The sequence below is a fragment of the Abrus precatorius genome, unplaced genomic scaffold (assembly GCF_003935025.1).
Source record: "Abrus precatorius isolate BTA unplaced genomic scaffold, Abrus_2018 Scaffold9, whole genome shotgun sequence".
NCBI classification, from domain to species: domain Eukaryota; kingdom Viridiplantae; phylum Streptophyta; class Magnoliopsida; order Fabales; family Fabaceae; genus Abrus; species Abrus precatorius.
The window spans coordinates 5,410,447-5,482,535 of NW_020874439.1; the positions used below are offsets into that span (position 1 = coordinate 5,410,447).

The 72,089-nt window shown below is 28.8% G+C and overlaps 2 protein-coding genes across 2 annotated transcripts; both read right to left on the bottom strand.

The window, feature by feature from the left end:
* Positions 1–16,016: 16,016 nt before the first annotated feature.
* Positions 16,017–19,179, bottom strand: LOC113850646 (putative disease resistance protein RGA1). Its single transcript, XM_027481220.1, has one exon. The coding sequence runs from the start codon at positions 19,170–19,172 to the stop codon at positions 16,017–16,019; it is 3,156 nt and encodes a 1,051-aa protein (XP_027337021.1). The 5' UTR covers positions 19,173–19,179.
* Positions 19,180–27,674: 8,495 nt separating this feature from the next.
* On the bottom strand, positions 27,675–51,709 carry LOC113850647 (putative disease resistance protein RGA1). The gene is made up of 3 exons (XM_027481221.1): positions 51,663–51,709; positions 30,318–30,652; positions 27,675–30,232 (listed from the first exon to the last, which is right to left on the bottom strand). The coding sequence occupies exons 1-3, from the start codon at positions 51,707–51,709 to the stop codon at positions 27,675–27,677; spliced, it is 2,940 nt and encodes a 979-aa protein (XP_027337022.1).
* Positions 51,710–72,089: the final 20,380 nt, after the last annotated feature.

The following is a 72,089-nucleotide window of genomic DNA, read 5'->3' on the forward strand; positions in this document are numbered from 1 at the left end:
TAAAATATTACAAAAAAATATTAAAATTTATTTCTATGACAATTAATTTCAAAAACAGCAATATTTAGAGGATTAAATTCTTATTTAATTTAATTTTAAGATTATATTTAACCATGTAAAAATTTTACATTAACCGTCATGATACACAGTTTGAAAACTAAATAATTAAATTTGATAATAATTTTTCCTCGTAAATAAAAGTATCTAAGATTTGAGAAATAAGAAAAATATATCAACTGTATTTCCTACAAATTGTAAATGAAATTTATTTTAATCTTTCATTTTTCAGGAGACATTTTGAGGGTATAAGAAGCTTTTATGAATAATTTATAATTTTTACATGTTTTAATAATCCTATTTTAATAAATTTCTTATTATTAAACTAAGTTTTTATTTTTTTTTCAATAAGCTTCGTAATCAAATTTATAAAATAAACTCTTATATAATAATTTATGAAAAAATATTCAATTCAACTGTTCACTTGAATATTTTTAATTAATAAATTTACAAATATCATTTATTTTAATATCTTTTAGTTCAAAATATCAATAGAAAAAGTAAAATAAATAAATTTTATGTAAGAAATTTGATAAAAAATTTACAAAATTGAGAAATCTCCATTTCTTACAATTCTAAACAGTAATTTTTATATCACAAGTTTGTCATTTATTTAAAAATTTATAAGTTTTTATAATACAAGTTTACAATGTAAGTTAAATTATTCAGACAAGATTATATAAAATTAGAACATAAAATATAATTATAATAAACTTTAAAACTTGTTGAATACGTAATTTTTTTTAATAAAAATCATCATATTCAAGCTTTACAAGTAATATGTTGGATATCAGTAATTCATTCTCCTACATTACAATTTTTGAGAACAAGTTGCACTCAGTGAGTAGATGATTATTCACTAGTTATAAAGGAAACCTTACTAAACATACAAAATGTTAACCTTAGTTTTTCAATAGTGAATTTTTGTATTAAAACATACACTTTAATTCATCTGATCAATTATAGATATTCAAACTCAAATCAATGGATCACTTAAATTAATTATTATACTTATACATCTCATTTAGATAATAAATTAACATATTTTTTTTATAAAAAAGTAAAATAATAATTAAATTTAATTCATAAAAAATATTGAATAATTCAAACATATAATTTATTTATAAATTAAGATATTTAAGTTATAAACGAGCGAACTTGTAAACTTAATAGATAAAAGGTTATAAACTTTCAATTAGTCAACATGTATTACAACTTAGAATGCACAGATTACCCTAAACTTAGAATTTGACCAATGATGTTTAAGTGGATACAATAATTAAGTTTGTGGATTATTTTATCATTAAATTTTAAGATGAGTGAAGATGTTAAAAAAAATACATTTAGTTTTTTTAAAATACTAAATTTATTAAAAACATAAAAACTGATTTAACAAAAGTTGAAAAAAATCATTTTTTTTACACAGTTTAGTTTAATTTTTATTTTTTATGGTTAAAATTGAACTAAATCAAGACAAACCAAACTTATAATATATATTTATATGGTTAGAAACTTAGGAAAAAAAATGTTGTGTCTTAAAAAATGGCATTATCTTAAAAGAATATTTTTAAATGGACTTCTGTGGTAATTTGAAACTAGGTTTGTCTCCACAGTTTACATTCGGAGTTGGACTTCTGCACTCAAGGCTAGGAGCAATGAGCCTTTACAAACGTGCAGTGCCAATAATAAGAAAGTCATAAGGAAAGAAAATAAATAAGAATGAATGAACAGTTCTAGAATAATAGGAAAGTTATATGCTCTTCATTTAATTGCAAGAATACTAAAATGATGCTTCTTATGTAAATTTAAGTGAGTATTATATATCCTTCTTTAAATTTGATGATTGTGATTTATTTAATATCTTAAATATTATAAAACATTTACGTTTGTTCTAAATAAACTACTAACCCTATTATCTATTAATATAAAATTAAGAATAATAATTATTTCATATATGAAAAGATATAGAATACCTTATTAATTTAAAAAGCACCGTAAAAATTACCTACTAAAATATAATACTTGAAAAATCATTTAGCATTAATGCAATGTTAACTTATTGTCTTGTTTATTAACATGTATTTTCACAAGAAAAAATTTTAAAACTCCACGTGAATAAATACATAAATAAAAAAGAGTCAACAAAAAAAAAAGTTCTTTTTTTTTTATCAAAATAGTTCACTCTACAAGGTTAACTATAAACTTATCAATAAAATAGTGTAAGTTATATATAGAATATATCACCCGCCTTTAAAGACAACTATCAATATAAATATTTTTAAAAAATAATAAAATAAAATTGTACCAGAGATTGATATTTTTTATATTTATTTATTTTAAAACATAATTGTATATTGTATATATGACTTATATTTATTTTTTTTATATAAACAAAAATATATGATATGCGACTCTTTTTTTAAAAAATAAATAAATAAATAAAAATTGTATGCAGTATTTGTTTTATTCAATGATAAAAGTCATATATATGATATACGATTTCTATTATAATTAAATTTTTTATTTTTATAATATTTATAATTTAATTATTATGATAATTTAATTAAATTTTAATAAATTAATTACTAAAATAATTAAATAATCTTTTATTTTTATTCAATTATAGTTTTATTTAATAAAAATTTATTTCATATTTATATTGATATAATTTAGTAATAATTTTTTTCAAAATTTTAAAATATAATAATAAAAATTAATTAAAATTACGCTGAAGATAAATTATCCTTTAATTAAGATTAAAGTAAAAATTATATAAATCAAGATTATACAATAATAATAATAATATAACTTTGATGACGTATTTTACGGTTACTTCATTATAACCCTCCATTCTATATAACCATCAATTCTACACGTGAACATTTTTTTAATCTTAATATTACTTGTTTTATTACTATGACAATATAGAAAATAGAAAGACAATAAAAAAGAATATAAAGATGATAAAAAAAATATAAAAATTAAAAATTAATCATTTAACTAAAATATTTATGGTATGTTTGTTTGCATATTTAAAAAGAGTTTTTTCTTATTTTAGTTTTTAAAAAGAGAAAACTCTTTTTAAAAATGCAAACAAACATACTCTTAGTTATTTGACATTTATAAAAATTTAAACTCAATCAATTTTAAATTATTATTCTATTAAAACAGAAACTTTTTTATTTTTCAGATGTTATGAATTAAAAATAAAATATTATTTAATTAATTTAATAATTAAATAATAAATATTAAAAAAATTCATAAATGTTTGAGGCTTTTATGTACACTTTGAGGTGCTAAGGAGTGCTTTGAAAGAATATTGTTGTATTTCATAAAAAGTGACCTATACCTTCAATCTCACATAAGTAGGTACATCAAGTGCGTCTATTTAAAACTATCCAAATAATAGAGCTATGTATATGTTATGACCTTATTTCTCAAGCTCACATCAAGCGTTATCCTATGCAATCCAATAGTCATTTTTTAATTTCTTTCAAGTTTTGATTCAAACATCAATGCATACATGAGTACATAGCAGTTGAAATATATAGACCAAACATTTGCATTGTACTTTAGACCATTGTCTTGAAAACAAAAATGATAATCAATTTTACTCTTCAAGGTTAACATTCTACAAGTTCCAACTTGTGTGCTTAAAGTCAAACATAATAGAGTCTCACAACTAATGCTTAGAAGGATAAAATGAATGGTGCATCAAAAGGAAAGACGCAACTACTTTATATATATTAGAAAATAAAATAAAAACTAAATGCAATGAATATAATCATAAATAAGATTATCTCTTAACGATGAAGAAATTATAAGTCAATAAATTATTAATAAAATTTGTCTTTAATAATTTTGTGAATCATTGAAAATTTAACACACTAGAATTTTGATTCTACAAACAATCTCTTGCTGATGGGATAAAATGAGAATGAAGCAAGATATAGAAGTTTTTTAGTAGCCAAAGAAATGATTTTGTGCTTAAGTGTTAATGTGTTTAAGGATTGAATTAACATGTAGTGAATTATCTTGAATTAAATGAATTTTGTTGAGCATCCTACATCAAACACTATACATTTAAAATTGTGAAGACTACGGTAAAATGTTCAACAATAAATATGTTTCAAAATTTGATCTCATGCTCCTTGGAATTCTTAGTCTTTTTTTTAAAAATTGCCTAAGTCTTTTATAGAAGGCGACTTCTACTATAACATTCCTATTTTTATATCAATTAAAATTATATGCTTATAATAAATATGTGTGAGAGTATGTTAAGAGAATGGTCCTATTGTAGCGAGAGATCCCTCACTGTAGCGAAAAGTGCAGAAAATAGAGTGCAATTTTGTCTGATATTTTCGCTATAATGAGAGAGAGTTTTGCTGTAGCGAGAAAGGCTAGGTGTAGCGAGAATATCTCGATTGTAAATGTATTTAAGGGTTTTCATACATGAAAACTTAATTTCTTCACTTCCTCTCACATCCAGACTTCATTTTCTTTGAACACTCTACATTTTCTTAGATAAAACTTCTCTAAACACCAATTATTATCTAAACACGTTTGTTCTAAACGATCCTAGGTAAGTTTTCTTAAGTATAATCATGTTTTTACTGTTCATTTTCTTTGAATCTTGTTCTTAAGAAATAAATTTGTGTTATCTAGGTAGAAGTGCTATTTTAGGACGTTCTTAATCCTCAATCTCCATTTAGATCTTCATTGTAAGGCAAAGGGAGCTCTATTTTATCATTATGTGTTATAGGTCATATGTTGAGCTTAGGAAAGTATGTTTACATAGCATTTTTATAATATATGCATGAATAATAGGTAATAATGCAAAAAGATTACTGATATAAATATGTTTGATGTTTTGGTTGACTAGTTTTACTGTGTAAATATGAAATGTATGATGAGAAAGCATATTATTATTGTCAAACAAGTTTAATGAATGTACTGAATGTAATATAACCTTATTGTTGAGATATGTCTGAAAATGATGAATATGTTATCGATGATTTATTGAATGATGTGATTATTAAGATTATGAGTAAGTGATGAGCAATATGACAATAGTCTAGAAGTGCTAATAAGCATGATTTTATGATTGGATGGTGGAATGAATATAAGAGCTGAATGGACTGGTGTAAATAGTTACAGAAATATACTAGGGGTATAGAGTCTGGAGATGATAAGGAAATTTCAGGAAAATGTAGGTTATGAGCGACATTTGCAATTGTCTGCGTATTATTGTTTAGTGCAAATGCGCCATAAGGCCTCACACTCATTTTTCAACTAGACTCCTGACTATATCTTTGCTAAGGTGTTCGTGATTGCATATGTTGTATTCGTATTGCATGTGTAACACCTTATATTTCTTTCCTCAATATATGATAAATTTTCATAAAAATTAATATGGTAAAATAAATTTTCCTTCAAAACTTTCTAATAAGGAAAAGACATTGAAATGATATAAGGTTCATAGAGTAAAATTTCATTAATTCATAAGTACTTTAGAAAAACAAAGATTCTAAAGTTTTCATCAGCAATAAAGAGGAATAGTAGTTTTACAACTGTTTCAAAAGAATGCTATGGAACTGAAAATATTCATTACATAACTCAAAATAACTAAGTCCTATAGCAGTTCTCATCCATCCATGCACTGTGAGCCTGGTACTATTCAACCTGGTTTCCTGAAAAATGTTGTGTAAGGGTGAGTCTCTACCCTACCACTCATACATAACATATACATTCTTCACAAAACACATCTTATCACGATTAAAGAAAACATCATGGCATTACATATCACATGGTTATATAAAGCATATTCTCATCTCAACGCGCATTACATTACACAGATTCACAATTTCTTTTACTTTTATCCGCGCTTACCGCGCCCTGTGGCCACAGTTATCCGATGCCTCTATCTCGAGGTCTTACACATTCATGTAAATAGTCGCCGGATGGCCCAATGCAATACGGATACAACGCATGCAATAGACAGCCCCTTAGCAAAGGTAATGGTCAGGAGTCAAGTCGAGAAATGAGTGTGTGGCCATGTGGTGCATTCGAACACAATATTCCGTGCACAATCCCGAATGTCACTCACCACCCTACATTTCCCCAAGATATCCCATATCGTCTCCATCTTCCACTCCCCCAGTGTATCTCTGTAACTATTTACATCATATCCTTTTCCATCTCATACTCTTTCGAGTATATTCACATGTTCACATATGCCATTTCTCATGTTCACACATATTTTTCATCATATTTCCACATACTTTTCATCATATACATCAAACCATGGCATATTAACAATACACATCATTTTTACATGAAACACAATATATTCAAACATAAAACATCAATCTCTTTGTATATTTCATATCACAAAATCATATAATCATATCAACCATCCTCAATATACCTTATCATGCCTTATTTGGACATAATATCACATTTTCACCATGTATTCACCATAAATCACATAAACAGCCAATTATTCTCGCTATTCATCGATTATTTTTCATAAAGCAAGGATTATTCCACATATAATCACATACATGACAAGATCTATGAGAATACAAGTAATAAACATAACAAAATGATAAAGTAGAGCCCCCCTTACCTCAAAACAGAGCTTTTACAAGGATTTAACCGAAGGTTTAACTCTAGAACGGAGGTTTTCCTAAGAACATCATGAACATCTATAAGAAGAAGAAGAAGAAGAGAAACGAACGGTAAATCTAACTTCAAACTTAGAAAAACTTACTTGTAATCCTTTAGATTGAACGTAGAATCACAGATCTGAAGAAAAATCTAAGTTTAGGAGGTTTAGTATGGGAGAAAATGGCGAGATATGACCTTAGAACCTTTGAGAACCTTGGATAGGAGTGAAGAAATGAAAATTTCGTCTGAAACCCCCTTTTTATAGAAATTTTTTGAAAGTTACTGTTCACCGCCGGAATTTACTGTTCATCGCCAGAAACACTGTTCACCGTCTTACTGTTCATGCCGGAAACACTGTGCACACGTACTGTACACGGATTGTACGCGGATGTGACGTCAGCCATGACGTCATGCTGATGTCATTGATGACGTCATCGTCACTGTACAAAGGCGGTTTCACTGTTCATATGCGGTTTACTGTTCATAGGCGGTTTTACTGTTCACTTTTTTTTTTCTTTTTTTTTCTTTTTTTTTAATAAATTCTATCCAAATCTATTCCAATTATACTTTAACAAACCTCATTTTATTTAAATCAAAATATAGGATGTTACAGCATGAGCTAATTAGCAGCTATTTACCTAATTGAGTAAGACCTCGAGAACTGCTGGAGGCATCGAAAAACTCTGATCACAGTGCACTGAAAGTGCGTGTTTGGAAATGGAATGTAATTATGTGAATTTGTATGTTAGGAAGAGAATAATTGATATATGATATGAAGTGATGATTTTTGCATATTTATAATTATTGCGATAAGTGATATGGTGCAATTGTGTTATGTTTGAAAGGTAGAATAGTTGCTCATCCTTACACCATCTTGCAGGTAGTAAAGATGACAACACATCCTGTGCGCATTGATGTAGTGGATGTCTATACTAGTAGTAGATTAAATTATATATTTAGGAAATATAAACGTATTGTACATTTACATTTTAGAGTATATTTTGGAAATGATTAAGAAGTACACATTAGAAGTAATTTATAATGCAGTACCTTTTGATTTTCCAACTAGTGGTCAAATTCATCAGTCTCTTGGTTTTTATCTATACCGAGGAATCGAAAGGTCTTCTCGGATCATGAATAACATATTTACTTATCATGATCATGATTTGCTAGGAAGGCCTAATAGCTACATATTTAAGAGATTCTCTAGTATAGAAATGATGGTAGATTCTAGTGACGTCTATCTTGGAGAGGATGATGAATTGACTGCGGAGGACTTAAGAGGAAATTAAGAGCTGACATGATATAGATGAATAGTTTCAAGTCCTTAGTATATGAGACTGAGTATGAACTATTGTAAATTCTTATATATTTTGGATAATGATATGTAAATACAATATATTAATTAGTATCTAGAATTCTTTCAGTATGTAAATATTAATTTGCAATATATTCACGCAATTTATTTTCTTAAATTGTCTTATATACAAATTTACTCTTGTGAAAGGTTTTATTTTTAAAAATTTGATTAATGGTTATACGAAAAAGTTAGTTATTCTTTTTAAATTTTTATAAACTTAATATATTTAAGATGAAGAAAGGTAGGGTATTACCTCTACCTTGTCACTCATATAGGTAGATAATTTAAGTGCATCTCTTTGGCACTTCCCAAATAATAAGACTATGTATCTATTAAGAGGCTATAACTTATCTTCTTCACAAATATTTATAGATACCTCAAGTATGGCTCTGTATCACTTTGTGAATTATGAATCTATTAACAAGTATTACCACAAAATGTGACAATAATAGAAATGTAACATATAACATCCTTACTTTTATTCAAATAATTCTCTTTAATAATATATAATATTTTGAAATAAAATTTGATAAAATTCGAAAGGGGTTTTACTAGCTTGGAAAATTGTACAAATATATTAATATATTTGATAAAGATCAACAATTAATTTTTGAAACTTTGCTTGTATAAAAGTTTTATTCATTGTGAAGTAAAGATTCATTTTAAAAATAAAAATGCATTTCCTTAACTTAAATTTATAAATAGAATGAAAACAAAACTTTCACATTATATATATATATATATATATATTAAGTTCATAAAACAAATAATCTATTTTTCAGTAATATAAACTTTTAACTAAAGCTGGGTATGAATTAAAATTCAAACAATTAACTATTAAATATTATACATAAATCTTGAATCATTATTTATAATAGGGTTCATTAAGACTACTTTAGATACTTATAGGCCTTTAAATCGCTGCCAACATATTTTCTTAGTTACTATGGACTTACACCAGTATTGATAGTCGTCGTTAGTCACTACACACGGATATGTTTGCTTTGGTTTATTAGGCATTCATAGCAAAAGTATAGTCAGGAGATCAGTCAATAAATGAGTGTGAGGCCTATAAATGCTTTTGCTATCAATCGTGTACACATAAGCTATTAGCATTTATCACCCTCATTTCTTCCAGATAGCCTCTAAACTCTATATCCTTAGTATATCTCTGAACTATCCATACAAAAACTCAACAATGGCACACCAACATCATATTGTTCATATCAATCGATATTTTCTTAATACATGTGTCACAATCATACTAATTAATGTATTAGTATGATCTAAACAGCAAAATAACATAAATGATTGAATGAGAACACCCATACGCCCTAGGTTTTTCTCTGATAAGTGTAACCAAGACGTGCTTTGTGTTCCTTGCTCTTAGTTTTATAATTGATTTTATAAATTCTTGTTTATAATTACTCTCGTATCTTTGAAGCTTAAATAATTGAGTTAGGAAATTCTTAGTAATTGAAAATCAATCATCGTGGGACGATATTTCAAGAACTTAATTTCAAAACCCTTTATTACTTCTCCATGGGTACACTTGCCCTCCGAACAAGGAGTTAGGGTTTGGGATCAACTCCCCTTACCTGGAAATGGGTCTCTCACAACCAAAGGGATGACAGCTAGTATTTCAAAAGCCAAGATCTCCTCAGGATTTAAAGGAAAGTGCAATGTTTCAAAGGAAATATTGTCCAAAGACCAATTATCTGCTATATATTACAAAGTAAAATTATTTTCAAAAAAGAGGAAATAGAGAAATACACAAATGAAATTGTAGGATTGAATTCCAAGGAACTTACTTGTGATTGAGAGGAAAGAGAATTTGGGCTCGGATTCAGAAGTAATTTGAAGTTTGAGAGGGTTTCTCCGAAGAAAGGAAGTAAGAGAACAAAGGAAGAAGTGGTTGAGAGGTTCTGCCTCATAATACAATTTTTAGAGTAAAATCTCTTAAATACCCTTTAAAACTCGCATATTCTCGCTTGAGCGAGGCCATTCTTGCTTGAGTGAGAAAACTAGACAAAAATTGCTACTTTTCTACTAATATTTTTGCTTGAGCAAAAATATGATAGAGAGCTACCCATTTCTATTGTGAATTTTCACTTAAGTAGAATACAGTTTAGAAAATCTGATCCATTATCACTTGAGCAAAAAAATTTTGCTTAAGCTAAAAAAGAATATTCTCCTAAGCCAAAAGGAATATTCTTTTCTTTTTAGGAATTTTTTCTTAAAAAGGCTCTTCTAGTTTGAAAACAAGAAAAATTCAAATGAAAATTAGGGTGTTACATAATGCATATGATGAATCATATGGCTTTGTTTTAGCAACAAATGGGTTTTTTTTCCCCTATATTTTCTCCTTTAAAGCTTAAGGTCTATTCTGCTCAACATATATAAAATTAATTTTTTAAGTAATCATTTATTTAAGTAATTATTTACCTCACCTGAGTGAGACTTCCTGTACTAAAATTCTTTCAAAAATCTTCTTTACTCTCTTGTAAATGCACTCTAATATTACTTAATATTAAACAAAACATAAATTATTGAATAATGAAAAGAGGGTGTTACACTTGGGGTTTAGAATGATGGATCATAGGGGCCCTGACAGGTTTGCAAGCAAGGAGACCGGTATCCTTGATGAGATCTAGGTAATATTTTCTTTGACTGATTGAGATTCCCTGACAGGTTTTTATAAGATATAAATTTGACTAAGTGTAGTGATGTTTTGATATTTGCATCTGATCCTACCTAGAGAACAGTACTTTGGTTGATGTTTATAAGTTCTAAGATTTCTTGTATCAAATAAATCAATTGATATTTTGTTGATGCATAATTTTTGTTTATGTCTTTTATTATAAAATTTGTATTTATTAAAATTTCCTGACAAATTTGATTTCTTTTCAATGGTTTTATCACAATAATTCGCTAAAGATAAGCTAATGATAAAGTTGGCATAAGAACATGCAATGTCAATTGACACGAATAGAGATACTCGAGCTAAGGCAAGTTCATTGAATTCTAGAGTTGTGAAAGCATGTGTGGTGCTGATCTTGGCCTTAGCCTAGCGATTGTAACGGTGAGCATTAGTCCTACAGAAGTCCAAAGGACCAAATTTGTCATATAATTCACTGAGTGCTTGCTTAACATGAGTATGATTGTGTCTACCTTAATCAACTAATTTTTCGTATAAGGATTTTTTTCTTTTACTAGATAATAGATAGATGAAATTTATATGAAGGCAAATTTTAATTTTTGTTGTCATCCTAACAATATATGTCCACCCATTTATTTATTAAATTATTGTAAATACTTGAATTTTGCATTTGGTCTATTGCCAAGCTTGGTAGAAATGTATTCTGAAGACAAATGTACCCGTCAAAAAATAATAAAAGGGTTCAAATTACTAAAAATTTATCTGTCTAATTATTTAAACATAATGGATGCAAAATTGCACATTTACACTAAAGAATTTAAAACAATTATCACCAGATCTCAAAGCAGAAATCACAACACATGTATTAGGAAAAATTATAGGAGGAAAACCTAAGGTATATGAGTTTACTCATTCAATCCTTTATATTCTTTTTCTAATTAACTCTAGATTCGATGATCGTATGATTACCAACTATTTATATAATTTCTATTAATATCCAATGGTCATGCATTATTAACATTCTTTCCTCTAAATTAACACCCCCAATGGTCATGCAAGATATCAATTGAGGGAAGCATAAAGAACCTATAAACTTGTTAATCTAACAACGATTGAAAGAGAAAGACCGGTTTGGTGCATCTAATTCTTTGTCTCGTATTATCCTACAGATCCATTAATTAATTGAGGTACAGTCGCTTAACAATGTAATTAATTAGAATTATGATACAAGTGGTCAGTTCACAATACACAATCAACCGCAATAGGAAAAATACTAATCATAACATAAATCAAATCTAAATTTAATTATAAAAACTCTATAAAGTCATGAACAAGAATTCCCATAGCCCTAGCTATAGGTTTAGTTACTCATGTTTAAGAAAGAAACCAAAATATTTGTAAATAAAGCCATAAACAAAGGTGAAAAATAAACTAGAGGGAAGATCCTGAATAGAGAGTTTGACATGAAAACTCCATGCTTATTTTCAAAACTAACTAAATACAATTTGTAACAAAAGCTCTAAGCAAAACTATTTCAAAAAATATAATGATTTTACTAGTAAACCTTGTTTAGAGGTAATTTAAGATTTACAAATTTGATATTTTTGAAATAATAGATATACTGTGAATATTAGATGTTGCAAAACTTGATAGATGACTGTATTGATACTAAGAAAGCGTGTAGATTGAAATTGTACAATAATTGGACTAAGTTCGAAGGTGTTCGACCTCCGGCATATTGTATTGATTTGTGTGGTGTGAAATTGTTTAAGGACCTTATGTGTAACATCTTAATTTATTTCTAAAATAAATCAATTTCGCAATAAAATGGGAATAACAAAAATTTCATTCAAATGGTTCCAAATACATAATTTTATTTAAGTATTTTAAAATAATGATGAATTACAAATTTGAACCAAATCATTGCTACAGGACTTAATTAATACATCATAATTTCAAAAGAATAATTTCCTAAGTCCTATAGTAGTTTCATCCATCCTTTCACTGAGCCTGGTGCTGATTATCTTGGTCACCTGAAAAATAAATGTAAGAGTGAGTATTCTACGCTATCAGACACACACCAAGCATAGATACTCACCTCGCATGTTCCACACATTTCTAACATTAATCAAATCATCATCAAACAACATAAATTCATGCTTTTTCAAACATTCCAAACATTCCACATAAACGTGCGCTCACTGCATGTTAGTCACGCTCATTGTGGCACTGCGATAACAGATTCATGACGCCTTCAACCTCAGGGACTTAGTTTCACACCATTGATGGTTGCCGGTTAACCCCCACCTCACGGATATAACGTGTGCGGTCATGAGCCCCTTAGCAAAGGTGTTAATTAGAGACAGAGTCAGGAGAAAAGTGTATAGCCTGTGGTGAACCCACGCTTATAATTGGTTCATCCATGTATTGTGACATATTGATTGATGCGGTATAATACATGTATTATGACATACAAACTAGTATGAAAATGCATGTTATAAATATTTGCAAAGATGATTGATTGGTTGGTGTGTATGCTCTGTTGTGATAATGATCTATATGATTTAAGTGTTATCGTTAATCCAATGTATATTAGATAATATTTTCAGTATTATATATATATATTTATTTATTTATTTATTTATTTATCTTCTTTTGTCGAATAAGAAATTTAGTAGGGCGAAAAATACTCATCCTCACTAACTATTTTTAGGAAGGCGAATGAGGACTGAATAAAGATGATTAATCCATTCTAGGATCATAGTCCAATGATATTGGAAGGAAGACTGCTCTGTAGAGATTAAAATGATTTGAGAAATTGTAGCACTTTACTCTAATTACATTTTATGTTGACCAATATCTGTAAATAATTTTAAATGTCAGATTTTAGAATTTATAATACTTTTGAAAATTTTGTTGAAATGAATAATTTAGAAATGTTCTTAATGGTATTTTAAACTTATATGTATGTGACACGAACCGAATAATTGTTTGATGTAATTCAAAATTTTATTCATCACTTTAATGTCTCAAAATTAGTTCTTTGGAAGTTTTAAATATTTTGGAATCTTATAAAATTTTCATAAGAGGAATGTATGTTTTGCTTTTATTCAATTCTTAAATCTATAAAATGGAACAAAATTCTCTTATTTTTCTCCTTTTGTTACAAAAAATTATTTATTTTTAAATAAGAAATTGAGGATGTTACACCATTCTCCAAGTCCAGTCACTTGAAGATCTAAATCCTCCAGAAACATGCTAAAGATCCCATACAGAAGGAAGAGGGAGTTACTCAGAAACTCAAGACTTAAGTCTAAAGAATGGAATGCTGAACTGCTGCTTCTATTCTTCATTTTATAAGGTTTTTAAGTACCAAAATCATGTAGAATTTGTGAATTGTGTAGGTGAGCATGGTTGTGCCAGATGAATGCATGATCGTGCTTATGCTAGAGTCATGGGCGTGCTTGATTGCAGCACGACCGTACATGCTAATGAAGCATGGGCATGCTTCATCCTTAATAGCCTAATTCTCTCAAAATTGTGCCCAAAATGTCCATAAATCCCATGAGCCTTCACACATGCTCATCTACAACAATTAACAGAGTATTTAGTGTAAAAATCCATTCAAATTAATAATAAGTGCATATGATCATGCTCAAAAAGTATGTCAAAATATGAACTTATTAAAATGCTATTAGATTAGAACATGGATGAATTACCTTGTAAATGAGATGTTTTTCTAGGCTTACATTAACCATAGCGGTAGTTTTCAATAACTTATATAAACTATTGAAAATAGTAATTTTCCTTTGAATAAAAGATAAGAAAACAAAAAGAAAAAGAAAATTTGAACAATTAAGTAAAACTGATTTCTTAAATCCAAAGTCAATTAGTCTAATATCCATAAGTGTCTTATGATGAAGATTGTTTTTTTTACTAATAGCATGCAATTTTTTATTTGATTATATGAAACAACTTAAACACTTCACTTTAGATCTTATGGAAGTTCATAATGATATTTCTATCAGTGAGTTTAATATAAAAGTAAATTAATAATTAATAATTAAAATATAAAATTATTTTAAATAAGTATTAATTTATCTTTCTTTCTTGATTCATCTCTAAATATTATATTTTTAAATGAGTTCATGTATTTTTTTAAGTATCAACAAGAGATGGTACGTGAGTTGATTGTATCATAAAAATTATTACAAGTCAAAATAGTTATTGTCAATAAAAGATATATAGCCAAGCGTTAAATAACTTGGAACATTATGCATTTTGATTGAATTTTGATATAAGTATAGTTGGAGAATAATGTTTTATAATAAATTTTATTTGTTATCATATTTAAGTGGTTCTTAAACATATTGAATGATCAACTGAGTATCATATAGCAAGCAAGTTAATGAATAGTAATAAATCTATTCTTAGGTGGAAAAGAATAGAGGACTAACTTAAACTTATAAAAAGGTAAAAAAGAATCCTAGAAAGAATACAAGCTCAAAAGTTAAAAACCTATGAAGAATAGCAACAGGCTTCTTGTCATAAAAAAATTACATAATGATAATAGACAGTAAGACTAAGAACAAGTGAATGCTATAACCACGTCTAATAAATGTATTTACACAGCAAAATTCAATAAGTTGCTTTATCTACTCAAGTATTTTTACTTAATTTCTAACAAACTAAATTATTAAACTATCTACAACAAAAGAAATAAAGAAAAAAATTGTCATCATACATTATTTTAACAAATATATTTAAAATTATATAATAAAAAGCACGAGAAACAAAACTTATGTACGTAGATAAAATATCAATAGACAAAGTAACAAAACTTATTATCTTATACCATAAATAATTAAACTTTTAATACAAATTTTATAATTAGTTTTTAATTTATAAAAAATTCTCTTTAATTTAATTTTGTTAATATAATAAAATATTTATTATTAAACATTAAATAGTTATCTATAAAAGTTATTAAATCATATAATGTTTTAATTTTTATTTGAAAATACTTTTTTTAATAATACCAGTGCAAAGCGAAAAAAACTTATTAAATTTATGATGGTTAAGACTCTGATATTGTTTAGCAATTGAAAATTAATATTATCAGGATAATTCGTATTTATCTTTGAAACAAAGCAACACTAACTCAAAAACTAGTTAAAAGTATTTTATTAGCACAGCAATAATTGTTGAGTTACTACGTTTACACTAAAACAAACACAATAGAAAAGGGCACCAGATCAGTCAGTACCTTTACTAATCACTAAGGATAATTTGTGGGATGTGTGCGATTTGGCGACTTATAGGACTTGTCTCTGTTCGGCATTCTTCAACTAAGAGGGAACACCTCGCAACCTTAAAGATCTTTAAGTTGGTAAGACGACTCATTCCTTCGGGCAGCGACGCCAATTTTGGGCAGAGTGCAATTGTGATCTCTTGAAGGGATGAGAGGTTGCAAATCCAATCTGGCAAAGCCTTTAGGTTTTTACAATAACATAATGAAATCTTTTGCAGAGAAGGAAGGCAGTTGGTGTCTTCCTTGAATCCAGTTTCAAATTCCTCGAGTGTTTCACTTCTACACCATACAATTCGAAGAGACTCGAGAGAAGTCAGATTTTGCATCCAACCCTTTGGTAAATTCGTAGTATCAGTTATGTCCAATTCTTTGAGCATGGAAAGAGGAGCAGCGGAGGAAGAAGATGAGTCAGCTGAACATGTTGAAGCTGTTGTGTTTAGTGTTGCTACTAATGGCTCCGCAGTGCATTCACAAAAATCCAAAACCTTAACTTTTGGAAAAGTAGGCATGCAAGTCAACTTTGGACAGTACGAGACGTGTAATTGAGAAAGATGAGGAAACGAAAGACGTAAGGAGAGATGTTGTGAATTTTTAGAATCATTGATATCATCTCCCAGCCTTCGCCATCCCTTGAGCTTAAAACAACAACGTAATGTGAGGCTCTCTAGAGAGGGGCAGAAGGTCACTGCAAAACCATCTTCATGAAGATATATGTATTCCAATTCATCAAGATTAGTTATCTCAAGTGACTTCAGGGAGGGAAGACGTTCCAACGGTGGGAGAGAGCGACAATTACGAAACATGAAGAGAGAGATGTCAACAACATTTATGAGGAGAGTAAGCCAATCTGGGAAACGCATGCCTGGATAACAATGCACCTTCAATCGCTTAAGATTATGATGGGGCTGAAGGTTTTCTAACAATTGCAAGCTGTCACTGTTACGTATGTCTCCATGCGACCAAGTCAGAGTCAAGGATTGGAGGAATCTTTTTCCTTTTAAATTTACATCTTGTGATTCCAGAGCCACATCTCTTACACGATCGAGCCGCTTAATTTCTAACTCTCCCCTTAGGTTCAAGTCTTTCAATTCATTTAGTGTGCCTTCTTGGCTACCTCCCACCACAAAGACGGGTAAGAATTGCAACCAGGATAATTTTCCCCACCCCACTGCCATCCGACTCAAGAAGTCATAATCACCAACCTCAAGCCATCTCATATTGACTAATTTTGTGATCACTTCAGAAAAGGATTCTTCACCGCAATTCCTCAATTTGAACGTTTGTAGGAAAACAAGATTGTTCATAAATTTGGGAAGACTTGTTTGTTGGGTTAAAACAAGGTATCTTAAATGCTTCAAATCTTCAGTGGGATCAGTGAGATGATGCATCCTCAATACGCGCAAGTATTTGAACTTTGCAATAACTGACAAATATTCCTCCTCTTCGAAGTCATATGGCAAAATTAAAGTTCGCAGCCTGCTCGGATCTAATGATTTCAACAAATGAACGGCCTCAGCAAATTCCAATGATACGTGTATGGGACTACCCTCAATTTTTTCTGCCTTGCTATCCAAGTAACAGCAATCATTGCCAGCAACAAGCATTGCAAGGTCATGCATTAAATCATGCATTTTGAGACTAATGATCTCACCATATTTATCACTCTTTGAATCTTGAAAAAATGAGTTCATCAAAAAAAATTTTACAAATTGGTTACCGATATCTTCCATGTACATGTGCTGTTTTTCAGTTGAACATTTAAGGTAACCCTGTGCCATCCACAACTGAATCAACTCATCTTTTGGAATTTCTGAATCCTTGGGATATAAAGAGCAATAAGCAAAACATTGTCTCATTTCTGGCGACAAGTTTTGGTAACTGAGCTTTAGAATTGGCATGATACTGTCTTGCTCTTCGCATAATTTCCACAAGTCACCACGTAAAACATTCTCCCATTCACTTTCTTCATTTTGTCCTCGTAACAGGCCTCCCAGCGTTTTAACTGCTAGTGGAACCCCTTTACACTTTTTGGCTATTTCTTTCCCCATTGATTCTAGATTTTGATTCACTCCCTTGCAATCATCTTCAAATGCAATGTTTTTCAACAAACTCCAAGATTCTAAGTCAGTCAAACCTTTCAAATGATAGAAAGTGCTAGCTGCCATTGCATTTGCTACGTTTTCATTTCTAGTTGTCACTAAAATCTTGCTATCTTGAGAGCCACACATCAAGTACTTTCTCAATTCAGCCCATTTGTTACGATTCTCATTCCAAATGTCATCCAGGACCAACAAATATTTCTTATGACTTAAATTTTCACGAAGTTCTTCTTGCAAGTAGTCTAGTGACGACCCGTCTGCTATCTGGCAACGAGTAACTGATTGTAATATTTTCTTCATAATAGTTTTCACTTCAAAGTTATCGGACACACAGACCCAGATTCGCTTTTCAAAAGAATTCTGCACCTCCAAGTTATTATACACCAACTGAGCAAGCGCTGTCTTCCCTAAACCACCAATGCCAATAATCGCAATCACAGAAACTTTTTGCTTTTCATGTGGTTGTCTCAACAGACTAATAATCTCCTTTTTACTGTCATCTCTTCCAATGATATCTGACTCTAACACAAAAGAACATGTTTCCCTCCATTCACTATTAGTTTGCTTAACCACTTTTGATCTTGGACTTAAATTCAAATCCTTCATTTCTTTTACTGCATCGTTAAAACTTTCTCGTATTTCTTTAATTTTGTCAGGCATTTCACTGTATAAAGGAATTTGATTTGAAGATGAAATGGAACGAAGTACCTGTTTTACCTCTTTTCCTTCTGCTGCATCCAGTTTTTCTCTCGTAAATTCGATAGCTAGGTGATCTAAGAAGTTATCTGCAGTATAAAGTACTTCTTTGAAGTCAGATATCCAATTACGCACACGAACTTGTTCTTGTTTGTGGTCAGCGTCAAGCAGCACATCATTGATAGATCCAATTGTCTTCTTAAGCGCTTCCAACTCTTCCATCACACCATACTCCTGTCCAAGTTCAAGAAAATCTGGGGAAGCTAACCTGTGAATAAGATTTGATGCAACAGCAAATGGCACTGATTCAAACTTAGCCATTAGTGAAAGAAAATGACGAAGAAGTGTTGATATTGACATTGGATATATATATATATATATATATACACACTTCTTTTATATGTAAAAGAATATATCTAATTTGTAAATAGTAAGAGTGTAATAATAATAAATGTTTTCTTAAACTTTTAACGAGGCATAAAAAAGATTTTTCTTTTTTTTTAAAATGGTGACGGATAAAAGGGAAAAGGAAAGTATATTCTTTAACACTTTTCAATATATAAAATTATCCAAGCTACCACTTCATACTTTCTTTTTATCTTTATTTAAAAAAAATCTGATCAAATGACATTATTGTTATTTTTTTTATAGCATATGACTATTTACATTAAAGAACTTTTGACCTTTAAGTTGTTATTTGTATTTAATATTAGATACGATTAAATTAAATGTTTTAAATATATATTTTATTATTGATTTTAATAAATACTTGTGCTTAAAATCTCTTAAAATAATTTTTTAAAAAATTATTGGTAAAAAAAAGTGTTTCAAGCAAATTTAGTATTAATAGAAGATATTTCTTTTTAATATTTAACTGCATAACATAATTTTGATAATGACCAAGTAGTCTGTCAACTTAATCATTCTTGAAAAAGATATATTTTATGAATTAATTTTTAATAAGTTATTTAAATTCTTTATATTAAAAATAAGTTATTTAAATCACCTTTAAAATTCACAAGTGATCGCTGCAATGTCTTTTTATTTTATAAAGTTTTAATGCCTTTAATTATTGAAAACTAAACATATATCAAATACTTTTAGACATTAATTATGAAACAAAGTTTTACTTTCTTGTCTGCTTAAATAAATATTTTAATTTTTGTAATTTTAAATAAATATGAAGTTAAGTTTGGTGGTTCTTATAAATCTTTATCTTTTCTTCTTCTTAACCCTTATCATCTATATAAATTTACTAGATTGAGCGAGAGTACTAGAAAGATAAATATACATTCACTAAATTAATAGATACACATTCACTGAATTGAGCGGTAGGATTTAGTTGTTTTCATTATCTTTGTTATTATTTTAATGATTACAAGAAGATAATCTATAATATTATAAATATTAAGATTATATATATATATATATATATGACAAAATATAATTCATAATTTTAAGTATATATAATATACATGTTTGAATTTAATTAATATAAATAATAAAGGAATCAATAATTTCAAACAATGAAGGCAAAATTGTTACACACTTTCGTAGCCTATTTGGGTTGTTATTAACCGAAATGAGTGATTCAACTAAATTAATGGTGCTGAATTTCAAAGTTATGTAACTCAAGCTACTAAATATTAATAGGTATTGTATTAAAATTTTTCTTTCAGATTTAAATACTTACCGACACACCATAGTATTACTTTAGTAAATGGCACAATATTATTAAACTAAAATAATATTTCACTGAATAATTATAAATATATATACAATACAAAATTTTAAAATTTAACAAATTAATTAATTTTAAAAAATAAAATCTTATAATTATTAATAATAAATAATATATTATATTAGGTAAAAAAATTAAACTATAAGAATTAATTTCAAAATTTAATTTAATAAATTTAAAAATATAATTAATATAATAAAAATCATTTGCCACAGTAAAAGAACCAAATTTAGAAATACTGTCATTTGAAAACTTTGTTAAAGACATTCTTAAAATTCACACTCATAAACTATATATAAAAGTTTATTATTGGATATTAATATAATGCATTTAAAATGTTCTCTAATGCTACTATTTCAGATATCTGATATTATTTAAATTTTTTAAGAGTGAATTTTAGTATTTTACCAATAAAATATACTCTCACTGTAAAACTCTCCTTGCATAATATTATATTTAACATAGCCATAGTATTTCATTCAGACGATCAATTATGTAGAGTTAAACTTGGTAATCATATCATAATTAATTATTATATTTATATAATTTGACAATTACATGTTTTTATATTTTTTATTTTTTATTATTGAGAGATATTTTTTAAGTTAAATTATTATCAGGACATTTAGATTCTACTTGTTGATACAAATAAGTTTAAAGTAAATTTTTTAGTCATGATTTATTATTTTATTATAAAAAATAGTTATACAAAACTAGTCTAAAAATTTGAATTCAGGGTGAAAGAAGTTAGTCTCCAAACTTAAATTTTTTTCTTTTGTAAAAATAATGTTTAAGATTTTTTTAGAATTTAAGAGTAATTCAAAATATCTTCTTTTCATTCATGATGTTTTGTAATTTAAAATATTTTAGTCGTTGCATATATGTGAGTATAAATAGAGTTTAATAAGAAGTTCTTAATTTAGTATTAGTTTTATCACCTAACAATAACAGGATTTGAGAATTTAGAGGAATTTATCTATATAAAATAATTGTAAAAAAGAGAATTTAACATAAATAATAGGTTTGTAAATTAAAAGTTTCATCTCATTGGTATTTAATAAAGATATAATGATATTAATTGTTAAGAATTTAATTAAGAAAATAAAATTATAACATTTTAATTAAAAAAATTAACGTATAGAACTTAATTAAAAATGCAAAGAATCTACATGGACTAAAAATTAATTCATCATTTAACATATTAAAAGAAGTTAAAATACATGCAAAATAAAAATTATAAAAATAATAAGACATTTAAATGAAGATTAAATTATAAGTAAAAAAATAAAATAAAATAAGGACATTCAAATGTTCAACAATGCTTTACAAAACCTTAAAATGGATTAAAATGTAATGCATTTTAATTTCTTTTATGAGAAGAGGTTATATAGTTTTAAAAAAGAAATGAGGGTAATGTAACATACATATTTTTAATCAATATTTTTAAAAAACTGAATAATGTAATTTAGTTTAACCCGATGTTTATTTTGATTAATTTATTGAAATATTAGAGTCATGATTGATTGACAAACAATAAAATAAAAATTCTTCTACGCAATACATAAAAGATTGAATTGAATTTTCCTCTTAAAATATGCATATGTTACAGTACTCTACCTTTATTTTAAAATTATTTAATTTTTTGTGAAAAACTAAAATGCATCACAATTCAACAGATTTTAAACTGTGTTAAAGCATTGATGAATATTTATTTGAATTTTTCTTACTAAAATAATTTTTTTAATAAATTTGAATTCTTTTAATTTTTCAAGAAGCTCAACGATTTCAATATATTTTTCATGAAAAAAATAAACACTTACCATTGTTATAAAATTTTGTCTCAAGAGAAAATAATGAAATAAAACTAAACAAATTCCCTCATCGAAACGTACAAGATGTAGATGAGTTAAATTTTAACATATTCAAAGAAAAAGATAAAGTGCAATTTTTTTAAAAAAATAGGGCATTTAGATAAAATATAATTATTATTTGCTTTGATTTGAGTGAAAATATAATTTGGTAGGAAAGTAGAAATTCCAAAATAATACCAGCAAACAAACTTTAAATACTAATTATTGTTTTGAAAAAAGTTAGAAACCTGAGAAAAAAAAAAAAGTGAATGGTTAAAACTCAAAAAACAAGATAAGGACAGTTGAAAACTATACAAGGAAAAAGGTTCTTATAAAAAAGATAAAATAAAGCGTAGAAAAAAGTCTTAAATAAAAAATAAAAATAAAAAATATCAATTTTTTATAATATAATAAAGGAATAAATGATTTTTAGTCTTTATGTAATTTTTTGTTTGCAATTTAATCCTTGTAAGTAAAAAAAATTATATATTAGTTTTTATATAAAAATATATTTTTAACTTTTAGAGACGATGAAAAAATGTAACCATAATAATAAAAAAAATTTAAAATATCATTTATTTCTAAAACAAGTTTTTTTTAAAAAAATTCTATAGTGCTTTAGAAAATGTTTATACTCTTGTATATGTGGAACAATTATAACCTTTAATTTTAATAATAGAGAGTTAGTGGTATATTTGAAAAAAACAAATATTTTTTAATATTTTAATATAATTTAAAAAGAGTTTTAAGTTTAGAAGTACCGTATTAAGTAAATTTTATTTTATTTTTTTTATCTTTTAGGTGGCTTGTGTTGTATCAACCGTTAAAAGATATAAAGACGGTAAAACAATACCACAAAATAAACTTTAAATGACAAACATGAGAAAAATTTAAAACGACAGGCATAAAACACTTTTAAAAACAATTAGAAGTTATGAGAAATCTAGAATAAACAGAGATTACAAAAGTAAAATAAAATACATATCAAACAATTTATATGAAAGAATAAAAAACACACATGATTAATAGTGTGTTTTGGTACTAATTAAGTTTGTGAGTTTAGCAGAGTAATTTGCGAGTTTGAAGACGGAAGTATGAAGCCTTGGAACAGCAACGGAAACCTACGCCAAATTGGTTATAAGTTGAAGAAAGGCAGAGGAAACGAACCTGTGAATGAGATTTGAAGTAACTGCAAATGGAATTTGTTCAGCCATCCTTAGAATAATCGAGAAAGACTATAAAAGGCTACTTGATATTTGAAAAGCTGCAATGTGTGTAAATTTTGAGATTGGAAACAGAGGAAGCAAAAACACTCTCTTATGAACCCAGCAACCCATGATTTATTAATTCAATTATTTAATCTAATCTTCAATTATTTATTCGTTTAGTGGTTTGATCTTATCTTTAATAATTATAAATACAAATAGTTATGATGTGAAGTTCTCCACTGAAATTTAATACGGGAAAATTGTTTGTAAAAATGTGAGTACAACTCATCAAATAATGTAACGACAGAGAAAAACTAATATTCAAAGTAGCATTTACAAATAATAAACATACTATTGGTGGTTGGTACTCTTTCTAACAAAAAAGTTAACGAATGCACACAATTTTACGGTCAACGAATACAGTGATCACCAGTTCTAAAAGTATCTGGAATATTCTTGGTATTTTAATTCAAGCTAAACGTGACGGTAAATTTATAATTTTTGTTTAAAAGAAGTAAACATATGAATCATGAATTACACAGATAATTATAAATATTTTATTCCTTTCAAATATTAGAAATTAAATGTTAACAATTTTTTTATGAGAATTAATTTAAAAAACAGCACTATTTAGAGAGAGACTAAATTATTATTTTATTTTATTTTAAAAGTTATATTGAACAATGTTAAAAATTTTACATTAACACTTAATATTTTGTTTTTTTTTGTTGGTAAATTTCGTGATACACAGTTTGAAAACTAAATAATTAAATTTGATAATAATTTTGTTTCATAAAAAAAAAGCATGTAATGTTTGAGAAATAAGGAAAATATATCAATTGTATTTTCTAAAAATTGTAAGTGAGATTTACTTTAATTTTTTTATTTTTAAGGAGTTTTAAAAGGTATAAGAAGATTTTGAAAATAATTTATAATTTTTATAAGTTTTTTAATCTTAGGTTAATAAATTAGAAACTTATTAAAATAAACTTTTTGATAGGGAAAACAACAACACCACTAAAAGTACCAAAGTGCACAGCCAAAATAATTTTCTGAACTTGCACGAACCAATGAAAAGTAGCAACAATAGATGATAATAGCAATCCAGATAGACACATATATTTAACGTGAGAAAATCCTTTTAATATAATAAGTAAAAACTCACAGGTATAAACTAATTAATCAAGTCCATTATAATCAATTAAGGGGTATAAGAGAGTCTAATCAAATGTACAAATAAATACTTACAATCAGTTAATATATCAAAACAATAAAGCTTTTAATTTGAAGAATAAAAAAAAAAAACCTAAAAATAGAGCAACTGTGTAAAATTGATTTCTCTAACTACATATTTCTAATCTAGGATCCCAACAGTCAAAACAAAGATTTCTGTCTCATAAACTTGTGGTCCAATTTTCAGCTTAATCCAACCATGAACGGGAATCACAATTTTATTGAATAGTATATGTGGATATGCAGACCGATTTTTTGTCCTCTTTCTCTCTTTTTTCTCTCTCTCAAAAGTTGCAAAATTAAAACCCTCTCTTGACCAATAAGACCTCTTTTCACTTAGGTTAAGTGAGACAAAATAGGTTTCACAGTTTGAACTATTTAGACATATAGTTGGGAGCCTAACCCAAAATTTTTTAAATTTTTTAATAAATTCTGTAATCAAATTTATATCATAAAGTCTTATGTAATAATTTTTTAGATAAGTATTCAATTAAAATTTTCACTAATTTTTTAAATTAATCGATTTACAAATATAATTTATTTTAATCCTTTTTGATTCAAAATATCAATAAAAAATTATTTTTGTGTAAAGAATTTGACAAACAAAATTTAAAAAGTTGAATAATCTACCCTTATAATTCTAAGATAATATTTTTAATAACATAAGATTGTAATTTATTTAAAAATTTGTAATTTTTTATAACAGAAGTTTACATTATAATTAAAAAATTATCAAATGAGATTATATGAAATTAAAATGCTAAAGATAATTATAATAAAGTTTTAAATTTATTTGTTATAGATAAAAGTTATTGTATTCAAGCTTTGAATTCTATGACAAGTAATATGTTAGATCTTATTTTGTAGTTTACTCTCACTACTAGAAACATACTTTATACATATGAATAATATAGATAGATTTTTTTTGTCTGCAATACAGATAGATTTACAGACAGATTTCTCTAAAAACTTTAAAAAATAAATCCATCTGTATTTTTCAATTTTTTAGAAAAATCTGTCTATAAATTTGTCTGTAATACAAACGGAAAAAATTCATCTATATTATCCGTCTATATTACAACCCGCTATTTGGCGCAAAAACTCAGATAGAATTACAAATGGAACGGAATTTTTTGTCTGTAATTTAAAAATTAGCAAAATTTTTGAAGCGGAAGTTATAGACAAAAAAAATTCATCTATATTTTTTTTTTTTGCATAACATCACTATCAAAATAATTTCTTATCTTTTAGTTTAGTATAAAAGTAATTACATAATTAAAAATAATAATATAAAATTATTTTAAATAATTATTAATTCATCTTCCTTTCTTGATTCATCTCTAAATATTATATTTTTAATTGAATTCATGTATTTTTTTTTAAGTATATGCAAGAAATGATATATGGATTGATTGTTTTATAAGAAACTAAAATAAAAGAGAATTAGGTAAATATTATTTACTTTCAAGTCAAAACAGTTATAGTCAATAAAAAGTATACATAACATTAAGCATTTTGACATAAGTGTAGTTGTAGAATAATGTCCTGTAATAAATATTAATCGTTATCCTATTTATGTAGAACTTAATCACATTAAATGATTAATTATATACATATAAAGTACTAAATCTATTCTCATATGAAAAAGAATATATGACTAATTCAAATTTATAAAAAAGTAAAAAGGGATCCTAAAAGGAATTAAAAGCTCAAATATTAAAAACTTGTGAAGAATACCAATGGACTTCTTGAGGTGGAGAATTACAATCACAGATCCAATTTAATGTAAAGCACACAACAATAAATAGTAAGAATAAGAACATCAATGTCCTTTAGCAGCTAAGTGCGTGCCAGATAGCATTATGCATACATATTGAACATATAAATTAAAATAATTATCGATTAAAATGAATATGTTACTAAAGTGCAAAAGAAATTAAATACTATCCTCATAAATTTCTTCTATCTATTATCTAAGAAAATCATGAAATTATAATATTTTGAAAATGAGTCCAATGAAGACACAATCCAACTTGTATTGAGCAAGCACTAAGTCAATTTAAAAAAAAAAATTAGATTCTTATGACTTCTTCTGGAAAGATGTTGTCCCTATTATGGTGGCTAAGATAATGCCATAACCGACCTCATTAAATGCACTCACATTGGAGAATTCAGCAAAGTTGTCCCATAAGCTCATATATCTCTAACCATGAATTATTCTTGACAAGTGACAACTTCAACAAAAACAATAAAAAAAGAAAAAGAATTGTTAATGTCTATTACTTTAGCAGATATATTTATAATTGTATAATGAAAAGTATGAAAAACAAAACTTGAACATGTAGAAAAAAATATTAATTGATAAAATAACAAAATTTATTATCTTACTCCATAAATAAATAAAATTTTAATACAAATTTTATAATTATCTTTTTTTAATTTAATCTTATTAATATACTAAAATATTTATTATTAATAATTAAATATTCAGTTATAAAATTTATTAAATGATATAATATTTAAATTTTAATTTAAAAATTATATTTTTTTAATAATATCGGTGCAAATAAAAAAACTTATTGGCATTAAATACATGACAGTTAAGACTCTGATATTGTTTAACAATTAAAAATTAATATTATTAGAATAATCTGTATTTATTTTTGAAACAAATGAACAATAACTCAAGAATTAGTTAAAAGTATTGTATTAGCAGAGCAAATAGAATACACGACGCAGCGACGCTTACACTAAATAAATACGCATCAGAATCAGATCAGTACCTTTATCATCACTCTTCACGAAGGATTATTTGTGGGATGTGTGCGATTTGACGACTAACAGCACTTGTCTCTCTTCGGCATTCTTCAATCAGGAGGGAACATTCCCCGACTTCAAACATCTTTAAGTTGGTAAGACCACTTATTCCTTCGGGGAGCGATGCCAAATGTGGGCAACCAGAGATGTCAATGTGGTGAAGCGATGCGAGATTGCAAATCCAATCTGGCAAAGCCTCTAGGTCGTTACACCCACTAATGCTGATTTTTCGCAGAGAAGGAAGGCAGTTGGTGTCGTCCTTAAATCCAATTCCAAATTCCTCGAGTGTTTCACTTTCACACTGATCAATTAGAAGAGACTCGAGAGAAGTCAGATTTTGCATCCAACCCTTTGGTAACGCTTTGATGTTTACATCATTACTAATCCTCCATTCTTTGAGCATGGAAAGAGGAGCAGCGGAGGAAGATGAGCCAGCTGAACATGTTGACGCTCTTGTGTTTAGTGTTCCTATTAATGGCTCCACACTACTATCACACCATCCTAAATCCTCAAGGGCCAGAAAAGTAGGCATGCAAGTCAACTGTGGACACTTGGAGAGAAGTAGATGAGAAAGATGAGGAAATGAAAGAGGTGAGGAGAGATTATGTGAATCATTGATATCATCTCCCTGCCTCCGCCATCCCCTGAGCTTCGGACAACTTTCTAATAAGAGGCTCTGCAAAGAGGGGAAGAAGGTTACTGCAAAACCATCTTCGTAGAGATATATGTATTCCAATTCATCAAGAAATTCTATGTCAAGTGACTTCAGGGACGGGAGACGTTCCAACGGTGGGAGACAGCGACAATTACTAAGAAAATAGAGACGAATGTCAACAACATTTGTGAGGAGAGAAAGCCAATTTGGGAAACGCATGCCTGGATATTCCTTCACCTCCAATCGCTTGAGACTACGGTGGGGCTCAAGGTTTTCTAATAATGGTAAACTGTTACCGATGATGCTTCCGATCGACCAATCTAGAGTCAAGGAATGAAGGAATTTTTTTTCTTTTAAATTTACATCATGTGATTCCACAGCCACGTCTCTGACACGATCGAGATGCTGAATTTTTAACTTACCTTTTAGATTTAAGTCTTTCAATTCATGTAATGTGCCATATTTTGTTTCTTGGCTGTCTCCCACAACAAAGGTCGATAAGGATTGCAACGAGTACAACTTTCCCAACCCAACTGGCATCCCACTCAAAGAGAAATCATCAAGGATGTCAAGATATCTTAAATGCTTCAATTTTCCAATTGAATCGAATAATTTGTGGAAGGAAAGAGATGACATCCTCAATACGCGCAAGTATTTGAACTTTGCAATAATCGACAAATATTTCTCCTCTTCGAAGTCATTCGGCAAAATCAAAGTTCTCAGCCTGTTCGGATCTAATGACTTCAACACATTAATAGTCTCATCAGATTCCAATGACACGTGCATGGGTCTACCTTCAACTTTTTCTGTCTTACTGTCCAAGTAACAATAATCATTGCCAGCAACAAGCATTGCAAGATCATGCATTAAATCATGCATTTTGAAACTAAAGATCTCACCATGTTCATCCCTTGTTGTTTCTTGGAAAAATGAGTTCATCAAAAACATCTTTACAAATTGATTACCGACATCCTCCATCTGCTGTTTTTCAGTTGAACAATTAAGGTAACCCTGTGCCATCCATGACTTAATCAACTCATCCTTTGGAATTTCTGAATCCTTGGGATATAATGAGCAATAAGCAAAATATTGTCTCATGTCTGACGACAAGTTGTGGTAACTGACTTTTAGAATTGGCATAACACTATCTTGCTCTTCACATAATTTCCAGAAGTCACCGTGTAAAACATTCTCCCATCTACTTTCTTGGTTTTGTCCTCGCAACAGGCCTCCCAGCGTTTTAACTGCTAGTGGAACCCCTTTGCATTTTTTGGCTATTTCTTTCCCCATTGATTCTAGATTTCGATTGACTCTGGAATCATCCTCAAATGCAATGTTCTTCAACAAACTCCAAGATTCTTCATCAGTCAAACCTTTCAAAGGATAGGAAGTGCTAGCAGTCATTGCCTTTGCTACATTTTCACTTCGAGTTGTCACTAAAATCTTGCTATCTTGAGCGCCACACATCAGGTACTTTCTCACTTCAGCCCACTTTGTATGACACTCATTCCAAATGTCATCCAAGACCAACAAATATTTCTTACCACTTAAACTTCTACGGAGCTCTTTTTGCAACTTCTCTAATGATTGGTCTTGTCTTTGGCCATCAGGAATTGATTCTAATATTTTCTTCAGGATAGTTTTAACATCAAAGTTATCAGAGACACACACCCACATTTGCATTTCAAAAGAATTCTGCTCTTCCAATTCATTATACACCAATTGAGCAAGAGTTGTCTTCCCCAAACCACCAAGGCCAACAATGGCAATCACAGAAACTTTCTGGTTTTCATGAGGTTGTGTCAACAGACTAATAATCTCCTTTTTGCTATCATCTCTTCCAATGATATCAGATTTTAACACAAGAATCTGTTTCCCTGCATTCACTGTCAGTTTGCTTAACCAACATAGAACTTGGGCTAAAATTCAAATCCTTCATTTCTTTTACTACACCGTTAAAACTTTCTCGTATTTCTTTAATTTTGTTAGGCATTTCATTGTATAAAGGAAGTTGATTTGAAGATGAAATGGAACGAAGTACCCTGTTTACTTCTTTTACGTCGGTTGCACCCAATTTGTCTCTCCTAGATTCGATAGCAAGATCATCTATGAAGTCATCTGCAGCATAAAGTACTTCTTTGAAGTCAGATATCCAATTACGCACACGAACTTGATCTTGTTTGTGGTCAGCATCAAGGAGCACATCATTGATAGATTCAATTGTCTTCTTAAGCACTTCCAACTCTTTTTTCACATCATACTCCTGTCCAAATTCAAGAAATTCTGCGGAGGCCAACCTGTGAATGAGATGTCAAGAATAAATGTCTACATTATTATTTTCTTGTTTTTAAATTTTTAAAGGAATCATACAAAACGATAGTTCATTATTTTATACATCATACACCATGGAACATTATACAAGAATAAATAAAATAAACTTAATTAAAGAATAAATTTCCTTGACATAATCTAAAATTAATTACAATTGTTATTTTAATAAATTATATATAAGCTCAATAATTAATTAAAATTGATTAATTATAATTAAATATAAAATTACTGATTAATTATTTTTAAAAAATATCAACGTAATATAGTTTTATATACTTTATCTAATATGTTATACCTGTTAAAAAAATTATTTAATTTATTTTTAATTTTTATATTTTTAAATATATGTAAACACTTTTATTTCTATAATTTATCCAAATTCTAATATCTATTACTTTGTTTGATTAATATAATTTATTCTTGTTTTTATATATTTACAATTGCATTGAGTTTTCATTTTTAATTAGTGTAATATCAGTTGATATTTTTAATATTTATATAAAAAGTATATTTAAAAAATATAAAATAATCAATAATGAATACTATGGTTAATTAAAAAATATTAATTAAAAACATATATATATTGAAAATATATCTTAATTATTAATTATTGTCATTATCTCCATTATTATTAGAAGATAATCTAGAATATAAATATTATATATTTATTGTTATGATCTTTATAATTATCAAAAGATAATTTAGAATATTATTTTATGTAAATATTAATCTTAGACTTGTATATGTAAAATTATAATGTATAATAACAACATATAATTTAGAGTTTGTATTAAAAATTTTGATCAGGTAGTCTTTGCTTTGGCACACCCAAATCCTAGCTGCCTTGCATCCAAACTCTAGTAGTTTTATTACATCTAGGGATGGAAATAGGTTAGGCCATATATCGGGAGCTTATTACTTGACCTATTTAAGTTTGGTCTAACTTGATCCGTTTATTAGAAAAGTCTAGCTTAAACTTTAAAAAAAAAATATTTAAATAAAAAGGTTAGACTTAAACTTTTTTAAAAAAAACTTTAGACCTGTCTAGAAAAGTCATATATATATATATATATATATATATATATATATATATATATAAAATGTATAACATAGTTTAGTATTTATATTATAATAATATAATATTTATATTTATATTACCAAAATTAAAACTTACTGTAAAAAAATTATGAATTAAAATTTTGTCTAATTTCTAAAAAAATCTCAATCCATTCTTAGAATTCATTCATTTTTAAATTCTATTTAGTCTTTTTAATTCTAATATTTTTCAACTTCTTAACAATTGGCAATTGTTTGTTGGGTTCTAAGTTCTAGTCTCACTTTTAACTTTCTTTTCATAATAAACATTTAAATTGTTAGCTTAGTATTTGAGATTACATAATATAGATATATTACCTTTTATTAGCTTTTGGATTATTTGAGATATAGAATTTTTTGGAGTTATTGAATATAGTCATTTTGAGATATGATATTTGTGAAGCGCGCCATTTATATATATATATATATATATATATATATATATATATATATATATTCTTGACTAAGCTTAGTATTTAAATATAATTACTTATCATATATTTTCTATTTTATTGATAGTAGGTCTTTTGGCTAGCTAGCTTATTGGCTACTAACCCATTAACCTGTTTAATTTAAATTGTCAGGGTTATTTGAAGGCCTTAATATTAAATAGACTGTTGAGCCAAGTCAGACTTCTAAGAAAGCTAGTCCAAGCTTAAAAATTTAGCCTATGTCAGGTCATATCTAGTTTTGTGTAGTAGGGTAGACCCATTTAATCTTAAGCCTGACCTGGCCGAACCCATTCCCATCACTGATTACAACTTATGTTTGCATATGCTTAGACGTTTTTTTTTTCCCTTTGTCCCAATTACCACCACCACCGTCATTACTATTATTATAGTTGGACCACCAATCAACTTGGAAAACTATACTATTTGAAAACATTTTGTATCCAACAAAGCCTCCATGCACTGCCACACCATAAAAGCTCACGTCATTACATGAAAGCCACATGTTGCTTTCTTGACCATTGTTTGCCTTTCTACAAACTGTATTTGTTTGGATGATTGTTTCTTCAACCTTTATAAGTTCTCTATTAAAACATAAGTGTTTCTCACCATAGATGACTCTTGTATCTCTCTTATCATGATTGGTAAGAATTCTGATTTATCTTCTTTTAATACCTCATGTTTTGTATATAGAGATATTTGGATAATTGACTCTGATGCTTCTAATCACACGACTCCTAATATTTCTTCTTTTACTTCTCATTCCACTTTATCTAGTACACATTACATTATAGTTGCTAATGGTTTACAAATTCTCATTCTTAGTTATGGTAATATTCAACACACTACCTCTTTCATTAAAAAATATTCTTCATGTTTTTCAGCTCTCCACTAATCTTACCTCCATTCATACACTGACATGTGATCTAAATTATGTAGTAACATATTTTTTTTTTCATCTCATTAGGTTTTTCAAGATCTTGCCTCAAGGAAGACGATTGGAGTTGCTTAGAAATAGAGATGGTTATATTACGTTCCATCAATGAAAACTAAAGTCCAAAACATTTTTGGAAGAGGAAGACTCAATTTTGTAATTAGTCTTCTTTTGAGTATGACTATTCTCAAATATGTATTCAATATCACAATTTAGGTCATCTACCTTTAGATTGTACTACCTTTCGCTTGTATAAAAGTATTTTTCCTTCTTTATTTTTGAAAGAATGAGTTGAGTTTTCTTAATGTGATGTTTGTCAGTTTGTTAAACATCATTGTGTTACTTTTCTAAATAGTTCTAGAAAAAGGAATGCTACATTCAATCTATCCATTTTGATTTATAGGGACCTACTATGATTTCTAAGTTTTTATGGTACTTAATGCTTTGTATCATTTATTGATGATTACACATTTATGACATGGATCCCTTTTATAAAGGATAAAATAGAAGTGACTCAACTATTTGTGAATTTTTATCACTTCATTCAAATGGGTAAATAACGAAGGAGCATCTATGAAATAAAATTTATTTCAGTTTCTATAAGAAAAAAAGTGTTTTTCATGACTTGACATGTAGGTACTCCTCAACAAAATGAAGTTGTAGAAAAAAAATTGATCTTTTGGAAATTACTAAAACTATGTTATTTCATATGACAATGCCAAAATCATACTGAGGAGAAGAATTTTAATAAATTCTTACTTATCAATAGGTTGTCATGTCACATTTTGAATGGCTTTAGTCTTGTTTAGTCCATGTCTACCTTTAATCCTTTTGTTCATGCCCTAAACAACCTTAAGGTTCATGTCTTTAGTTATACTACTTTTGTTTCATAAAAGCCAACATTATGGAAATTTAAATCCTTATGTTGTTAAGTGTATTTTCATAGTGTATATTCCAAATAAAAAAAAGTTGTACATGTTATCATCTAGGAGATTGAATCTATGTTCCTATAGATGTCACCTTTAATAAGACAAAGTCATTTTAGTCACTTATTCAACTTCAGGGGGAAAGTCATCATAATGTTGACTCTAGTGGTCCATATGAATAATTATCTTTTCTTCCTCTTAACATGTATCATCTATAGGAATTTACTTCTCATTCCTCTAACTCAGGCTAAAAGAAAGTGACTTGTTGCAAATAAAAGCAAGTACACCTATCTTGAAGAGAAGAAAATCTGATTTGATCCAACAACAACTTTAGCCAATCAAATTAGAGGTAAGTTTTAATACCATTAATCTTGAGTTATAAATATTCCTTTAAACAATTGTGATTCTAATGTAGATGCTATGTCCATTGCTTTGGAAAAAAAAAAAACTTCTTATATCAAGAATCATATTTCTCAGTTTATATCTACCAAGCATCTATCTATACAACATCAAAATTTTATCTCTACTATTGATTCTTCTAATATCCCTAAGTAAGTATAGGAAGCCTTAAAAGATGAGAATTTGGTTCAAGTAATGAATAAAGAGATAAATACATTAGAAACAAATACCAATTAAGATATTATAGAATGACCCTACCCAATTAAATATAGATTAAATGGTACCTTTGATTGGTATAAGACCATATTAATTACTAAAAGATACACTCAGACTGATGAATTTGACTATGATGAGACATTTGCACCACTGACCAAAATGAGTACTATGAGAACTATAACACTTCGAGTTTTGTAATTCCACTATGATTATTAATATATATATATATATATATATATATATATATATTATGATTTAAATGTGAAATTTTGACTTGTAGGCTGTATTGAATGGTTGAGAATATAGGTTGATATTTTGTTGTAGGGGCATTCTCGCTATAGCGAGAGGATAATAGAGAGGGTGTGATTTCTGGGTTTAAAATCGCTGTAGTGAGATTATGCAGTAAACAAGTAGAGTTTCTGTCTAATATTTTCATTGCAGCGAGAGGGTGTCTAGCTGTAGCGAGAATATTGCGACTATTAGTATATTTAAGGGTTTAGGGTTTGGGGTTTGGGAAAATGCATTTCTCACTTTCTCTTTCGTTTCTCTTTCAATTCTCTCAATTCCTAGTCATTTTTCACCATTTGGGTCCTAGATCGAAGGTTATGATTATGTTTTGGATGTTTGCAGGTAAGTTCTATGAGTTAGAGTTTTTGGTTCTTACTCTTTCTTCATTCTTCTTGATTTCTCATGGATTATTCTATGTATTTAGGGGAAGAATCAATATAGGGAGCATTTCTACCATTGATTTCGTGGTGGGTCTTTATTCCAAGGTAAGGGGAGTGATCCCAAATCCTAACTTCTCTTTGGTATTTTGAATTGAAAATCTTAAGCTTTTCTATTAGAACCCTATATTCTTCTCTTAAAATCTAAAGTGTAGGAATAGAGAGTTGGACATGAGAAACCCTTAATTACTTTCACAATTATCTAAATGTAACTTGTAGTAAAAGCTCTAAATAAAACTAATTTTGAGGAATACTATGATTTTTGTAAGCAAACAATGTTTAGGAGTAGTTAAGATTTGCTTTTTGATGTTTTTAAAATAGTGGACATATTATTAACACTAGATTATGCCAAATTTTAGGATAGACGACTTTGTTATTACTAAAAAAGTGTATGTTGGATTGTATAATTGGACTGAGTCCGGAGGTGTTCAACCTTTGGCACATTGTATTGGCTTGTGTGGTGTGAAATTGTTTGATGATATTTCCACGATTAAATGATATAATGAATATATATGTTGTTTGATAGCTGAAGTATGTCAAAATGGGTGAAACTATTTTATGCATGAAAAGTGTTATATTATTCTTAAATGAAGAAAGAGTTTATGTATGAAATGAAATGATATAATATGATGGTGGAATTGTGAGAAATGTGATTATAATATAAGGGCCAAAATAGATTGATGGATGTGATTACGATATAGGTATTGTGGTACATCAAAAGGTGTACTCACAATACATGTATTATAATACATCAAGTTATGTGATCAAGACTCACATATTATGACACGTTAATCTATGAGAAGGATATGGAAAAGAATGAGAAATATTGATAGTAAGTATAGACAGTTACAAAGATACACTGAGGGTATAGAGTTTGGATAAGATTTGAAAAATCTTAGAAAAATGAGAGTGGTGAATGCTAATTGTAAGTGGGTGCACAATGATTTGCTAAAATTGAAAGCATTCACAGGCTATACACTCATTTCTTAACGAGACTCTTGACTATACCTTTGCTAAAAGGGGTCGGATCGGTACACATATATTCGTGTTGCTGCAGCTAATCAGCGACTATCTATGCTATGAAGTCCGCAAGGGATCCTAGGAGCAATAAATATAAAAGTGTATTAAATGTGAAAGTGTGATGAATGTGAAGTAGTATAAAACTTGTATGATTATAATATATGCATTGTAACATATCGGTTGATGTTATTATGTTACGTGTGTTGTAATACATTGACGGATGCGATTAGGACACGTGTATTATGACATATTGATTGACATGGTATAATATACGTATTACAACGTACTGACTAGTGTGAAAATGTATGTCATCCATATTTGCACAGATGAATGAATTGTTGTGTGTGTGTGCTTCGTTTCGTAATGATTTATATGCTCTGAATGTTATTGTTAATCCCATGTGTATGTGAATATATATATATATATATATATATATATATATATATATATATATATATATATATATATATATATACACTTTTCTTCTATTAGATAAGAAAGTTAGTGGAACGGGAGATACTCATCCTTACTAATATTTCCAGGTAATAAAAGTGAAGAGATAAAGAGGGCTGGTTCATTCTAGAATCATAATCCAGTGGTACTGGAAGGAAGGACTAGAACAGTTTGAGAAATTGTAATCTTTTATTCTAATTATATTTTTTGTGACCAAGTTTTGTAAATGATTTTAAATGTCAAATTTTAGAATTTATAATGTTTTGATGAATTTTGTTGTAATAAATAATTTGGATATGCTTTTAATGATATTTTAAACTTATATGTATATATTGTGAACCAAATAGTTTGTTAGACGTAAATTTAAGTTTTATTTATTACTTTTAAGTCTTGAAATTATTCCTTTGAAAGTTTTAAATACTTTGAAATCTTATAAAATTTACATGAAAGAGGTAAGTTTTGTTTTATTCAATTCTTAAATTCATGACATAGAACAAAATTATTTTATTTTTCCTTTATTATAAAATTTATTTATTTACTTTTATGCGAAATTAATGATGTTACAAGAACTGTCCTTTTCATTAACAACAAGCATACTTTGATTGGATCTTACATATGTTTGATGTAAAATGCATGCATTCTTGCATGGAGACTCACAGGAAGTATATATAGATATTCTCTTAGGATTTAGGACCTTTGATTGTGGAAACAAAGTGGCAGATTTAAAAAAGCTCTATATAGGCTTAAGCCATCTCTTCATACTTGGTTTTAGAGATTTACTCAAACTATGATATCCTTAGTATACAAACAAAGCTAAGAAGATCATACTTTTTTAATAAAACACTCACAGGATGGCAAACTAACATTTATACTAGTTTATATCGATGATATCATCATTGTAGGTGATGATGAGATTGTAAAATGTAACACTCTTATTTTTATAATAGTACATTTATTTTAATTATTATTGCACTTTTAAAAAAATATAAAAAGTTAATTTTTTGGAACTGCAAGCAATCTCGCTTATAGCGAGACTAAGTTTTTTGGAACACGTGCTTTGGGGCATTATTGTCCAAGTAAGATGAGTCTCGCTCAAGCAAAAATAGGTAAGATCACCCCAACTGTCCTCTCGTATAAGCAAGAAGGCATAGGAAAATGAATAGCTTTTTGAATCAGATCTCGCTTAAGCGAGAAGGCATCTCACTCAGGTGAGATTATTAGCAGACATGTCTAAATTTTTGTCTAATGTTCTCACAAAAGTGAGAATGAGTCTCACTCAAGCGAGAATTCGCTCGCTCAAGCCAGAAGTTGCGAGTGAAAATAGTAAATAAATTGTTTTAATGTTTTAAAACTTAGAACACCTAGTTAGTAACTCATTCTCTTATCATTCTTTGTTTTCTCACTTCCTTTCTCAAAGAAAATCCCTTTTAAACTTTAAAACTTTTTCAAATCTAAACTTGGACATCTATTCTACTAGATTCCAAGTAATTTCTTAGAGCTTAAACTCCCAATTTCACTTCTATGTTGTTATATAATAGTTTGAATTTATGAAAAAGGTATAAAATTAATTGCATGTGAATGAAAAGTGTGAACATGTTCATGTGTGTGGATTTGAAAATTTTTTGTCACCAAAAAGGGAAAGAATTTATAAAAAGATTTATGTTATGAAAGGGTGACGAATACATGTGGAATAAAAAAATTTAGTACAAATTGTCATTATTAAATTTTTTGTATGGATAAGTTTCATTACAAAGTGTCACTATATCAGTGCAAATTGTTACTATTCTCAGTTGTGTTGTAAGGATTGACTTGCTCTATTAGGATTTAAATTACTGTGATGTTGTAATAAATTTTGATTTAGAATTAAAGTTGACAACAATATGTAATTATTTTAATGTTAATTTTAGAATTTGTAATATTTTGATAAATTTTGTTGTAAATGACGACCTGAGGAATAGTTGTAATAATTAGTAAGTTAATTATCCTACTTGTAAAATTTAGATTCAATTTTTAGTTACAAGACTTAATTTGTTTGTTTATAATTTAAACTTGCATATATATATATATATATATATATATATCATAAAGTAATTAATTATTTAAAATGCAATTTCAATCCTTACTTTGATAGAAAGAAAATTTATATTATGTAAATTAATTTTCATCTCTAATATGAATAATATATATATATATATATATATATATAAAGTTTTAAAATTTTGTTAACTTCTATTAGTTTCAAATTTATATAAATGTATATTTTTCAAATTATCCATATCCTTTATCTATTTTAATTAAGTTTTATCAAAATTTATATGTATAACAAAGGAAAAAAGGGGTTACATAAAACAGAACTCAAAGAAGAAATTAGTTGCTCGATTTGTGATGAATTATCTAAGACTAAAGTATTTCATGGGAATTAAGGTGACTTACTTGAAATAGAAATTTTTTATCTCTTAGATAAAATATGTTCTAAATGTTCTTAAGGAGATTGAAAAATTGGTATTTAAAGCTACTGTATGGAACAAAAATGTCAAATAGGAGAACAAAAAACTCCTACTTTTAGATAAAATTTGATACCAAAGACTAGTGAAAAAGCTAATCTACCTATCTCATACTAGACTAACATTACATAATTTGTGAACCTTTAATAAATGAATATCATTATTAATGACCCTAAATTATAATCCATTGGTTCTATAAAATTATTTGTATAATAATAAGTCTGCAATCAACATAGCTTGTAATATTTTCTAACATAATAAAATAAAATACATAAAGATCGATTGATATTTCATTAAAAAGAAATTAGATAATAATATTATAGTTACTATTTATGTCTCTTCTAGATATCAACTAATAAATATATTCACAAAATTGGTAGCAAAATAATTCTAAAACCTTTCATTTAGAATAATAGATACTAGTTAACTAAACTATGTGAGAGTATTAAAAATACCTAATTATTAATATTTAATTATTCTCTTATACTTTGTAAAATATTTCCTTTAGATCATACAAGAAAAAATTATTTAACACAGAAAATAGACGGTAAGAATTAATTTTAAAAGTGCTATTATTAATAATAATAGTGATGTGACATCACTTAATTATATTTTAATTTAATTAATATAAATAATAAAGAAAACAATAATTTCAAACAATGAAAGTATATTTATTAATTTAAAATTGTTAACACACTTTATTAATATCATTATGAGCCTATTTGGTTTTTATTACCTAAATTGAGTGATTCAACTAAATATGCGGTGCTGAATTTAAATGTTATATTAACTCAAGCTACTAAATATTAATTGCTATCGAATTCAAATTTTTCTATTACTGATTTAAGTACTTGCCGACTCACCATAGTATTACTACTGATTTTTTGATAAATTGAACAGTGTTATTAAATTAAAATAATTCTTACTAAATAATTATACAACAATTTTAAAATTTAACAAATTTATAAATTTTTAAAAAATAAATTTAATTATTAGTAATAAATATTTATTACATTAGGTATAAAATGTAATAAAATAAAATTATAAAGTTTCAAATTTAATTTAATAAATTAAAAATAAATAATTAACATAATAAAAATCACTTGACACAACAAAAAATGAACTAAATTTAGATGTACTGTCATTTGAATTTTTTTTAAAAGATATTCTTTTTTTTTTTTTGCTATTTTTTTAAAGATATTCTTAAAATTCACGCTGATGAATTATATATAAAACTTTATTATTGGATATTAATATAATGCATTTAAAATATTTTCTAATGTTGTTATTTCATATACCTGATATTACTTAATTTTTCTAGAGTAATTTTTAGTATTTTACCAATAATACTTGGTCTCACTGTAAAACTCTCCCTGCATGATATTATATTCAACATACCCATAGTATTTCATTCAGACAATCAATTATGTAGGGTGTTAATCTTGGTAATTATATTTTATCAGCTAGTAATAAAAGGAATTGAGAATTTAGAGAAATTTAACTGTATAAATTAATCATAAAAAAGAAAATTTAAAATAAATAATAGGTTGATAAATTAAAAATATTATCTCATTGATATTTAATAGAGATATAATGATATTAAGACTTTAATTAAAAAGATAAAATTATAACAATTTAATTAAAAACAATTTAACTAGAAGGACTTAATTAAAAATGAAAAGAATTGTGTGGAATAACAAATTAATTCATCTTTCTATATTTAACCTTTTTTATACAAACATTATACATTAGTTTTTTTTTACTATCATGATTGAGTTGTATGCTTTAAGAAACTTTAAATACTAATTTTTTTAAGAAAAAGTTAGAAACTTAACTTGAGAAAAAAATAAAAAAAGTGAATGGTTAAAACGCAAAAAACATAATAAGGACAATTGAAAACTATGCAGAAAAAAAAAGGGTGCTTATAAAAGAGATAAAAGAAAGCGTAAAAATAAAATTCACTGTTAAAAGTATAAACACAAAAACAATACCACAAAATAAACTTCACATGCCAAACATCAGAGAAATTGAGAAAAAGCACACACAAAACTGGGTTAAAAAAACACTTAGAAGTAAAGAGAAATCTAAAATAAACAGATATTAGAAAAACAAAATAAAATAAAATACAAACTAAACAGTTAGAAGACAGAATAACAGAGTTTTTGGTTCCAAGTTAATGAGTTTAAGAACTGAGAGAAACTCGTGAGATTTAAGGCTCACCTATGAAGGCTTGGAAGAGCAATGGAAAGGTAGCTAAATAGAGTTAAAGGTTGAAGAAAGGGTGCGGAAACGAACCTGTGAATGAGATTTGAAGTAACAGCAAATGGAATTGATTCAGCCATCCTTGAAATGATCGAGAGAGAGAGTATCGAAAGTAAAGATGCAATGTATAGATTTTGAGATTGGGAACGGAGGAAGCAAAAGCCCTGTTCGCATATGTACCAGCTAATGAGTTGAGTCAGTCAACCCATTGTTTATCAATTCAATGCTTCGATCTAATCTTCCATACTTCAAGGTGCCACCACGTTTGTACAACTAAAATATTTATTACATTTATTATGTGAAGTTGTCCACTGAAATTCAAAACGGGAAAAAATGTTTATAAAATGTCTGAGACGTGTGAATCCAACTCATCAAATAATGTAAAGACAGAAATATTAATATTTAAAGTAGAACTTGCGAATTAAACAGCAATATTAGAAAAAAATATGTAAACCTCTATAAATCATGAATTAAACAGATAATTATAAATATTTTATTTCTTTAAATTCTTTTTAAGAGAGTTAATTTCAAAAACAGCAATATTCAGAGAGATTAAACTCTTATTTAATTTTATTTTTTAAAGTTATATTTAACAATGTAAAAAATTTTCATTAATATTTTTAATTAATAAATTTACAAATATCATTTATTTTAATCCTCTTTTAATTCAAAAAATTAATAGAAGAAGTAAAATAAATTATCTTATATAAAGAATTTGATAGACAAAATTTACAAAGTTCAATAATCTACATTTTACAAATTTGTTATTTATTTATAAATTTCTAATTTTTTATAACATAACTTTACAAAGTAAGTAAAAAATTATTCAAACAAAATTATATGAAATTATATCACTAAAGATCATTATAATAAAATTGTAAATTTACTCGTTGAACACAATTTTTATGATAAAAATTATTGTATTGGAATTTTGAATTTTGTAAAAACTAATAAGATATTTTAAGTTTGTTAGTAATTATAAAGGAAACCTAACTAACTCTCTAGAGTATTAACATTAGACAGTGGACTTTTGTGTCAATATATACACTTTAATTCATCTATTTAAGTTGAAGATATTGAAACTCAAACTAATATATCACTTAAACTAATTATCATACTAACTTATACATCACATTTAAATAATGAATTAACATGTTCTTATTAAAATAATAATTAAATTTAATTTATAAAAATTATTAAATAATTTAAACATATAATTTATTCATAAATTTAAAGTTTTAAACTACAAACAAGCAGCTTATAAATTACAAAGATAAAGGTTAATTAGTTCATGAATATGTATTGCAACTTAGAATGCTCAAATTATAAGTGCATCAATAATGTTTAATCGGATTAAATAAATTTGTGGATTATTTTATTATTAACTTTTAGGATGAATGAAAGTGTTAAAAAAAAGCATCAAGTTGTTTTTTAAATGTTAAATCTATTGAAAACATAAGAACCGATTTAACAAAATATTAAAAAATCATATCTTTTTGCGAAGTTCAGTTTAATTTTTCTCTTTTTTGGGTTAAATTTCAACTAAATTAAGATAAATCAAACTTCTAATATATATTTATATTGTTAGAAATTTAAGAAAGGGAAAATGTTGTCTTAGAAAATTTCATTATCTCAAAAGATTATGTTCAAATGGACTTTTGTAGTAATTCGATACTAGGTTTGTCTCCAAAGTTTATATTCGTAGCTGGACTTCTGCACTCAAGGCTAGTAGTAGTGAGTCTTTACAAACATAAAGTGCCAATAATAAGAAAATCATATGAAAAATAAATAAATAGAAAGGAATGAACTTTAGCATTCTGATAGTAGGAAGGTTATACGGTTAATTACAATAATACTAAAATTATGTTTATTACGATATAGAGAGTAATATACCCGGTTTTTAAATTAACTTTTATAATTTTTTTAATATCTTAAAAATTAAAAAATATTTACATTTATTTTAAATAAATTATTAATTATATTGTCTATTAATATAAACTTGTGATAATTATTTCACATAGAAAAAAATACAGAATAGTTACTTACCAAAATAAAATACTTAAAAATTATTTAACATTAATACAATGTTAACGTGTTGTTTTGTTTATCAATATGCATTTTTACAAGATAAAATCTTAAAACTCCAGAAAATAAAGTGCACAAGTAAAAAGACTAAAAAATATTAAAGTTTTTTATTTACCAAAAAAGTTTATTCTTTGATGTCAAAGTCGTGAAGTATCAACTTCTACATTCATGGTAATGTTAGTGCCTTGTTAAAAGTTTATTGGAAAACTTCTACTTTTTTCTCCATCTTTACTTGGTCAATTTCTTACTTTTTACTGTCATATATCTTAAATGTGTCTCCTTTGAAGTAGAGAGAATGACCTTTCTTTATCATTTGTCCAATGTTCAAGAGATTTTCTTTGAGATTGGGAACTAATAAGACATCAGTAATACGTTTTGCACCTTTCTTTGTCTCCACCATAACAGTACATTGCCTTTTGACTCAACAATAGTACCATTCCCCATTCAAACTTTCACTTTGATGGATTCATCGGTGTCCTTAAAGATGTTTATATCTTTGACCATGTGACTAATACATGTAACACCCTCAATTTTATTAATCTTAGATAAGAAAAATAGGAATTTGGATAAAAAATATCTCGCCCAAGCGAGATAGAGCTCACTCAAGCGAGGAGTCGCAGAGAAGATAGGTACTCTCTGTACTCAATCTCGCTCTAGCGAGATAGATCTCACTCAAGTGAGATTGTATCTTACTCAAGCAAGAATATCAGAAAAATGGGTAGTTTCACTATATGGCTGTCTCGCTCAAGCGAGGAAGACTCGCCTAGGCAAGGATGGAAGCTCGCTCAAGTGAGATCGCGCGAGTTTAGAAGGATATTTAAGGGATCTCAGCCTCAAAAATACTCATTTTTTACGAAACAACTTCTCTCTAGATTTTTTCTACTTTCTCTCCTTCCTCTCTCTAGAAAGAACTCTCTCAAACTTCGAATCTCTTCTAGATTCGAGCTCAAACATCGATTCCATTAAGATCTAAATAAGTTCTCAGAGCTCAGATCTCTATTTTACTCCTTTTCTTTGGTTCTCTTCTCATAATAGAATATTTATCTTGAAATACTTAGAAAATCTTATTTTTCAGAATATATCTCCGTGGATACTGTGGAAGCTCTTTGTAGATTACTCAGAGAACTAGTTTTGAGTTGGTAAGACCACTCATTCCTTCGGGCAGCGTAAGATTGCCATACGCTGAAGCTATGAGTGGTTGCAAATCCAATCTGTCAAGGCCTTTAGCCTTTCACACCTGTATATGGTGATTTGTCGCATAGAAGGAAGGCAGTTGGCGAGGATACACTATCTCAAGTGACTTCAGGTAAGGGAGATGTTCCAACTCTGGGAGACAGCGGCATTTACAAAGCTTATAGAGACGAATGTAAATTACATTTGTGAGCTGAGAAAGCCAATTTGGGAAAAGCACGCCTGGATAATAATTCACCTCCAAATGCTTAAGATTACGGTGGGGTTGAAGGTTTTCCAACAATTGTAAGCTGCCACTGTTACAATGTCTCTCTGCTCTTCACTAGACCATTTCAGAATCAAGGATTGAAGGAATTTTTTTTCTTTTAAATTTACGTACTCTGATTCCAGAGCCATATCTCTCACACGATTCAGATCCTCAACACATGCAAGTATTTGAACTTTGCAATAATCGACAAATATTCCTCTTCTTCCTCTTTGAAGTCATTCGGCAAAATCAAAGTTCAGAGCCTGCTCGGATCTAATGATTTCAACACATGAATGGTCTCATCAGATTCCAATGACACGTGTCTACCTTCAACTTTTTCTGCCTTAGTGTCCAAGTAACAATAATCATTGACAATAACAAGCATCGCAAGATGATGTTAGAATTTTCTTTAATCTATTATGTAATTTCTATTATATAATGACTATTCTGAAATTATCTTTTTCCTTTTGATTTTGAATTAAGTTGTTCTCACAATACAATACAATATATGGTTCTCATACAATTAAGGGTTTAGAGAATACTAACCTGAATCCATTATTCCTTGATGTTATCTCTCTCTTTGATGTCTTTGATCCCTTTGTATTTTCCCCAACAATTCCTTCCTCTTTTAGCTTCTCTCGGATGGTTGAGAGAAAGTTCCTTTCTTGCATTTTTTTATGAATTCACTCAGAGACCGTGAAAATGAAAGAATAGATAATACTGTAACCTCTATTTAGTAACTGCTCTTTTATTTATCTGAAGGGAGAGAGGAGGGTTTCCTTATAATTGTATTTACAATTATACTCTCAATGACTCTTTATTTTATATTTAACCACTATCACATTAAATCATTAATTAGAGTCATGCTACAAGTTACATAGGCCATTATAATAAGATTATCAAAATAATCTAACAATCTCCCACTTGGCCTATGTGATGACTTAAAGATTCAATGAACTGTAAGTATGCATATCATTGATAATATCAAGTCATCATCTTTTAATGATTTAAGTTGATCGGATCATGGCAGTCACAAGTCATTTGACCATATGATTCCTTCCAAGTATTACAGAACTAACTCAAATCAAAATAGCTTTAATCAGTCATACTACAGACTATAATTCTGATGTGTTTTTTTAATACTCAACCTGTTATCAAACTCAAACCATTCATGTACATTAACATAATTCAGATAACAAGTAAACAAGCAGAAACAATACTTTTATTGAATTCTCAAAATGTCTACAATAATATGAGCAAAACAATCTATACATATATATGTGAATCACACAATCATACCAACAAGGACTTGTCTATAATGCCCATTTTACCAACATGGCCAGAAAACGTTTTAGGGAGCAATCCCTTAGTTAGCGGATTTGTTATCATTAAATCAGTACCAACATGCTCAATAGACACTTTTTGTTTCCGCACTTCTTCTTTCACTGATAAGTATTTTAAGTCCATATGTTTTGCTCCCTTTGAATACTTATCATTCTTAGAGAAGAAGACAGCTGCAGAATTATCACAGTACATTCTTAGTGGCTTTTCTATACTATCAACAATATCAAACCCTAAGACAAAGTTCCGCAGCCACAAAGCATGAATAATGGCCTCAAAACACGCTACAAATTTTGTTTCCATGGTAGACGTAGCAATAATGGACTCTTTTCCGCTCTTCCATGAAATCGCACCTCCAGCCAACAAGAAGATGTAGCCAAAGGTCGATTTCCTTGAGTATACACATCCAGCATAGTCTGAATCGAAGTAGCCAACCACTTCTAGGTGACTAGATCTCCTATAAGTAAACATGTAGTCCTTGGTACCTTGTACATACCTAAGGACTTTCTTTGTAACCTTCCAGTGGTCCATTCTGGGATTACTTTGATATCGGCCTAACATTCCAACAGCAAAACTGATATCAGGCCGAGTGCATGTCTGAGCATACATTAAACTCCCGACCACTGATGCATAGGAAATAGATTCCATTGTTTTCTGTTCCAACTCATTCTTGGGACACTACATTTCACTAAACTTGTCTTTGTTTTAAATTGGAACCACCCCTGGTGAGCACTTTTCCATTTTGAATCTCTCTAATACTTTGTTGATGTAGCCTTTTTGAGACAATCCTAGTAATCCTTCTGATCTATTACGAAATATTTCTATTCCAATCACATAGGAAACCTCACCCATATATTTCATCTCAAAGTTCTTAGAGAGAAACTCCTTTATATCATGCAACAGCCCAACATCATTAGTAGCAAGAAGAATGTCATCAACATATAGAACTAAAATGATGAACTTGCTCCCACTGACCTTCATATAGATACATTGGTTAATGGTGTTTTCTACCAAACCATATGACGTGATGGTATCATTGAACTTAAGATACCATTGTCTGGAAGCCTGTTTCAACCCATATATTAATTTCTTTAACTTACACACCATACTTTCTTTACCTGCGGTCATGAAGTCATCTAGCTGATCTATATAAACTTCCTCTTCCAAGTCACCATTCAAAAAAGCGGTCTCTACATCCATTTCGTGGAGCTCTAAGTCATAATGAGCCACCAAAGCCATAATAATTCTTAAAGAGTCCTTCTTTGAAACTGGAGAAAAGGTCTCTTTATAGTCTATGCCATCCTTTTGAGTGTATCCTTTAGCAACAAGTCTAGCCTTGTATCTCTCAACGTTGTCTTTTGAGTCACGTTTGGTCTTAAAGACCCACTTGCAATCGACTCTTTTTGAACCTTCAGGCAACTCGACTAGATCCCATACCTTGTTGTCACTCATTGATTTTAATTCTTCTTCCATGGCATTCAACCACTTTTCAGAATTGTTACATTCCATGGCTTGTGTAACGCCCCGAATTTTGATAATATTAATCATTATTATTGATGTAGATAGATATGTGAGTATTTATATGAAAATGAATGTTGGAATGTGCACTCGAGTGCGAAATGATAGAATGCGCATGACATTTTAATGTGTGGTAGTAATGTATGAGTATATATGCATGTGTATATGAATGAATACGAGAATGTTATGTGCGTATGAATAGACTGAGCTGGAAAGAATAGGCTAAGTAGCTGGTGCAAAGTGTTTTCACTGTAGTGAGAGGATCCTCGCTGTAGTGAGAGTGCCCTGGGAAGAAGAGGGCTAAACTGTCACCTTCTCGCTGTAGCGAGAGGTGTCTCACTGTGGCGAGAGAGTGACAGTGGGGACTGCATTTCTGGGTATAGACTCACTGTAGCGAGAGGGTCTTACTGCAGCAAGATTCTGCAGAAATTAGGGTGCAGTTTCGTTTGAGATTTTTGCTATGGCGATAGAGGGCGTCGCTGCAGCGAGAATTTCTCGCTGTAGCTAGAGTGTCGCGATCTGAGGGGTTTTAAAAGAGGGCTTAGGGATTTGAAGTTTATTTCTCAAATCCTCTCCCTAATCCCTTTGATTCTCTCGACCCCAAACCCTTTTCCCACCGATTGATTGCCTCCAAAGCCGTTCGTGAGCGAGATTGGATTTCAGATTCGTGTGGAGAACACTTGAAGGTGAGGTTTAATGGTTAGGGTTTTGTTTTTCCTCCTCTTTCTCTATTTTGGGGTGATTTAAGGGGTTCTCATGAAATTAACCGTGTGGGTAGGCTGAAATCTGTGGGGAGAACATTTCCAAGATTGAATCCAAGTGTGAGTCTTCAATCCAAGGTAAGCGGGGAGTCTACCCTACTTTTTTCTACGTGTAATTAACTGCGAAATTGATTGAATATGAAATGTGGCTAAGTTGGAGGGTAGAAAATGTATAGGGAAGGGAAATGGTCGTAGAAGGTGATGAGGGCCATGTGAATATTATGTGTGTGGATGAGAATATGAGTATTTGATGAAATTTGCTGTGCTTGATGATGTGTGAACAAGTGTAGGCTCGAGTGCCATATAATAGAACTGAATGTGAGCTATGTGCCGTGAATTGTGACTGAACATAGGCTAGGTGTCGTATGGTATGACATGAATATGGATAAATTGTTGTGGGTTATGGATAATAGTAGACTATGTGCCGTGTTTTATAAATGAATATGGGCCTAGAGCCGTGCATTGTGAAATAAAGTGAATGGGGTGGGTAATTGCCGATATAAATACTGAGAATGGGGCGAGTTGTTGCCGGTATAAATACTGTGAAAAGGGGCGAGTAATCGCCGGCGTAATATGCTGTGAAGGGGGGCGTGCTAACGCCGGTGGAATATGCTGTGAAGGGTAAGTATGAACTGTTGTAGGTGCAGTAAGTGCATCAGTGTTTTAATTGAAATGAATTGTACTAAAATGCTGCTTGTGAATGTACTATCTTTTTGCTGAATATATTTAAATAGTGTGAAGGTGAGACTCTATGTTTGATTGTATTTGGTAGTGTAGAGTACTCACCTTTACATTCATTTTTCAGGGAGTCAAGACGATCAGCACCGAACACAGTGAAGGGACGGATGAACTGCTATAGGGCTTAGGATAATATTTTGAAATTTGTTGTATTTGAACTAGCCCTGTGGCAGTTGTTTGACATGATCTTGTAACCCTTCCTCATTTTTGAAATATTTTATGGAATTTTATTATTCAAATTTTACGAAATTGTTATTTAATTGAAATTAAATTTAAGATGTTACAGCTTGCTTAAATGAGACTGGATTCTCATCAATACTCAAGTCACATTCATGCTCAAGTGAGTAAACCACATAGTCATTCGAAATAACAGGTCTCTTTTGCCTTATAGTCCTCCTTAATGTTATCTCTTGTGGTTTACATTTCTCTTGTTCATTTGTGACTTGCCCATTTTCAGGTGGTTCATTCTCTATATGTTGTTCTTGTAGGTTTGGAACATTAACTTATTGTCTCCTTATGTTGTGTGACTGTGATACAACAAGAGGAACAACAACTGGAGAAGAGACACCAACTACAGGAGTTTCCGTACGTGTCTCTTTAATTTCCACCTTTCGTGTTTCACCACTCCCACTAAACTGATCATTTTCTATGAACCTTGCATTTCCAGACTCAACTATTCTCATACTATGGTTAGGACAGTAGAATCTGTACCCCTTTGATTTCTCAAGATAGCCGATGAAATAACTACTAATGGTTCTAGCATCAAGCTTCTTTTCATGTGGATTATACACTCTTACTTCTGCTGGACAACCCCAGACATGAAGATGTCTTAAATTGGGTTTCTTTTCTTCCACAGTTCATAAGGAATTTTTGGAACTTCCTTACTAGGAACTCTGTTAAGTAGATATGCAGCGGTCTTTAATGCGTACATCCACAAAGACATAGGTACAGAACTGTAACTCAACATACTCCTAACCATTTCCATGATAGTACGATTCTGCCTTTCAACCACACCATTTTGTTGTGGTGTACCAGGCATAGTATATTATGCACATATGCCTCGACTTTCTAGAAGTTTCGCAAATGCACCTGGACATTGTCCACTTTCATCAGATTTTTCATAATATTCACCACCTCTATCTAACCTCACAACCTTTACCTTTCTATCTAGTTACCTTTCCACCTCATCAATGAACACCTGTAAGACATCCACTGATTGAGATTTTTCATGCAACACATACAGATAACAATAACGTGAGTAGTCATCAATAAAGGAAATAAAATATCTTTCACCATCCCAAGATGGGATGTCAAATGGACCACAAATATCAGTGTATATCAACTCTAAGAATTGACTGTTTCTTGTGGCTGGATTCTATGATGTGTGTTTGGTTTATTTTCTTTTAATACAATTCACACATACATCCCAGTCAACAAAATCCAACTGAGGTAAAATTTAACTTTTCATTAACCTCATCATCGTTTCTTTGGATATGTGACCTAACCTTTGATGCCATAAGAAAGCAGAGCATTCATTACGCACATTTAAATTACTACTAACAGCATTCTCAACATAAAATAGAGATTCAGCAAATTTAATATTAAGATTGAAACGATATAAACCATCAATTAATGTACCAAATCCAAAATAGTATGAGTGTTTATACAAAGAAAAGGTACCATTTCTAATCTTAAAATTAAAACCAAATTCATCCAACTTTGCAACAGAAACCAAATTTCTAGCACATTCAGGAACATAAAGTCACTTTTCTAGATCTATGCAACAACTAGTATGCAAGATCAATCTGTAAGTCCATATTCCTTCTATCTGTGCCTTCATTCTGTTCCCCATGTACAAGAACTTTTTAGTTCTTGATATTTAAAATAAAATAATAGGTTAGTAAATTAAAAATGTCAGCTCATTGATATTTAATAGAGATATAATGATATTAATTGTTAAGACTTTAATTAAAAAGATAAAATTGTTAACAAAAAGATAAAAGGTAGAAATTTCAAAATAATATGAGGAAACAAACCCATGAAGGCTTGGAAGAGCAATGGAAAGGTACGCTAAATAGAGTTAAAGGTTGAAGAAAGGCTAAGGAAACGAACCTGTGAATGAGATTTGAAGTAACAGCGAATGGAATTGGTTCAGCCATCGAACCTGTGAAAATAAAGCTGCAATGTGTAGATTTTGGGATTGGAAACGGAGGAAGCAAAGGCCCTATTCGCATATGTAATGAGTTGATGATCGTCAGTCAACCCATATATAATTTATTAGTTCAATGCTTTCATCTAATCTTCCATATCGTGGAAGAAGCATTCACACATAATTCAATCATCGTCAAGTTTGGCAGCGAAAAATAATGTTTATAATAATCTAAGACATATAATATTGGTGGTTGGTATTCTGACCTCACTTCTCGAATATTCTTTTTATTTTAAGTTATGCTAAATGTGACGGTAAAAATATAATTTTTATTTAGATGGAGTAAACCTATAAATCTTGAATTCAACAGATAATTGTAAATATTTTATTTCTTTAACATATTAGAAAAAAACGTTAAAAATTCTTTTTATGAGAATTAATTTCAAAAACAGCAATATTTAGAGATATTAAATTCTTATTTAATTTTATTTTAAAAGTATATTTAATAATGTAAAAATTTTACATTAATATTTTTAATTAATAAATTTACAAATGTCATTTATCTTAATCCTCTTTTAATTCAAAAATTTAATAGAAAAAGTAAAATAAATGATCTTATGTAAAGAATTTGATAAATAAAATTTACAAAGTTGAATAATCTATCTTCTTACAATTCTAAGATAGTAATTTTCATAACACAAGTTTATTGTTTATTTATAAATTTATAATTTTTTATAACATAATTTTACAATATAAGTAAAAATTATTCAAACAAAATTATATAAAATTAATATCACCAAAGATAATTATAAAAAATTTGTAAACTTACCCATTAAAGACATACTTTTATATTCAAACTTTGAATTTTGTGACAAATAATAAGTTAAATATTTTGAATTCGTTAGTAGTTACAACTTAACTAAGTATACAAAATATTAATCTTAGTTTTTCAATAGCAGACTTCTGTATTAAGACATACACTTTAATTCATTTATTCAATTTATAGATATTCAAACTCGAATTAACATATTACTTAAATTAATTATTATACTAATTTATACATCACATTTAAATAATGAATTAACATGTTTTTATTAAAATAATAAAATAATTCAAATATATAATTTATTCATAAATTTAAAGTTTTAAACTACAAACAAACAACTTGTAAATTACAAAGATAAAATAAGTTAGAATGCAACTTAGAATGCACAAATTATAAGTGCACCAATAATGCTTAATCGGATTAAATAAGTTTGTGGATTATTTTATTATTAACTTTTACGATGAATGAAGGTGTTAAAAAAAAAAATACATCAAGTTGCTTTTTAAATGTTAAATGTTAAATCTACTAAAAACATAAAAATCGATTTAACAAAAGATTAAAAAATCATTTTTTTAATTCGTTACTAAGTTTGTCTCCAAAGTCCAAAGTTTACATTCTTAGTTAGTTGGAGTTCTGCACTCAAGGCTAACAGTAGTGAGTCATTACAAACATGCAGTGCCAATAATAAGAAAATCATAGGAAAAATAAATAAATAAGAAGGAATAAACTTTAACGTCTGATATTAAAAAAGTTGTATGGTTTTTGTTTAATTACAATAATACTAAAATAGTGTTTATTACGATAGCGATAAATCTGAAAGAGAGTATTATACACCGTTTAACTTTTATGATTTTTTTAATAACTTCAAGATTAAAAAGTACTTATATTTATCTCAAATAAATTATTAACCACAGAGACAACATGCAAGGAGGGCCAAATATACTTGATTACATAATTTTTTTAACTTATATCTTACAAAAAAAGAAACATAATATAAGGTACCATTTTCGATAAATATTAAAATCTATTAATGAAAATTAAAGAATTCAGCGTTAAAAAAATAAAAATGAAATTCATTACATAACAAAAAATCAAGAGTCATTAAAATTTATTATAACAAAATCCTAATTGTAATCATATGTCTTACATTCTACTCCTCTTGCATGGCTTGTGGCTCATTTCTCTCATCATATCCCCCTTCTTCCTCTAAGTGTTGACCTTTTGGTACATCTCCCCCTTCATTCTCCTCAATGTCCTGAATGTTCTCGTTAGCACCTTTCTCTGGCAGTGATACGTGATTCTGCATAGTTTTTTCTTGAATTAGAAAGGTAAGGTTGTCTCTAGATCATGATATAGTTGCTGCAAAAACCTTTAGTGTTGCCCATGGGAAAGCAGATGTCTCACCATGATGTTGGTGTAGAGTGAACTTGTGAAAAGAGAAAATGAGGGTAAACTCTTGCATAGTTGATTAGATCTTTTAAAATGATAAATGAGAGGAGATTTACCTGTAGAAGGACTTGTTCAGCTGAGTATAAGCACGGTTGTTTGCTGCCAGTTGTTGCTCTATGTGATTCGAATGGAGTAGGATGCTTGAATCCATTTGTGGCATGTCAAGCAGGGATAGTCGTGTTGGTGGTTGTCTTGGTTGTGACGTAAGTGGTACAAATGAAGAGGGTTGAGAAGAAGGTCCTGTAGGCTGCTCCAATAGATTAGTGCAATAATGTGTGATAAAGTGGAAATTGATTGGTTTTTCAAAGTGATTGTTTAATAGGAGCAATCTAGAATGGTAACGTTTTGGGAAGCACATAAAGCAGTGATGAGTGTTGGAAATCCCAAAAGTATTGTTGCTAATGTAGTAGTGGACGTGTTGGAGATTACAAATTGGTGCAGCTCATTTGAAATGATTGTTACTGTATCAATGAATATCCCATGCATGATGTTGTATATGAGATATGCTTGAGACATATGGAGATTTGAGGTGTGTGTGGTTGGGGCTATGTTGGCAAAGAGAAACAATGTCTAGATTTGGACCAAAGTATTCAAAGATTGTCTTTTGAACCTCATTGGCTTTCCAACTATATTTGTTTCATAGGATTTTTAGGGGATACATAAGGTCTCAGCCACCCTATGGTTGAAAAAACCTAAGAATCGATTTTGACATTGCTGGTATTGGCATAAGTCCCCTTCTCCAACAATCAGAGGGTTGCCTAACAAGGTTAAAATTGCATTTCTGTCATAAACAATTGCGTGCCTTCGAACATAAGACCATCTTTCTGACATCAACGGCTATGCATTTGCATAAAATTCTTTAATGATTACCTCATGAATTTGGTTGAGGAGATTTGTCAAGAACTCTCAATTTCTTCTCCTAATCTCTTGTATAAAATCTCTGTACTCTCTTTCTTCTATAGACACCTTCCTCTCAAATAGAAATTTCCTAGCTTGTAAGTCAAGATATCTTTGAGCCTTGGTCCTAGTTTTGAACCTATATCTATCCCATGATATGATTCCTGTTTCTATTTAAGTTTCAGCTGGTGATTGTTGTTGTTGATCAATGGGTTCATCATGTTGTTGTGAAGCTTACCCAACTTAAGGTCTTTGCCTCTTTCTTTGAGGAATAGACTTCTTTGGTGTCATCCTAAAACCAAAACCACAAAACAAATTTCAGGAAAATTTGCTTAAGCGTGTTTTTTTCGCTTAAGCTACAAAAATTCGCTTAAGTCAATTTATCTGCTTAAGCGAATTTCTCTCGCCCTTTTCCCTTCCCTTGAAGATTACTCGCTTAAGCGAATAGACTCCACTTAAGCGAAAGTTAAAGTACAAACAACAAATACACTAAAAGTGACATTTAATCTAAATACTTAATGTTTTCGATCAGACCAACATGAAAATAAAAGTTTAAAACATACTAGTAATACTTTAAGCAACTTGAAGGGTTTATAATCCCTGCAAAAAAAAAGGAATAGGAGTGGTAACATCAAATACCACAATTTAAAACAATGAAGGCAACCAATAGAGAAAGGAATGGCATTGCACAATAATGTACCTAAACAAACAATTTTCCTCACCTTTGAAGCATGGGAAGAGAGTCAGATGTTTTGAGAAAATAAAGTGCTCTGTGATTCAAAAGAGAAACCTTGAGAGTGAGAATGAAGCCACAAGAGGGACTTTAAAAAATTCCAACAATCGTGAAATTTGTTTAAGCGAAACAAATCACTCAAGCAAAATTCCACTTAAGCAAAATCTTTGCTTAAGAAGATATAATAAAATATATAAAAAAATATTATAGGTCATAGGAAATGATAGAAATGAATTAACTTAAAACATAAGTAGTATAACCTACAATTTAAAGCATAATTCATTACAAAATAAACAGTCATCAAATGTAAAGTTAACAATTAAAACATAATTCTTGTTGATCCATGTTAAGGAAAACTGATATAAAGGGGAGAGAAAATTGAATAATGGAGAAGAAAATATAAAGAAAAAAAATAGAGAAGTGAGAGAAGGAAAAACTAAAAAAATGAATAGGAAAAATAAAGAAGTTAGAGAAGGAAAAACTGAAAAATGGAGAGGAAAAATAGAGAAAAAAATCAGAGAAGTAAGAGAGGGAAAAACTGAAATGAGAGAAATAAAGAAAAATGAAAAGAGGGAAAGCTAAGGAAAAAAGCTGCTTGAAAAAATGGAGTCGCTAGATATGGAGGAGCAATCGCCAGAAATGTAGTCGTCACTATTTGGAAAAACAAGAGTTGCAACATCTTTGAATGAAGAACAAAGAAGAGAGAAACCAGAGATGAAGAAGAGAGAAGTGAGAGATGAAGCATAAAGGCAAGATTATTAGGGTTGGGCTCACAAGTTCTTGCTTTGGGTCGGGTTAGATCCATAGCCTAATCCCTTTTTTCTGAAAAAAAAAATCATTTTTCTTTAAAACCCAACAACGAAGAGCATGGAAACCGCCATCTACCATGGTCGTCTTCTAACAATATTGCAACCAACTTTTCCTTACACTCATTAATGTCATTAAGTGTAATTGAATCAATTACATCTTTTAATTTATATTATCATCATCATCAACTCCTATCACTATTTTTTTTTCTTTTTTTTTGTTAAACATGACTTTATCTTGGAAACTTTGCTAGCTTTAATAATAATACCATTTGATAGATTTTTTCTTCTTAGAATAACGCATAGTATATGTTCTACGCTCTCAAACTCTAGAAACTTCATAAACAATTGGGAAATTTAAAGTGTCATCATCATAAAGAAAACTGTTATTTCCAGCATCATCATCATGAGTATCATCATTCATCTCTCCAAGCAACTACTTATTACACTCATCAATGTCATTAAGTGTAATTGAATCAATTACATCTTTAAGATTGTAATATTGTTTGAGCTGTGGGTTGCATTTTACATAAATTAAGTAATGCAATTTTTTTTGTAATCAAGCCTATTTCTCTTCTTTGAATAAATTTGCAACGTAAGTGTAATTAGAAAAGTATTGATTAATTTCTTTCTAATTTCTAGAAGAAAGTATTAGGTTTGAGAGATGAGAAATTATTTGCCCAAAAATGCTCTAGTTTTGCGTTCACATCTGAGTGCATTACATGTCAAACTCAAAATTTTGATGGCTAATTTCTACACGTTTGGAGTTGAATGACCTTACATTCTCCACTGTTAAGCTATAAAATCAAAGATTAATTATAACTTTAAAAGTCTTAACTATAAATTAACTCGAAATTAAAATATTGAAGCCTTTGATAAATTACCCAGAGCAATACCTTTTTTTTTTGTAATTTTGTATAGTCGGACTCAAAGAGATCACTACCATTCTTATAAATTGTTAGTTCGGGTGATATACTTTGTTGCATATCCTAACTCTACGTCAACCTTTTGATACAATCATATAACCTATTCATGACTTTCAAAATCAAACTCTGTTTGAGGGTTCCTGTCAACTCTGAATTTAAAAAATGACCAATTGCATGTAAGGGACAACGAAGTAGACAAATTGATTTAGTATTAATGATTGTGAACATATCTTTGTATTTTCTTTTATTATTTTTGAAAGACTTAATAATAGCTTCTATAGCCTTATTCATTACAAAAGAAGCAACAATTTTGAGAACGTAAACCACATAATTCCAAAATGAAGGCATTAATATAATTTTTTTGGCTTGTTTCCCTTTATTTTTCTTTCACAAATTGTTTTTGCACCACTTTTTGAAGTAAATATTTTTTTTTAAATTTGTCTTTTCTTGATGAAGCCTTTCTAATGATAGAAAGGAAGTTGCAAATCAAGAAACCATATGCCTTGTTTGTAAAAATTTTCAACAAACTCAAGATACTTGAATGACTACAGATAAAACCAACAAGAGATATTTCGTTTGGAATTGTTTTATAAATAAAATCAACAAGATACATTCCTTTTAGAATTGTTTTTATTAAGGGAAGTTTTCTAATATGTTCAAGCATAAGGTCTGTACAATGAGCTACACAAAGAGTCCAATAAAGATGTGGCTTTTACTTTCCAACATCTTACAAGCCAAGACATGCTTCCATTATTTGTTATAATCAATTCATCCTTTTATATTTACAAAGTTTTCTAATATGTTCAAGCATAAGGTCTGTACAATGAGCTACACAAAGTGTTTTTTACAAATATTTTACATTGGTTTATTATTATTATTATTATTTGCTTTGATTTCAGTTAAAATGGAATTCAGTAGAAAAGTAGAAATTCCAAAATAATATCAGCAAACAAACACATGAAGCATTGGAACAGCAATGGAAAGCTAAGCTAAATAGAGTTAAAGGTTGAAGAAAGGGTGCGGAAACGAACCTGTGAATGAGATTTGAAGTAACAGCAAATGCAATTGGGAACGGAGGAAGCAAAAGCCCTATTCGCATATTTAATGAGTTGAGTCAGTCAACCCATTATTTATTAATTCAATGCTTTCATCTAAGCTTCCATAATTTATTCGTTTAATGGTTTGGTCTTATCTTTTATCTAATAATACGCATAATAAAATGTTTATAAAAATGTCTGAGACATGTTAGTCCAAGTCATTAAATAATGTCAAGACAAAGAAAAACTAATATTTAAAGTAGCATTTACGAGTAAAAACGTACTATTGGACCTGACTTCTCGAGCATATGGAATATAAAAATAAAAATTAATTAAAATTACATGTAACATCCTAAAATTTTTAATCTCAAACTATATAATTCATTTGTTCAAAATAAAAAAATATAAATTTTTGTATATGACAGATAATATAAATAAAAGTAAATTAAAATTTTTTTGTGGATAAAATTATTTATCAAATTTTCCAGTTTTATAAAATTAGATAAAATAAACTATAAATTTAATTGTTATAATATATCTAGGATATTTACAAAATATGGATACAAAACTTGCATTTACATATAAGGAGTATAATAATTTACAAATTGTTTATCAAAATGTGTGAGACTTAAAATAATAATTACAGCACCAAAATAAATTAAGACCCAGAGCAATCCTAAAGTATATCAAAAACAATGAAGACTCGGTACTAATCATCACCGTACCATATCTCGATCTCAGCTAGATTCTCAAAATCTAGATCCTCATCATTTGCAAGATAAAGATTACCAAATTAGTTATGACCTCCATATCTGTGACTCGTTCAAAGTAACTATGGTTGGCCTTTTAAAATGGTCATGATCATGGTATGTGCACAAATATATTATAGCTGTTAGGGTACTAACTGTACCTTTATATATATATACATAAGGTATGATGAATTCTATTATTTATAAGAAAATAAAAAGGGACATTATAATATAACTCCATTTCTAACATAATAATATGATTGGGTGTGTCATAAACATGTATAGCTAACTTAAAATAACATTTTCTTTGGTACTCATTAAATACATAATAGTCTACAACGTACAAAACTATCTATCAACCTAATCTTTCCTGAGGTGCTGTCATCTTGGTTCCCTTAAAAATTTTATAAGGATAAGCGTCTATTCTACCATTTACAAATCAGGTAACAAATAGTTATGGCATAAGAAAAAACATAATCATTCTACAATCCAATTATAAAACAACAATAATCATATAATTTCCAACACACAGGTTTGTCATAAATCATCTAATTTTTTTCTTTAAACACACACTCCCAGTGCACTGTGATCACAGACAACAATGACTCCTGCATTTCTTAAGATCTTACTCAACTAGGTAATAGTCGCCAGTTAGCCCATTCACACGGATACAACGTATACAATAACGAGCCCCTTAGTAAACGTATAGTCAGGAGTCTACTCAAGAAACGAGTGTGAGGCCATGTGATACATTCGTTCTTAGAAAAAGTGTGTACACATACGCGAATGTCATTCACCATCCTACATTTTCCCAGATTTCGTATTGTCTCCGGATGCTATACTCCTAGTGTATCTCTATAACTATTTACACTAGATTCATTCCATATTCGACATTTATACTCATCCCAAGAACCCTTTATTTCTCCACTCATAAGATCATACTTATTAAAGTACTTCTAGACCAAGTCCACCTTACTCAACATTCAACATATTATCCATACAATCTCAACATTTCACTGAATAAATATAATATCACATCCAATATACATCAACATGTTACTATAACACTCCACATTGAGTACTTATTATATATATCATATGAACACAATATTACCATCTAAGTCAAACACTCAAACATGCATACATGCATATTCTGAGCTTTTACTCACAAATTTTATCCTTCAAACACACATTTTTAAAAAATCCTTATGTACTAGTGCTCTAGTGAGCACAAAATATACACTTTAATAAAATGATAAAATAGAGCTCTCCTTACCTCTATTAGAATATTCGGAGAGAGAGTGGCAAAGATTATGGTTCAATAATAGATGTTCTCTTTGGTATCAAGAGATATCCTTGAAAAATGCAAAACACGAGAAATAAACAGAGAAAATAGAGTTGAACCTAGAGAACCTTACTTGGATTCATTTAAAGTTAACGTCCAAGCTCAGATTCAAGTAGTGATTGGAGTTTGAAGGAGTTTTATATGAGAGAAGGAAGTGAGAGTTCAAAGAAAATGAGAAGTGGACGTGAAGTTTGGAATGAAATGAAATTTTTATGCTGGAAATCTCTTAAGTATTCCTTAGCCTTATGCATGCGCTCTCACTTGAGCGAGGAACTTCTTGCTTGAGCAATGCGATTCTCGCCTGAGCGAAGTATAGGTTGCTTGAGCAAGAACATTATACAGTGGCTTCGCCAAGCATTTTCTGATTTCCTCACTTGAGCGAGGTCATGCTCGCTTGAGCGAGATAATGTCCAGAGAGTTGAACACTTTTCCTGTGAGTCCTTACTCGAGCGACTCATCTTGCTTTGGCGAGATCACTACTCGCTTGAGCGAGACTACCTCTTGCCTAGATAAGGTGACAATTGGGCAAAATTTATTTTATCTCGTTTGAGCGAGAATGCCCTGAAAACTTGTAATTCTAGACGTTCAGTCTTGCTTGATATAACATATTAAACTAAGTTTTTTTAATTTTTTTAATAAGCTTCGTAATAAAATTTATATCATAAACTCTTATATAGTATTTTTATAACATAAGTTTGTAATTTTTTTAAAATTTTATTTTTTATAATATAAGTTTAATAAAAAAATTATTCAAACGGGATTATATAAATTATAAAACTAAAAATAATTATAATAAAATTCTAAGTTTAATTTTTTAAAAATATAATCTTTATAATAAAAATAATCAAATTTGAACATCAAATTTTATGATAAATAATAAGTTAGACATTTGTAATTTATTCTCTCAAACCACAACTCTCTAGAACAAGTTAAACTCATGTAATTAGATTATTTGTCCCTAATTACAAAGGAAAACTAATTAAATATACAAAGTATTAACCTTAGGTCTTTAATAGTAAACTTTTCTATTACGATATACACTTTAATTTATCTATTCAATTTATATATATTCAAACTCAAACTAACATATTACTTAAATTAATTATTATACTTACTTATACATCTTATTTAAAAAATGAATTAACATATTTTTATTAAAAAATAAAATAATAATTAAATTTAGTTCACAAAGAATTGTTAGATAATTCAAAAAAGTTTTAAGCTATAAACGATAGAGGTTGTAAACTACAAAGATAGATCAAAGTTATAAACATTCAATTAATACATGAATATATATTGTAATTTAGAATGCACAAATTATAAGGAACCACAAATGTTTAATTGTATGTGATAAGTTTGTGGATTATTTCATTATTAAATTTTAGGATAAGTGAGGGTGTTACAGAATACATCAAGTTAATTTTAAAATGCTAAATCTATTAAAACCATAAAAACTGATTTAATAAAAAGTGAAAAAAAAAACTTTTACGCAGTTTAATTTAATTTTTGTTTTCTATAGTTAAAATTGAACTAAATCAAGACAAACCAAACTTATAATATATATTGATATTATTAGAAATTTAGGAAAGAGAAAATGTTGTGTTAGAATTTTTTTTTATCTTAAAAGATTATTTTTAAAGAGACTTTTGTGGTAATTTGATACTAGGTTCGTCTCAGTTTACATTAATAGTTGGACTTATGCACTCAAGGGCAGCAGCAATGAGTCTTTACAAATATGTAGTGCGAATAATGAGAAATAGAGAAAGAAAATAAATAAGAAGAAATGAACTAGTTTTCTTTTTTTTTTATAGGCAAAACATATATTATTAGAGAGAGTTCAAGGGGAACTCAAAACCCATATACACTGAAAAAAATTACTAACTCAGAGAAATAAAAAGTAAAAATATACTTATACAAAGTTAAGACGGATGCAATTTCGTGGGTTTAAATATCAATCAGCTAACAAAATAGGTTCTCCTTTACTAACAAGTGATAGCCATTTCCAGGACCTCTAAATAATATAATATAGAACTTTCCTCTCATCCAAAACACCATTGAAAAATACAATTTTATTTTTATGTAACCACAAAGACCATACTGTACTTACCCAAACAATTAATAAGGATATCCCTTCTCTTTAACTACAGCCAACACCAACCCAAGAAAGCAAGTGAGTCGATATATCTGAAGGCAAAACCAGTGAGAATCTAAGCCAACGCATAGTAAAGTACTAGATTTGAGATGAAACTGAACACGTTAAAAATAAATGAATTGGAAGTTCCTCTAAACTATGATAGAAGCAACAAATTATATCATCAATTTGAACACCTCGATCAATCAGCAAACACTTAAAAAGAAGTGCATTCAGCAACAATTGTCAAGAAAATACCAGACACTAATTTATTTAATTAGTTCTCTAATCATAAAAAGGATATATACTCTTTATTTAATTGCAAGAATACTAAAATAATATTTGATATGCTAATGTAAACTCAAACTTTTTTAAATTAACAGTTGTGATTTTTTAGTAAAGAATATTTATATTTATTTTAAATAAATTACTAATTTTACTATCTATTAATATAAAATTAATAATACTAATTATTTTATACGTGATATAAAATGCCTTGTTAATTTATAAGGTCCAATAAAAATTATATATTAAAATATAATATTAGAAAATTATTTAATATTAATAGAATGTTAACTTGCTTTGTTTATTTATATATATATATATATATATATATATATATATATATATATAAAACAAAACCGTAAAACTCTGCATGAATAAAGCTCACAAATTAAAAAGATAAAAAAATAATTTTTTTTATCAAAATAGTTCACTCTCTAAGATTAAATTGCAAATTTATTAATAAAATAATGTAAGTTATATATAGAATATAGCATTCGCTTTTAAATATGTCTATCAATTAAATATTTTTTTAAAAATCATAAAATAAAATTGTACTAAAGATTTATAATTTATTTATGCATATTGTATATATGATTTATATTATTTTTTTTATATAAACAAAAAGTCATATATGATTTACCGCTCTTATTTTTTTGAAATAAATAAATAAGAATTATATATTATATATATGACTTTTTTCCCAATAATAGGAGTCGTATATATGATATATGATTTTTATTGTAATTAAATTTTAATTTTTAATATTTTTTAATATTTATAATTTAATTAAATTTTAAAAAATTAATTATTAAAATAACTAAATAATATTTTATTTTTATTCAATTGTAATTTTATTTAATAAAAATGTAGTTCATCTTTACATCAAACTAATTTATTAATAATTTTTTTCAAAATTTCAAAATATAAAAATAAAAAGTAATTAAAATTACACAGTTTAAAAACTAAATAATTAAATTTGATAATGATTTTTCTTCCTAAAGAAAAGTATGTAAGATTTGAGAAATAAGGATAATATATCAATTATATTTCTTAAAAATTGTAAGTGAGATTTATTTAAACATTTCATTTTTTAGAGACATTTGAAGGGTATAAGAAAGTTTTAAGAATAATTTATAATTTTTATACGCTTTTTAATCTTATTTTAATAAATTTCTTAAGATAACTTATTAAACTAAGTTTTTTTTTAAAAAGCTTCGTAGACAAATTTATATCATCAACTTTTGTACAGTATTTTGTTAAGATAAATATTCCATTAAATTGTTCACTGAAATTCTTTAATTAATAATTTTACAAATATCATTTATTTTAATCCTCTTTTAATTCAATCTTTGCATAAAAGGTAAGATAAAATATTTTTCTATGTAAAGAATTTGATAAAAAAAGATTTACAATTTTTAATAATTTACATTTCTTACACTCCTAAGACAGTAATTTTTATAACACAAGTTTGTCATTTATTTAAAATTTTATAATTTTTTATAACATATGTTTACAGTGTAAGTAAAAAATTATTTAAACGAGATTAGATGAAATCAAAATAAAAAATAATTATAATAAAATTTAAATAGTACAATCTAACATACACACTTTCTTAATAATAACAAATTCGTTTATCTTAAAGTCAGGCATCATTCAATATTCATTGTAAGTTTATCATTCTCAAAACGTAAAATAGTAATCTTACTATCTCTAAACCATGTTTCTTAGTAAAATCCTAATATTCTCAAAAAGGTTCTTTTCAGAGCTTTTACTACAATTCATATTTAGATATTTCTAAAAATAATCATAAGGTTTTCAAATCAAAATACGAAAGAGAAGTTAGGGTTTGTGATCACTCTCCTTACTTGGAAATGAGTCTCTCAGATCGATTTTTCCTAGAGAACCAAGGGAGAGGTACAATATTCTGATAGAGAATATCGTCTTAAGGGTTAAGGCTTCCTTGAGTATCACAAAATACAAACCTTTAGATCGAATAAAATGGAGAAATAAGAATGAAGTTAGAGAACTAAGCTCAAGGAAACTTACTTGGATCTGAATGATTAAGCTCCCAAGCCCGAATTCGAAGGAAGATTGAGGTTTAGAGGAGGATTTCTGAGAAGAGAGGGTGAGAGGTCAAGAGAACAGGGAGACATTAAGATTTTGGATTGTAATCCAAGTTTCCTAGGTTGAATGCCCTTAAATACCCCTTAACTCGCGATATTCTCGTTACACTGAGCTCTTCTCTTGTTGCAACGAGAAAACTAAACAAAATTTTCCTTTATTATCTGTCATTCTAGCTACAGCGAGAGCTCTTCATTACAGCGAGAGCATCCTTACTATAGCCAGAAAGTATCAGAATGTCTGATCTTAGACACATCTTTCTCGCTACAGTAAGAGATATCTCGCTATAGTACCTTGCACCAAAAACTCATTTTTTTCTATAAAGAGCCACAAAATTGAGGGTGCTACAATAAGCATAAACATTTAAATGGTAGAGACCATGACACTCACATTTGGTGCCACTCATCCTGCTTGAACTCCAGTCCTATCCTACAGGTAAATAGAATCCTTTGCGAAAAAGACAATACAATCAAGGGAACGGGTGAGACAACTAATGGAAAGTAAGTTAAAAGGGGATCTGAGAACATAACGAACATTATAAATAGAGAGGGAGGGAAATGGGTGGACAATACTAATATCCTGATATTGTGTTTGAGACCCATTATCCATTGTGACAGAAATAATCAGATGTATAAATAGTGAAAAAAAGGGATTTATTACTAGTGATGTGGCCAGTAGCCCTATAATCAAGGACCCATTATCCAAGGAAGGAATAGGCCCCATAATTAAGAACCCATTGTCCAAGGAAGGAAGGAGGAGAGACACTAACAAAAGAATTACTTGTGTGCACAACAGTGGGATTAAAGGCCTAACACTCCTCAAACAATTGAAGAAAGTCACGTATGTGGGTGAAGGAGCATGTGTTGGCCGTTGCTGAGTTTTGATGTAGGAAGGGGTAGAACCAACCATGACACAGCTTGAATAGTACAAAACAGGGGAAGAAATGCACAAAAAAAAAAAAAAACAAAACCAAAAACTAGGGATCGTAACCTGGATCAAAGAATAAAAGATAGATCAGATGAGAGCAACCTTCCGCTGCTCCAACAAAACAGGCGGCAGCCAGAGACAGTGTCGGATGCGCTGGAGAAGAATGAATTCTTGTATCTTAACTACATATTGGCACATATAATTATAATAAGAATTATGAATACATAATAAGAAGTTACTATAATTACAAAAATATTAATTTCTCTATTTATAATATTATTATAATTACATAATTCTAATGGAGGTGAAGGAGAAAAGAAAAGAAAAAAAAAGAAAGATCCAAGAACTGTATTGGGAGGTCATCAAAGGTTGTGAAGACGCCGGACAAAGTGACCAAAGCAAGACTAGCATGGAAAAGGATGGATCGTGAGAACAGTGACAGTATATGAGATGCACACATGCTGACAGAGGTGGTGTGTGCGGTGACAGTTGGTGACACTGCTTGGTTGATGGTGGTTGCTGGGAATAGGCACTTCCAGTCGAAGCATTAGGTTGCCAGAGAAAGTTGATGGCCGCGGAGAACGGGCTGGGCAATCACGCAGTTACTGTAGCAACCAGAAAAAAATGATTTGGAACCTAACTGATACCATATAGAAGAGAGAAGAGGAGTTTTGAATATTTTTGTGTGTATTGCATTTGACCCAAAGGATTGAATTTATACAAGTGTAAAATCCTAATGATTGTATTTCGTAATTCTGATATTATGTTTTTAATTATAGTATTTATATATCAACAATTTTAATTGAAAATGGGCTCAAAATTAAATTTTTTAGATTAAAAATGAAAAAAGTTAGGGAGTGCCTATCGTAAAAGAAAAGGAAGGTAATGATTGATTAATAAAGGAGATGGACTTCAATCTTATGTCTCTTGTTGAGTCTTAGTCTTGTAATCTTGCCTATGAGGTTTTTAAGGAAAGGAAGGTACTGAATTATATGTTTATTCTTTGTCATTGCATTGTGTTTATTGTTGTTAGTTTCAACATGGACGATATACATTGCAATGTAGATATCATGGCTTTTGGTGATGATGTGCTACATGCATGACATGCAACATTTTTGTGATTTCACTGTTACACTTTCTCTTTTAACCACTGTAATGTCCAATTGGTAGTTTCAAGCATATTCTTCTATGTAAGGGTGCCTCGTTGTTTTGTATATGAAAAAAAAATGATATTTTATCAATGATCAGCCACGTCTTTGCATTTTTTGTTTCTTTTTGTTTGTGACATATCTATCCTTATTCATTTTTTCCCCTGTTGGTTTACTAACTATTTTTCTAACAAATTTGAACAGGTTTTATTTTTCTTATGCTACAAGTTGCTTTGGGTAGGAATATATTAGCTGATCAAGAATGGTCGTGGGACAACAATGCATTGCAAATTTCTTCATTTTTGCCCTATTCTGAGCCAATGTTCTTCAGTTCGTTCAATGTCTTCATTGCGAAAGCTTGATCAGGCTGTTAGAGACGAAGGAGAAGCCAAAAACAACATTAAAATTCCCGACCAACTCATTTCCTTGGATTGCTGCCAAAATTCAAATCCTTTTTCTTTCTTTTCTTCATTTCGTCAGAATTGATAGTTTTTGGTGTAGGTGAGATGAGTAAAATAGTTGAAATACAGTAGTTGGAATAGTTGAAAATGATAGTTGAAGAAGTTTGAGTAAGACACTTAAGAGATGGAGAATTGATAGCTTGATTACTTCTTCATGATATCTACAATGTGATAGCATGCTTATTTATAGGCATCCTCCACCATCGTATTTAGATGGTTAAATATTTTAATATTTACAATATTCTAGAACTCCCTCTAGAATTATCTTAAAACTAGAAGATAAAAATGATTTTTCCTAGATTGTTCCTAATAATTTTCTAGACTATTCTAGAAATTTATATCATTTTCTAATGCTCCTCCTTAATACAATTTTTTGTAACTCCAAGCATTTTGCGTAACTGTTTAAATTTTGGTCTTGATAGTGCTTTATTAAAAATGTTTGCTGTTAGGCTTGTAATTTATTATTAAGTAATCTATAATATTTTATACTTGTTAAATGTTAATTGAAGGATTATTTGGTATTGGAATATATTTAGATGGAGTTTGATTTAAAATGTTGTAACTGTTGTTAATTGATTTAAAATGCTGAGATTTTGGTTGATCTATAATTAACTTGCCTTAGCTGAGCTGTTAAAATAATTTTAGCGATGTGCATCATGCTGAGATATATGTTTTGCATCATTATAAAGCCGAGTTACATGTTTAGGTGGGTAGATATGTAACGGTAAGTTCATGCTGAGCTGTTGTGCTGTGCTATCTGGATCCAGATACCGGAATGGGTCGCTCCCAGATCGGTCGGTTCCTTCTGGATTACTTAGGCTGTGAAACCAGTTGGAAATCGTTTTTGTAACATCCTCGTTTTTGCTAAACGATTAATTTATTAATATAGTTCTAAGTTAATATATAGTACTTGATTTTTTGGAAAAAATTGGGATAGAATTAGCATGAGATGCTTTAGACAAAATTGTTAGGTATATTTTTAAGAAATGTTTGGTAATTTTTAATTTTAAAATTTTTAAGTTTCAAAAAGTGTCAATTTGTATTGGTTAAAATTGCTGTATAATACTAAAAATAACATTTTATTTTAAAAAAATAACAATAATAATAATAAAAATTATAAAAAATTTATATTTTGTTTATAAATATTATTTGGAATATAAAAATAATTTTTTTTGTAATTAATGAGCATTTGTGGATTTTCTGGTTAATTTTACGTAAATTAGTTATATGCTCAAGCAGAAATTGCGTGTAAAAATTTTGGACACCAACTAAAGGATCAATAGTGTCAAAAATTATTTTATAATTATGTTTAATATATTTCATGATTATTTTTAAATTTTGGGATTTTTATCTAATTATTTCAATTAATTACTAAAGAATTAGTGAAAATTCTAATATTATATTATTATTTTTACTATTTAAGATAAGGATTAGTCTCTAAAGCTTCCCATTTCTTCCTTTCACTTCCGTAATTTGATCATCTTTGGTCTTAATCTCTTAAATTTCCAAGTAAGTTCATTAATTTTTTTTAATATTCAAGCTATTTTCATCATTTTGAACACTTTTAACCGATTAATTTTTTTATTTTCTCCCTCTTTTTGGGTGTTGGAACAGTGGCATGAGGGGGAGATTTTGTCCAAAAATTTTGTTTTGAAATTATGTTTTAATTAGCTTAATCTTTCTATATTTTATAATAAATAATTTGGTGCTTTTTGTTTTGTTAAAAATACATTTGGGGGTTTAAAACCCTTGGTCTAGAGGTGCTGTCCCAAGAGTGTTATGAAGGAAAAATAATTATTTTTAATCACCTTTAGGCTTATAGTATTCCATTTACATCATAGAAAACAATTGTAAGACCCATAAGCCATTTTTGCGAAGATTAGAAAATGATAGTTTCAACTCACTAGCAGTGGGTTGGGTGATTAATGCCTCTTAACATTGATCATGATTATGTGTGATTATTTGGTTAGGATCATGGTTTGAGAAGTGGTGGAAAGAAATTGTTGGTGAGAAAAAAAAATCGGTATACACTTCAAGGTAAGGGGGGACATATCTATTTTCACGGGTATAGTAGAAAAACGTTGAGAAATGAGTGTTTTATTCTTTGCTATGTATATATGAATTATTTGAAGGAATTTATAATTATTTCCATACTTAGTGTACAATTGTTTGATATTCCTTTTTGAAATTAATTTTATGTGTGATGATGTTTCTATGATAATTGTTTGTTGAATTCAGTATAAATAATTGATTACCTAAAATACTTGAGGAATGAACTATCATTCATGTGGAGTGAGCATATAGAAGGTTTGTTGAAAGTTGAAAAAAATTGGAGAATTGCGAAATAAAGATATATAAAAAAAAATAAAAAAAATCTTCTTTAATTTCAAGTGGTTTGATCAAAATTTATTTAATAGTTTTTATATATTTAAAATATACCTATATACATATTTAAATAATTTAAAGGATTTTAATTCATTTTAAAGAATTATTTTAAATGGGTATTTTGAAATGTGGTGATAATTGGAAAAAGGTATTTGAGAGCCATTGAAATGAGAGAAAAGTTGTGAAATGTGGTGGTGGTGAGACTCTGTTTAAAATTTGAAGTGTATTGGAATTTTCTGGCTGTTTTGCAGAGAGAAGAAAATTTAGAAATATCTGAATTATAGAGGAAACTCTGCCGGATTGTCGATGGAATTTTGAAATATATGTTGTTGATTAAAAAGAAATGTTTAATACAAAATTAAAAGACTGAAATTAGGTTCATGCATCATAAGCATGTAATGATGATGATGTTGGATGGGAAGTATACGAAATCTAGGGGAGACTCCAGGTTAGTCTTGAGGATAGTTGGGTGTGATTGAGCTGGGCAAAGGTCAGGGCTCGCAACCCTGTGCTGTCGGTTCTCACTGCAAAACCGGACTATCCTGACAGAACCCGATGGATTATCAGAATCAATTGAGCTATATTTTTGAAACTATCTAATGAGATGGTTATGACCAAGAATGATTGATGACAGTGAACTCCTGATCCTTCCCAGAAAGAAAGAAAGAAAGAAAGAGAAAAAAGAAAAAGAAAATGGTGTGGGCCCACATGCATGTGTCAGTATAGCAATTAACTGGGTTATGCACAAAATCATACATGGCATGTACATTGCGTGTTAAGTTGTTGCTATTTGCTATAATGATTGTAAATATCTTGACGTGTTTTCTACTGTACTTTGGTTGAAATGGGTTTGTCACACCCTTTTAGTTGCTATGTGTGTTGTATGTGAATATGTTTAGTAGGTGAGGACACAAATGGCCCGACCACCATACCAGTTCAGCGTCACGGTCAGATATGATCCTGAAGGAAGATGGGGGTACGATTGGGAACGACAACAGTTCACCCATACTGGCACTATTACCTTTTTGTTAGATGGAAATGGGCCAGGCCCATGGGCATACCCCATCCCCATCAGGGTACCCATGAGACTCACTTTTCCATTTACTCCTAGAGTACTGTTAACTTTTGGAGGAAATGGTATTTTTGATAATCATGGGTCTAGGGGGAAAGCTTGTGAGGTCATTTTTGTTGTTGTTGTCTCTGATATCGTGACCCCACTTTATTTTGTATGTAAATCAGCTATGTGTATATGTTTATATGACTGGACGACTGTATATTTTGACAAATGATATGTATATATGTATTTGGATAATTGGTGCAGATGATGTATTTAGTTTCTATTAATGTGAATAGACGTAAACTCATACATGTGGCTTTCTTACTGCTTGGATTATATTAATATTATATTTATATTGATGGCGTAATAAGTAGTAAGGGTGTCACAGTTTTCATGTTGTGCATTAGATGGGCTGGTAATGCATGGGGCTGTTGCTGTAAGTAATGTTTTGTTATAGATATACAATTTTATTTTATTTTTGTAAGCTCAGCCTTGCATTTCTTTCTATGTCGTTGTGTGCGTGTGTACTGCGATGATCGTACGGTGGTACATGAGCAGATATAGCAGGTGTTGCATCTACTGCACAAACTAAGGGGCCAGTAGAGAAATATTAGAAGCTGGAGTCGAGTAATTTTGTATCAAACTCTTTTTTTCCTTATATTTTAAAACCTTATGTAGAGGGAGTTACATAGTATAATTTTGGGTATTTTGAATATTATGAACTAAATGTAATATTATGTTGTTCTATTGGATATTTGTTGTAAGAAACTTTGTTTTATTTTGAATGAGAAGTGAATTTTATACTTATATTCTTTATTATTTATTTATCTTAAATAAGTATGTGATGTAGAAACAATGTTCTTGGTTCCTTATAAAAGGGGTCGTGACATTTGCAACTTGATCTTTAGTCGTGCAGTACTCGATCTTGATTTCTTTGGTTCCTTCTACTTCCCTAATGAAGTGGTATTTGATTACTATGTGTTTTGTTATGCTATAATGCACAAGATTCTTTGTCATTACTATAGCTGATTTGTTGTCGCAGTAGATTATAGTAGACTCGTAGTCTCAGCTGCTGCCATATATTTTACTTCTGATGTTGATTATGCA

Bases quoted from the DNA above. Each gene is read 5' to 3' on its own strand.
- LOC113850646 (XM_027481220.1), bottom strand. From the start codon at position 19,172: ATGGCTAAGTTTGAATCAGTGCCATTTGCTGTTGCATCAAATCTTATT.
- LOC113850647 (XM_027481221.1), bottom strand. From the start codon at position 51,709: ATGGCTGAACCAATTCCATTCGCTGTTACTTCAAATCTCATTCACAG. The intron at 30,653-51,662 runs GTTCGTTTCCTT...TCTCATTCACAG, and splicing joins ACTTCAAATCTCATTCACAG to GTTGGCCTCCGCAGAATTTC. The intron at 30,233-30,317 runs GTTTTAACGGTG...CAGTGAATGCAG, and splicing joins AATTAAAGAAATACGAGAAA to GGAAACAGATTCTTGTGTTA.